Source organism: Salvia miltiorrhiza, chromosome 7 (assembly GCF_028751815.1).
Source record: "Salvia miltiorrhiza cultivar Shanhuang (shh) chromosome 7, IMPLAD_Smil_shh, whole genome shotgun sequence".
NCBI classification, from domain to species: Eukaryota; Viridiplantae; Streptophyta; class Magnoliopsida; order Lamiales; family Lamiaceae; genus Salvia; species Salvia miltiorrhiza.
In genome coordinates, this window is record NC_080393.1 from 48,466,563 (window position 1) to 48,538,651 (window position 72,089).

The following is a 72,089-nucleotide window of genomic DNA, read 5'->3' on the forward strand; positions in this document are numbered from 1 at the left end:
ACAGGGAAACAATCCGAGTGGGCAACAGTTCTATCATGGAGGGTGCCCACATCCCAATTTATCTTATGGGAATTCGAATGACGCGCTTCAGGATCCACTAAGCTTCTCTGTTACCAATGGAGTCATCAATGACGAGAAGAAGCCTAATCTAGAAGAGCTGCTGATGAAATTTATCTCCAAGTCGGATGAGAGGATGGAGAAGCTTAAGTCTACCACTGCTGCTTTAGGGACTCAGATGAAGGTGTTTGAGACTCAGATGACTCAAATAGCCACTGCTATTAGCAATCTAGATCAGTCGGGCCAATTCCCAAGCAATACCGTGGTGAATCCAAAAGAGCAGTGTATGACCGATGAGCTCGAATGTGATACTTCATATGAAGAGCCTCAAGCGATAGAAGAAGAGCAAGAAGTTCGGAAAGTTGAGATGAGCTTGGAGGATGAAAATTTTAAAAGTGTTGAAGAGTGCAAGGTCCTAAATGTAGTCGACACTTGCATCGACCAAGGGAAATCATTGAAGGCTTGTCTCTTTAGCTTTTATCTAACTCCATCTTTTGATTTTAATTTTGATTCATCTGATGAACACTTTTTGGAGTGTGGTAGTACTTTTGATTGTTCACAGGATGGCCATAGTTTTCAAGATATTTGGAAGCTTGGAAAACCACCTTATCATTGGTTCGCAAGAGATGATGTACTCAAATTTGATGAAAAGTGGCCGCCACCTATACCTGCTGGATCGTCGAGCTAACGACGTTAAAAATAGCGCTTATTGGGAGGCAACCCAATTTTTTTGGTTAGTACGTTTCTTTTTGTTTGTTAGTTTGTTTTTATGCCCCACAAATCCTTTTCAAACTTATTCTCCTTAGTGGTGAATAAGTTTGGGGGGATGTGTCTTTGTGGGTGCACTTTTCTTTTTGGTTGTTTTTATTTCGTCGTTGAGTTTTCTTAGTCTTGCTTTGGTGGTTTTTACTTGTGATGTTACCTTGATGAAGATGTGAGTAGTGTAGAGATTGGTTGGATAATTGGCTCATGATGATTTCTGTTTAAAACTTATGGAATTGCATGCGTTTGTGTTGATATTGTTGTGATTGAGCATGAGTGATGAATGATAAGCGTGGTCTCTATGTGTTTGCAATCAATGAAATAAGCTGTGAGGATTTAAGCCTTGACTGTCACCATGTTTACAGTCTTATTTCTTATTCTTGAGTGATTGTTCGAGCATGCATGTGTCTCACTAGAACTTGTCTTGGTTTCTCCCTCGAGGTCATATAGTGTGCTTAATAACTTTGAGATGATAGAAGGCCATCTTTGCTAGCCTATATATCACATATTTGTCCTTTTTACTATATATGATCTTAGTTCGCCCCATTTGAGCCTTATTTTTCCATATTCTTTGTTGTAGCCATGGGTGGGAGCTTGGAGATTGTTGATATGAGATAATTGGGTTGTGGAGACGTGTGATTATGGATTATGAATTTTGTTCTTGATTGAAAAAAAATCCTAGTACCCTGACTTGTTTGAAAAAAGAAAAGAAAAAAATGAAGAAAAGAAAAAAAAAGAAAATAAAAAAAAAGAATTAAAAAAAGAAAGAAAAAAAAAGAGGTACATAGGATGCATTAGAAAGTCACAATGTCATGAGAAATAATTGATGAGTTGTGATGGTTTTTTGTATTGAAAAATCTGGTTTAATGGGATGTGGAGGATTGTGTTGAGTAAGAATGCTATAAGGTTGATGATTGTGCTACATTAAGCTGTATCTTTTAGTCACTTAGCCAAATATATCCTACCCTACCAAAGAGCCTACATTACAACCCTCAATAAAGACCTTTTTGATATTGGTTAAAGGAGCACACATTGAGTGGTGGAGAGGTGAGACAATTGACAACCTTATGGTTGAGTACTTGTTCTGCTTGAACTGAGCGTATACACGTCCATGTTAATTGATACACTTGAGAGTTGAGAGTTCTTATATTCTATATCTTTTTGGCGATGATTGCAAGTCATTGAGACCATAATTTGAAATTTGTCATGAGTGTGATATCTTGATAATAGGAGATACAAATGCATGTTGGTATTTTTGTTGACAAATCTGAAGCCACAATGTTATCCACTTTTCTCTGCACTCTTGTTGTTTCATTCTTGGTTCATCTTTATTTTGTCCGAGGACGGATAATAGTTCAAGTTTGGGGGGTTGATAAACATGCATTTTTACCTCTTGGTGTGTCATTTTTTATGTTTAGTTATGAGGATTTTGTGTGTTTGATGGTTTATTTGAGCTTATATTCGTTTATGGTCAAGAACTTGTTACTTGCTTGTGTTTGAACGAATATTCAGAAATAATGAAGCATAATTTGGAAGAATTGGATGAAATACAAATTGTAGGTCGTCTCGATAAAAGTTCGTGAGTGCAAACGGATCATAAATTGGAGTTCAGACGAGGGAGAACGAGCCAAAACAAAATTGCTGCGCAAAGCTGTCAGGATCTCGTCGAGAATTCGGCGCCTCATGCGGGCTGGCTGGGCGCGCGGCCGCGCCTCGGGCCGCGTGACAGCACAGATTTTGCGCGATTTTTCTATTATTTCAGCTATTTTTTGATCCTACACGGTTTTAACATATATTTTGAGACCTAGGGCATATAAATACTCCCCAAGAACTCATTCTCCAGAACTTTTATCACCTTTCATCATATTTTTACTTTTCCTGAGAGCTGAGAGAGACAGAGAACGGAGCCAGAGCAATTTTTACTTTTCCTGAGAGCTGAGAGAGACGGAGAACGGAGCCAGAGCAAGAACTGAAGATTCTCGATTCTGCTACGGTTTTATTGTTGAATGTTTTACAGTTTTATTGAGATATTGATTTTTAGTCATATGTTTATGTGTGGCTAAAAATCCCTCTTTCCCAGGGTTTAGGGAGTAGACATGATTTGAATTGAACATGTTAGTTAGGAGAATCTGTTGAAACCTTTGCCTTGGGAAATCTTCTCTTATCTGTTTCTCTGTTTCGCAGCTTGATTTATTTTCTTTCCTGCTGTTTATTTATTTTGTTCTTTACAACAAAAACTCGTAATTTCGTTTGTCCAGATAGAGTAGAATAATTTAGGATAGACATTGATAATAATTAGTCTCTGTGGAATACGACCTTGCTTGCTACTGTACACAATTGCACCCGTACACTTGTTGCGTGTCAAATAAAATTAGCGAACAGATGGCTTCACAACAGATGGCATAATCGATTCTGTGCTGGTCGATTTGGGCATCCTGCTCGATAGGTGGCGAATTGGAATTTCGTCCGTGGAGGACAGCTGCATAATAATCTCTCGAATAACATCATTCTCCTCTATTTTGGCATCCTCATCATTCAGCACACTGAAAATAACTTGCTCGAGCTCCTCTTTCCTGAAATTCTCAACAAAATCATCAACCGAAAGATCAATCAGAATCATTAAAATAGATTCAGGATCCTCTTCGATTTCTGTTTCTGCCTCTGAGTCAGGATCCGTTTTGGCAAACAGATCATCTTCAACAGTCGAGGCACTGAGTTCAACTTTGAGAAACAGTTCTGTTTGGGCAAACAGAACAATTTTCGATTCTGACAGTTTTCGCAGCTTCCTCGCCTTAGCATCTTTTCTCAACCTAGACTTTTTTTATTTTTTTATTTTTTTATTTTTTAAATCCTGCTCATAAACAACAAAAGAAAACAAATAAAAACAATAAAAATAAATAAATAGGAAAAAGAAAATAATCAACACCGTTCCCCGGCAACGGCGCCAATTTGGTGGACGTCGTATTCCACCAAATAATTCCTGCAATAGCTAAGAATTAGTATAGTTAGTAGCAAGCAGGGTCGAACCACAGAGAACGGGTAATTGCAATCAATTTCCTAGATATCTAAATTTTGGTGTAGCCAGCACGCCTTAAATCGAGAGAAAATATTAATTAACCTAAAAAAGCAAATTAAATCAAATCAAATAACTCTAGAAAATAATCAATAAAAGGTAACTCGACTCGAATAAATCCACACTAATTCAATCTCTTATCATCGGCGCAAAAATTAATTAATCCCTATCAACCAACCAGTTATAGGATACCGTGAACGCAACGGACGTACCCCAATTCCTACTTACTGTGTCGATAGACAGCTAGAGATGCCAGACCTGCCTATTTCCCTTATTAAAATATAACCTATCTGGAGACACCAGATCTAGATTTAATATTCTAATAGCTTTAAGATGAATGAACCCAGTTTAGATAAATTATCCTAGAGACGCTAGTAATAATTCATCCACCAATTTATTCCTACTACGAACATGGTAGCTTTATCACGAATCAGCCATATTCTAACAATCACGAATCAGCCATATTCTATTGCACTGATCTCCAACTAGCCGCCAAGTACCAAGAATAAAATAATAGTAAAAGTCAAAAGCTAATAAAAAAACCTAAGCAAATTAAAGTAAAAGTGTTTTAAACTAAATCTCCCTAACTCCTTAAAACGTGTCCCTCAAAAAACAAAACTAATTCCTATATATATTCCTAATATGGTGGCTAAGTGGAGCACAAAAATAAGGTTTAGGGAATTAAATCCCTTCATGGCCGTCTATCACTTAATAACTGGGCCAATCAACTACTTACAAAATAAAGCCCAAAGGTAATTAAAACACAAGAGTTTAAAGGCTTAATTAAATTTAGAATAATTAACTTCAAGCCCAATCTCTAATTCCTTCTTTAAAAGCACACGAACTTCATCAAATTCACACCATTCTTGAGCTTTCTTCATACATGAGTCTCCAACTCTGATCCATGCAATTCCTGCGTTAAAACACCAACGAACTTGGGCAATATCAAATAAAAACACACGATAATAAACATGAATCTAGACAACTAAATTGCACACATCAGTATCGATGAACATTAGTATGTTTATTTATTTTTATACGAACAAATCAGACGAACATTAGTATGTTCATTTGTTTTTATACGAAAATATCGACGAACATTAGTATGTTCATTTATTTTTATATGAACATTAGTATGTTTATTTGTTTTTATACGAACATATCGACGAACTTGATTCTGTAATGGAACAAGTTGGGATTGGCCCCGGCCCATGAGTTACAAGGGATAGGAGAGAAGATTGTGAGTGATTGTGGTGGGCTTCCTCTAGCTATCAATGTGATTGGAGGGCTGTTGTCTAAGGTGGAGAGATTAAAAGATGCTTAGGAGAATATTGGGAACGATGTAAGAGTTGCAATTGGTGAAGCAGACAAGCAATTCTCTAATATACTATCCTTAAGTTATAACCATTTGCCGCTTCACTTGAAACTAGGGATGTAAACGAACCGAATCGAATCGAATATCATTGGATTCAATTCATATTCGTAAAAGTAATTGCATATTCGAATCTGTATTCGAATATCTTTCGAATCATATTTTACTATTCATATTCGATTCGTATACTGATTCGCGAATACTCGAATCGAATTGAATATTCGTTTCATTTTTTCACAAGTGTATGTTATACAATTTAAATTAAATATTTTATTAGAAAATTCCTACTATTTAGTTTAATTCGAATATATCCAATTCGCGATTTTAATAAAGAAAAATTCTAAAATAATATTTCAAATAATATGGAGATCACGCACATTACATTTACTTAAAATTCAATAATATATGCTAAAAATATATTCTTCTGTTTCAAAAATCCAACTCCCAAATTATAATAACTAATATTCAAAAGTTTGGATAGCATAACTAAGCATTTGAATAAAGCAAGCATCAATAAGAACTCTTATATAACACTTCAATAAATAGAAGTACGTCGTACTATTTCAATTCACTAGAATTATTTGAATAAATAAAGCAAGCATGCGGAAGCTATCAACAATGATATTATTGTAAATCTAGGAAGCACCGGTACGTTTCTGGCTCCAGCGTCCTGGTATTAATACCAAAAAATACCAATACGTTTAAAATACGTTTAAAAGACGTATTTAATACATTTTTCGTATTTTTTTAACTTACTTTTAGGGTTGGGAAATACGTATTTAATACGTTCCGGAGACGTTTTTTTGACTAAAAAATACGTCTGACCAGATTTTTTTAAAAAAAAGAAGAGAAAACCCTAACCCTGCGCCAGTTACGAATTAGACAGACCCACTCTCATTTCTCTCGTAAACCTTCACCCACCCTGCGCAAGAAGACAAGGCAGCGCCGTTCTCCGCCACCGGTCTGGACCGCCGCCTTCTGGACTGCCGTAATTGCTAAGATTAACTAATTTTTGTGGGTATTTAACGTAAGACAGCGGTGGGTATTTTTTGGAATTGAATCTTTGATTTGTGTGAGGTAGGGTGAGTGGGTTAATTAATAATTGATTGTTTATTGCTATTGGGGTATATTGGCGGTGGGTATGGGTGAGTGGGTTAATTAATAATTGATTGTTTATTGCTATTGGGGTATATTGGCGGTGGGTATATTGATATTGGGGTGGGTGGCAGATTGCCTAATTAGGCTAATTTGTGAACTAACTTCTAAGTTTTAAGAATTAAGTAATTATTTGCTCTATTTGGTTATGAATGAGTTTCTATGATATATATACTAATATTATTTATAAAAAAAAATTAAAACGTATTTTTAACGTATTCGTATTGTGATTTCTGGGATATTGACGTATTTTCGTACTCGTCTCGTATCGTATTCGTATTTCGTATTCGTACCGGTGCTTCCTAGTTGTAAATCACTTTTATTTTAATAAATATTACTAATATTTTTTATTTATTATACTTTAAATCTATTTTATTATTTATTTTTTAGTATATATATATATATATATATATATATATATATATTTATATATCGAATAATTTCCAATACCGAATCGAATATCGTGATTCTCAAATCGTATTCGATAACTAAACGAATCACAAAATGTATTTGTATTCGTATTCGAATCATAAAATTTCGTATTCGAATATCAAAAATTTGAATCGAATACCGAATCGAACCAAAATTATTTGATATCCCTACTTGAAAACATGTTTCCACTATATGGCACCATTGCCCGAAGATTGCGAGATGAAGGCCTCAGGACTCATATGGATGTGGGTAGCAGAAGAATTGATAAACATGCATTTTTACCTCTTGGTGTGTCATTTTTGATGCTTAGTTGTGAGGATTTTGTGTGTTTGATGGTCTATTTGAGCTTATATTCGTTTATGGTCAAGAACTTGTTACTTGCTTGTGTTTGAACGAATTTTCAGAAATAATGAAGCCGAATTTGGAAGAATTGGATGAAATACAAATTGTAGGCCGTCTCGAGAGGAGTTCGTGAGCGCAAACGGATCATAAATCGGAGTTCGGACGAGGGAGAACGGGCAAAAACAAAATTGTTGCGCAAAGCTGTCAGAACATCGTCGCGCCTCATGCGGGCTGGGCGCGCGGCCGCGCCTCGGGCCGCGTGACAGCACAGTTTTTGCGCGATTTTTCTATTATTTCAGCTATTTTTCGATCCTACACGGTTTTGACCTATATTTTGAGACCTAGGGCATATAAATACTCCCCAGAAACATATTGAAAGTACATTTTTATCGCTTTATATCATATACTACTTTTCCTGAGAGACGGAGAACAAAGCAAGAGCAAGACTGAAGATTCTCGATTTTACTACGGTTTTTCTTGTTGAATGTTTATTTATTTGATTGAGAATTATATTCTAGTTCATATGTCTATGTGTGGCTAGAATCCCTTTTTCCCAGGGTTTAGGGAGTAAACATGGTTTGAATTTCTGACTGTTTGATTCGATTAATTGAGATTGTTATTCCTTTTTATGTTCTTGTTATTATTGTTTGCTGCCCGTGATATGTCTTCACATAGCCATGTGCGAACCATACGAAAGTAGGTGTTGGAGTTCCCTGGGACAGCCGGTTTGTCTCGATAGGAAGGACGAAACGTTTGGGGTTTGGAGCGTCGTTTTAACCTTTTTACAGTCTTTGGGTGCGCTCAAAACTGGGGTTCAAACGGTCGGGCTCCTTTGGCAGCTCGGCGGTAAGAATCTTATCTTATCGACTTCGAGAATTTGGGACAGCATGCATTGGTCGTTGAAGCGCTGGTCTCTGCTCTTTGATGAACATTTTCCTACTTTATTGCGGTACTGCCGGAGGTTGGCGCAGCTGCCTCTCTCTGCCGTTCTTCGGATTATGCGTGATCTTTTCGTCGATTTGAGGAACATCACAGCTCGTCTTTCGGATAAGGGCTGGGCTGTGTTTAGTAAGCTGGCTTGGTGGAGGGCTTCTCAGGTGGTTGGCTGTTGTTGGGTGGCTGCGGTTTTTCGTCGAACACATGGTGGGCGTCCAGGAGGCTGCTATGTTGAGCGGGAGGAGGACTTCATCATGTTGGTTGGGTTGCGCTGGACGCTGAAGAGAAGGGGGCTTGTCAGTTGGCTGGAGAAGGGCCCCGGCGACGGCGCCTCACCGACCGGGGCTCCTTCCTTGGCTGTGCGTGCTAGTTGGCTAGAGAAGGGCTTCGGCGACGACTTTTTATCTGTTGGTTTTAGTTGGGTGGAGAAGGGTCTCGGCGACGGCGTCTCACCGGCCGGGGCTCTTTCCAGGACTGATTGTGCGTTTGGCACTTTTTCTTTGTTTGATCGACGGCTGGAGGAGGGTCTTGGCGACGGCGTATCACCGGCCGAAGACCCTTCTATGACAGACGTCGATATTGTTAGTTCGGTTCTGTTTTCCCTTGAGTTCTCTTTGTTTAGCTCTTTGTTTAGTTTTGTTCTCGTTTGTGTTATGAAGCCGGGATTTTCTAGGAGCGATGGTACGGCTGGAGCTTCTGAGATTTTCCCATCTCCGCTTCTAAACACTTTTGTCTTTTTCTTTTTAGACGAGTACTCTTTTTCCTCTTGCTGAGGTTTTAACGAGGCTCGGCCCTTAGTCTGCTCTCTGTGCTTTCAAGGATTTAGGTTTTTTCTCTTCTCTTTTTAATATAATCCTATTTTAATAATTGTTTGCTATATTGATTGGCCACCAATTTAGCATAATCATAGGTTTTAATTTGAGATCGGGAGATGATAATTATTACCTGAACTAAGAACATAGAACACATTTATTTTAATTCTAAAGGGAATTGATAACTGTGAGGGCATTAATCCTAGGAACTTTTAGGAGTTACATGTTAGAAGTGCGATCCAGGGATGGTAGCCTTGCATGTAATCAACGGTTTGTATGCCACGAGAGTGGGTATGGACTAGCTTAGAGATTGCCTTAGGAATCGTCTTATTAATTGAATTGAACATGTTAGTTAGGAGAATCTGTTGAAACCTTTGCCTTGGAAAATCTTCTCTTATCTGTTTCTCTGTTTCACAGCTTGCTTTATTTTCTTTCCTATTGTTTATTTATTTTGTTCTTTACAACAAAAAACTCTCAATTTCGTTTGTCCAGATAGAGTAGAATAATTTAGGATAGGAATTGATTAAATCAGTCTCTATGGAATACGACCTTGCTTGCTACTGTACACAATTGCACCCGTACACTTGCGACGTGTTAAATAAAATAGCGAACAAGTTTTTGGCGCCGTTGCGGATTGATTTTTATCAGTACTATCTGTTAATTATTTGATACTAATCTGGATTTTTTTCTGTTTATTTAAATTCTGTTCTTTATTTTTTTCCTGTGGTCCTGATTTTTGGTTCTGAAGTTTGCTAGGTAGTTCTATGGCTACCGTAGAAGAAGTTCGTGCTCTCAAAGAGCAACTGCAGCGTTTGATTGAGGCGCAGGAAAACCGCGAGGTTCAGAAGCTGCCTCCGATCAATGAGGCGTTCACTCCGCAGTATCAGTACTACGAGCCTCCAAGAGTCTACGTGAATAATTTCGAGCTTAAGACTGGTTTGATCACGATGGTGCAGTAAAACCAGTATGGAGGCAAAGCGCGCTGTGGAAGATCCCAATGCGCATCTGGCGTAATTCTTGGAGCTGTGCAGCACTGTTAAGATTAATATATGGAGTCCCTGATGACATTATACGACTCCGTCTTTTCCCATTCTCACTCAGGGATAAGGCAAAGTCGTGGTATCAAACTCTACAGCTAGGAGCCAATCCAGTATGGGGGGACCTGGCAGATATTTTCCTGCGGAAATTCCATCCTCCCGGGCTCACATTGAAGTTAAAGATGGAGATTCTCCAATTTCAACAGTTCGATTGAGAGACACTAGCAGAGACATGGGAGAGATACCAGGAGAAGTTGAGAAAGTGCCCGTCCCATGGCTTTGATGAGGGGACTCTGGTGGTCATGTTTTATAACGCTTGTGGGGAGCGCACTAGGATGTTCATGGATACAGCTGCAGGGGGCTCATTGCTCAAGAAGGGGAGTTCTGAAGCTATGGAGATCATAGAGAGTATGGCCACCACGAGCTATCAGTGGCCATCCGAGAGAGTTCACTTGAAGAAAGTTGCTGCTACCTCCAGTTCGGACCCTATGGCATTGATTTTGACTCAGCTGGCAGAGATGAACTCGAAGATCAATGCGATGACTATTGGCAATCCTGAGCTGGCTGTGGAGATCCCAACAGGCATAGAAGACACCAACTACATCAATGGCAGAAACTATGGGAACTTTCAGCATGGGCAACAAGGTGGATACAATAGTGGACAACAGTTTCATCATGGAGGGCGTCCACATCCTAATTTGGCTTATGCGAATCCGAATAACACGCTTCAGGCCCCACCAGGCTTCTCTGTCACCAATGGAGTCATCAATGAGGAAAAGAAGCCTAATTTGGAAGAGTTGTTGATGAAATTTATCTCCAAGTCCGACGAGAGGATGGAAAAGCTAGAGTCCAATGCTGTTGCTGTGGGGACTCAAATGAAGATGTTCGAGACCCAATTGGGTCAAATAGCCACCGCCGTCAACAAACTCCAACAGTCGGGCAATCTCATAAACAATGCCAAGGTGAATGCAAAGGAGCAGTGCATGGCCATCGGATTGAAGAGTGAAGCTACCTCTGAAGGTAGCCATGGATCTCGTGAGATGGAGAGAGGAGAGTTATCGTGGAGAGTTCATGAGGAAGGCCGACGACTCCCACCTCATCTGCGTCCTCCGGGGTGGATGCCGTTTCCCCAGCGTCATTTTAAAATAGTTGATTTGCCGAGCGGGACTACGCAGGAAGGGGAGAGTGCACAGCTGATTGAAGAAAGAGCTGAGGAGGTCACTGTTGAGGTTTCTGGCAGAAAGAAGGATGAAAAGCAAAAAGCTACTTCGCCAGCAACTGTGACTACACCTCTCCCTCAGCGCCAGAAGAAAGAGAGGGGCGCAAGAGCAGTTCTCCAAATTCTTAGAGATCTTCAGGAAAGTACATATTAATATTCCATTGGTGGAAGCACTGCAAGAGATGCCGCAGTATGCTAGATTCCTGAAGGACATTATCTCGAGGAAGAGGAGGCTGAGAGAGTTTGAGACGGTGAATCTCAATGAAGAATGCAGCGCAATCTTGCAGAGGAAGCTGCCGGCGAAGGTCAAAGATCCGGACAGCTTCACACTTTCCTGCATTATTGGAGGCCAGCATTTCAGAAGGTCACTCTGCGACCTGGGGGCGAGCATAAATCCCATGCCTCTATCTGTTTATCAGCAGCTGGCGATTGGAGAGTTGAAGCCGACATCTATGAGGCTGCAGATGGCAGACAGGTCGGTCACTTATCCTCGTGGAATTGTGGAGAACGTGCTCGTGAAGGTGGGGGATTTTATTTTCCCTGCCGATTTTGTGATTTTAGACATTGAGGATGACAACAAAATCCCGCTGATTTTGGGGCGCCCGTTCCTGGCAACGGGAAGAGCTTTAATTGATGTGGAGAAAGGAGAGCTCATGCTGCGAGTTCATGATGAAAGCCAAACCTTCTATGTCTACGAACCATGCCGCATCCATAAGGACGAAGTGCCCAAGCAAGCAAAGGATCCGAGAAAGGTAAGAGTTGATGCTCATAATACTTTTAATGAGGATCAGTTTTTTCGGCAGGATCCAGGTGATCAGAATTGCAGGAAGGGAGCATGGCTGGCAAAAGTGGAGCAGGGAGCAGCTGGTCGCAGCACTGCTTGTACCAGCCTCCTTGAAGAGTTTGATGTTCTGTCGAGCTAACGACGTTAAAAATAGCGCTTATTGGGAGGCAACCCAATTTTTGGTTAGTTCGTTTCTTTTCATTTGTTAGTTTGTTTTTGTGCCCCACAAATCCTTTTCAAACTTATTCTCCTTAGTGGTGAATAAGTTTGGGGGGATGTGTCTTTGTGGGTGCATTTTTGTTGGTTGTTTTTGTTTGTGTCGTCGTTGAGTTGTTTAGTCTTGCTTTGGTGGTTTCTCTGTGATGTTACCTTGATGAAGATGTGAGTAGTGTAGAGATTGGTTAGATAACTGGCTCATGATGATTTCTGCTTTAAACTTGTGAAATTGCATGCGTTTGTGTTGATATTGTTGTGATTGAACATGATTGATGAATGATAAGCATGGTCTCTATGTGTTTGGAGAGGTGGAGAGGTGAGACGATTACAACCCTCAATAAAGACCTTTTTTATCTTAGTTATAGGAGCACACATTGAGTGGTGGAGAGGTGAGACGATTGACAAGCTTATGGTTGAGTACTTGTTTTGCTTGAACTGAGCGTATACACGTCCATGTTGATTGACACACTTGAGAGTTGAGAGATCTTATTTTCTTTATCCTTTTGGTGAGGATTGCAATTCATTGAGACCATAATTTGAATTTGTCATGATTGTGATATCTTGATAATAGGAGATACAAATGCATGTTGATAATTTTGTTGACAAATCTGAAGCCACAATGTTACCTACTTTTCTTTGCGCTCTTATTGATTCATTCTTGGTTCATCTTTGTTTTGTCCGAGGACGGACAATAGTTCAAGTTTGGGGGTTGATAAACATGCATTTTCACCTCTTGGTGTGTCATTTTTTATGCTTAGTTGTGAGGATTTTGTGTGTTTGATGGTCTATATGAGCTTATATTCGTTTACGGTCAAGAACTTGTTACTTGCTTGTGTTTGAACGAATTTTCAGAAATAATGAAGCAGAATTTGGAAGAATTGGATGAAATACAAATTGTAGTTCGTCTCGAGAGGAGTTCGTGAGCGCAAACGGATCATAAATCGGAGTTCGGACGAGGGAGAACGGGAAAAAACAAAATTGTTGCGCAAAGCTGTCAGAACATCGTCGCGCCTCATGCGGGCTGGGCGCACGGCCGCGCCTCGGGCCGCGTGACAGCACAGTTTTTGCGCGATTTTTCTATTATTTCAGCTATTTTTCGATCCTACACGGTTTTGACCTATATTTTGAGACCTAGGGCATATAAATACTCCCCAGAAACATATTGAAAGTACCTTTTATCGCTTTATATCATATACTACTTTTCCTGAGAGACGGAGAACAGAGCAAGAGCAAGACTGAAGATTCTCGATTTTACTACGGTTTTTCTTGTTGAATGTTTATTTATTTGATTGAGAATTATATTCTAGTTCATATGTCTATGTGTGGCTAGAATCCCTTTTTCCCAGGGTTTAGGGAGTAAACATGGTTTGAATTTCTGACTGTTTGATTCGATTAATTGAGATTGTTATTCATTTTTATGTTCTTGTTATTATTGTTTGCTTTATTGATTGGCCACCAATTTAGCATAATCATAGGTTTTAATTTGAGATCGGGAGATGATAATTATTACCTGAACTAAGAACATAGAACACATTTATTTTAATTCTAAAGGGAATTGATAACTGTGAGGGCGTTAATCCTAGGAACTTTTAGAAGTTACATGTTAGAAGTGCGATCCAGGGATGATAGCCTTGCATGTAATCAACGGTTTGTATGCCACGGGAGTGGGTATGGACTAGCTTAGAGATTGCCTTAGGAATCGTCTTATTAATTGAATTGAACATGTTAGTTAGGAGAATCTGTTGAAACCTTTGCCTTGGGAAATCTTCTCTTATTTGTTTCTCTGTTTCACAGCTTGCTTTATTTTCTTTCCTGTTGTTTATTTATTTTGTTCTTTACAACAAAAAACTCTCAATTTCGTTTGTCCAGATAGAGTAGAATAATTTAGGATATGAATTGGTTAAATCAGTCTCTGTGGAATACAACCTTGCTTGCTACTGTACACAATTGCACCCGTACACTTGCGGCGTGTTAAATAAAATAACGAACAAGGATTTGTGAAATCAAATGGAGATAAAAGTTTGGAGGATGAGGCAGAGGATTATTTAAAGTCCCTTGTAGAAAGGAATGTAGTTTCGGTTAGACGTTGTAATTGGTATGGAAATGCAAAGAGGTACAGCATGCATGATCTTTTGAGAGATTTATGCATTAGGAAAGCTGATGATGAGAAGTTTCTACATGTCAAGAATTCCACCGAGCTCACATTCTCTAACCAGCCGCGTCGTGTGAGTTTTCACACATCATATAGAATGGAAGATGATGAGTATGCTTCATCAGAGATGTCACTTGTTCGATCATTTCTACTATTTGTCAAGGTCATGATTAAACCAGAAAAATTGGCAATCTTTAGGTATTTTCCGACAATAACCCCTATATTTTGAGTTTCACGCATGGAGATTAGATTTTGAACCTTATTTTCTATTTGGTCAATTGGACTTGTTATTTATTGTGAATTCTCACGAGGATATATACAAATCACTTAGTGTTATTGTAGATCAACTTTTAGAACATGGAATTCAAAGTAGGATTTGACTATATTTCTTGTATCATTTAGTGTATCCTTGAACCATTTGCTAGTGGGAGATGTAGGAAGTTTTGCCTTGATTTTTGTTTGAAGATTGCTTCAATGATTAGTGCTTAATAGAATTGGCCTCTGGATACTGCAGGTTGCGATTATGCATTGTTGAATGAGTATTATCAATGAATAGTAAATGATTGTATATGAAGCATAGTTTAAGTAGCACTAGTGGAATTGTGGATTGAACCCTAGATTATGTTTTTTACCTACATGAGTTTGCACCGCTTGGATGTCGTCTCATTGGGAACGACTATAAATAATTAAAAGTTTGAAAAAGTCTTTTTATCAATTTTAAATTGCCCCATTGTTTTTTTTTTTTCTATCAAGTTGTCCTCCCCTCCTATTTTTCTCCTTTAATTTCTTTATATATGTAAGTTTCTTGGTTTGATGCAACTTTCAAATTCAAAGAAACCGAAGTATATTAATGCATGTACAAGTCTTGAAGAATCAATCTTCAACAAAGATGAAAATTTTGTCAATTGTTTAAAAAGGCTTACAACACAATACAAACTTCTATGTTTGGTGATATTCTTGAGAACCGTGTATTTTAGAATGTCAAGGTTCATATTGACTTGATTTTGTCACATTATCTTTAGTAGAATAAGCTCGTGATTTCGGGAACAACAAGAAAAATATTTTGTATGGAAAATGGTACTATAATTTTGTTGGTCATTTCGAGACCAATTTATGTGTTGTATAACATCATCATGTGAACTACATATGATCTTTATGGTAATAATAAATTAATAAACACGATCTTGTAATTTGTGATTGTGCTAATTGTGTCACAATCATGTTGTGGTTCTTGGAACATGATTATGTAAGGAATAGCATTACTGTGTGAATTTTAAAACGATCGTAAAGAGTTGCATTTTATGTTACAAACAAACACATACTCTTAACTTTCATGTAAAACTAATTCTATGAGAAAATGATACGGATTTTAATAATTATGATTGAGTTTATTATGAGAGAAAAAAGAAACTCGCTCTAAATAAAGTATTAAAGTAGATAAATGACACCTTAGTGAATAATGGACTTCAGATTAAGTAGTTAACCATGTATGATACAATAGATAAAATAAATTGATATAAAGATAATATGTACTAGTATTAATTTGTTGTGGACAATGTCTGAAAATAGAATAGGACTATTTTTTGTGAACATTTTTAAATGAAAATATATGACTATTTTTATTAGACGAATGGAGTATAAGGTTATTCGAAAGTTTATTTGATTGGGATTCTGTAGGATTTTAAAGGACTTTAAAAAGTCCATGAATTTAATCCATGAAATGTCAAGTCTGAATTTTTATTCGAAAGTCTATTTAGAGAAATCCATCAAAATCTCAAGTCTGAAGCTCAGATTTCGTCCTTTGTATTTTTTTTTTTTTGACAAATCCATCAGAATTCATGAATTGTTAAAATCCATGAAATGTTGAATACCATCTGATTTTAAAAGACTTTAAAAAGTCTGGTTTGAATACCTCTGGATTTTAAAAGACTTTAAAAAATCTAGAATGAATACCTCTGGATTTTAAAGGACTTTTAAAAGTCTAGATTGAATACACCCAGACTTTCAAAATCCTTTAAAATCCTACAGAATCTCATTCCAATACACCCCCTAAGACAAAGTAGTAATATGCATAAATGTCTTAAAATTGTGCAATGTCAAACTCGAATCCATTCACAACTTGAATATTTTCTTGAACAATATGAAATCTCGAAGATGAGGTAACATGCCACTTGTGATGATATCTGCATCTTGAAACAAATTCTAAGCAAAAACAAACACACCTTTATCCGAGTCGATCATCCTTTTTGCAGCAGCAAATCCAACTATTCTCTCAAGCTGATCACAAACACAAACAAAACAAGATGTATCACTTTAAATAAATATTTAAACAAATGTCCTGAAATATACACTTAAAATAAGAATGAGACTCGTACAAAAGAAGAAGCATTGCAAATACAGAATCAACAAGCATGCAGGCCATAAATAAATTTAATTTAAAAAAAATCCAATTTAGAGGTGAGAAAGAATAGGCCATCAAACATCTAAATATTGTGAAGGAAAAATGTGCTATTGACTACTCTCCATTGCTTTATGGTGTTTGTAATTATATTTAACATAGAATACATGGAAGAATAGATTGTGAATCTATGAATGTCAAAACTAGTCTAATCCCCAATGTAAACTGAAACAAAGACTGGTATAGTATACAAGTGATCTAAATATAGAAAAATAAATGACCAATTTATATGATAAATATAGAAAAATAAATATAGGATACTAATCTCTTTCCGAAAACAAACTATTTTAAAGATAAATGACCAATTTATATGATATTGCACATATAAACTATTTTGTTGGAGGATTTAGATTTTTCACAAGTTAGGTGGAGAATCGTTATTTTTAACTTGTGTAAAGTCGTTTCTCAAAACTAAAGAAAGGCAGGATTTCAAAGTCGGAGGGCCTTATCTGCAAATAAGCTTCTCGGAGGGGTTTAGTTGTGCAAATATGTGCTTATATCGTAGGCTCGTAGCTGTTGGATTGAAGCTTACGGTTGAGATCTAAAGGGAATGATCTGGTTAGTTTAGTTATAACTAACCAGCTACTGTTGCTTGTCTTCTACGTCGTGAGGAAATTTCCAGAAAATACAGAGAGAGAATTTGCTTTTCTATCGTCTTCTTCAAAGCTAGGGTTTGTAGCGATAGAAAGTTTCTGAGTCTGTACTCTCTTCTAATCAAAGCTTGATTGATCAATAAAAGTCTCAGTTTTCTTTGGCCCGTGGACGTAGGATCATTGATCCAAACCACATTATATTCTTGTGTCGATTTCTTTTGTTTTTTGTCGATTATTTAGAGCACCCACAATGGTGAGCCAAGGTGGGTGCAATAGTAGTGGTCCCCACTACTATTGCACCCTCTCCCCACAATTGGAGAGCCACCTTGGCTCTCTAAATTACATTTTCATTTTCTATTTAGTTTATTCTTGTTTTTAATTAAATTGAAAAACTAAAATTTCATTAAATTTAAAAATTAATCCTACATTGATTGAAAATTAAAATTGCAATACAATTAAATAAAATCCTAAATTACTTAAAATTTAAAAAAACATAAAATAAAACACCCTAAAATCTATGGAATATTGTTGCGTTGCTTGAATTCCGCCACCTTGGCCAAGTGAAACGCCAACTCGTCCGGATTCATTTGAGAGGTGTCCCTACTCATCAACATGCTATCGGCGAGGTCACGTTGAGTTTGGGAGAATACTCCCATTGACTTTTCCATCTCCGCCATGTACTCGAGAGCTCGAGCATTGTCCTCCGACGTCTCCTCCGCCTTCTTCTTGCCTTTTCCTTTGTCTCTCTTGGCCGCCTTTTGCCCTTGGGGCCGTGTGGAGATACTTTGGTCGCTAGAAGTCGTTGTGCCACGACCGTCCGAACCCTTCAAGCATTTATCCGAGTGGACATCCTCGCTGATGCTTGCGAATTTCTTGGACTCATGCAATACCTTCCATGCATACGGATACCTGAACTTAGCACCAAACTCGGCGATCCACATCTTTTCTGTTTGCTCGATGATTTGATCATCACTCATGCCGGATGCCCAATTATCGCGGCACTTTTTGTGCATGGCCTCAAACCTCTTGCAGTCATTTGCCACCCGTTGAAAATATGATTTCATTTGCTTGATGTTGCGTGGAATAGCTCCTTGGGGCCTTTGAGCATTGTAGGCTGTGCAGATGGCACCCCAATACTGTTGTGATTTTTGATCGATCCCCACCACAGAGTCGTGGTGTGCTCGAGATACAAACGACATATGAGTATCGTTTCTCGCGGATAGTAGTTACCACGTTGTTTGGTGGTCGCCGGCATAGAAGCAATCTCCTCCATGTCGGGCTCGGGGTCGGCCGCCACGGAAAATCGAGCGTTCAAATTGGTGGCCGCCACTTGAAAGGCATTTGATTCTTGCGTGAACGGTGAGAATCCTTGGCCGGATGCATTTGATTCGCCGGGAGATAGATTTTGGGGGTGTTCACGCCAATAATTTCTCCAATCTCCTTCCATGGTTGTGTGAGAAAATAAAGTGTAGAAGATGAAGAATAGTAATAGCTAGGGAATGAATGAAGATGAGAAAATAGGGAATGAATGAACATATTTATAGAAAAAAATAAGGAAAAAAAATTAAATATGGCAACGGCCATAAAACAACGGTCACAAGCAACAGCCACAATTTTGATTTTTTTTGTTTTTTGTTTTTTTTTACACGAAAATGGCGCAAAGAAAGGGAAGTGAAGGCACGCGCTCTCCCTTGCACCAGGCGCGCTGCCTCGCATCGGCTCTTTGCACCGGGGGCTCGGCATTGGGGGCGGGTGCGAAAGAGGGGGGCTCGCACCTGCTAGCGAGCCCCCATTGTCGATGCTCTTAAATAGTGATTGTGCTAATTATGTCACAATCATTTATGGTTCTTGGAACATGATTATATAAATAATAACATTACCGTGTGAATTTTAAAACGTTTGTATTACCCATAATCGAGATTTAGGCCACTAAATCAATTAATTTGTTGCACCATTTTAAATTTCTATTTACAGGCTTTCAGATAATTTCCTCATCTTAAGGTTGGAGATCATTCCGTTATGGTCCATTTTTAATGTAGATATCAATTCATATTTGGGAAATGAACACTACAATCAGAACCAAATTCTTAAGCAAAATGATATTAGAACCGTTGTTAAGAAGAATTGCATTTTATGTTACAAACATACTCTCTTTCATATAAAAGTAATAATATGAGAAAATGACACAAATTTTATTAATTATAATTGAGTTTATTATTAGTCAAAAAGAAGTTCGCTTTAAATAAAGTATTAAAGTAGATAAAGGTGAATATTGGATTTCAGATTAAGCGTATGTTTGATTAAATGTTTTAGGAGGTTGGAAAGAGATTCTATTAATTAAATTCATTACTTATTTGATTCGAATAATGATTTAACCATTACCCTTACTTGAGGGAATAAAGGAAAAGAAGAAGAAATGAAATATCTTACAAGTGATTCCTTGTCATTGTCACCATTACACTCCTTTATTTGATTGCATTCAATTTCCATTCCTCTACTTGAACCATGCAAGCACTAAATTAAAGTAGTTAACCATGTATTATAGAATAAATAAAATAAATTGATAGAAAGATAATACTATGTACTATTAATTTGTCGTTGACCTCCTTTGAAAATAAAATAGAACTATTTTTTGTGAATGTTATAAATAAAAATATATGAGTATTTTTATTAGAGGAATGGAGTATAAATTTATTCGAAATATACCACTAAGACAAAATAGTAATATGCATAAATGTCTCGAAACTGTGCAATGTCAAACTCGAATCCATTTACAACTTGAATATTTTCTGGAACAATATGAAATCTCGAAGATGAGGTAACATGCCATTTGTGATGATTTGGAAAAAATTCTAAGTAAAAACAAACACTCCTTTATCCGAGTCGATCATCCTTTTTGCAGCAGCAGATCCAACTATTCTCTCAAGCTGATCACAAACACAAACACAAACAAAAACAAGATGTATCACTAGATAACTCTTTAAATAGATATTTAAACAAATGTCCTGAAATATACACTTAAAATAAGAATGGGACTCGTACAAAAGAAGCATTGCAAATACATAATCAACAAGCATGCAGGCCATAAATAAATTTAATTTTAGAAAAAAAATCCAATTTAGAGGTGAGAAAGAATAGGCCATCAAACATCTAAATATTGTGAAGGAAAAATGTGCTATTGACTACTCTCCATTGCTTTATGGTCTTTGTAATTATATTTAACATAGAATACATGGAAGAATAGATTGTGAATCTATGAATGTCAAAACCAGTCTAATCCCCAATGTAAACTGAAACAAAGACTGGTATAGTATACAAGTGATCTAAATATAGAAAAATAAATGACCAATTTATATGATAAATATAGAAAAATAAATATAGGATACTAATCTCTTTCCGAAAACAAACTATTTTAAAGATAAATGACCAATTTATATGATCTTGCACAGATAAAGTACAAGAATGATACCCGGAGATTATCCAAACGAGAAAACAATACTCTGCAATTCATGCTATCAGACTCTTCCAGAAAGTTAACTATCTGGAAAAATAAGTAACAATTGTAGTGAGGGAATATCAACATACGAGAAAAGGAAACGACTGCTAGTCAAAAATGGAAAGATACCTGTGGGTAGAATTCTTTTCTCTCTGGCAAGGAGTAAATTATCAAATTCTTCACACCGCGAATCTATTTGAAGTGGGGTGGGGGGAAGAGAGAAAATGAGAAGTAATACCAGTAAATGATCAAATTTTTCAGACGGACTAGTAAGTAATACTAGTCCGTTTATAACTGAGAAGTTCCGTGTGCAGCTGTTTCTAAGAGGCACCGGTAATAATAAGTTCCATCCCTTACTATGGCTCGGGGGGTTATACATGGCTTAGGTAGGATTAAGCAGTGCATTATTGGAAGAAAAATCCAAGGGGTGCTTAGGCAGAATTAGGTAGATTTCTTCTTCTTTTTTTGTGGAAAGAGCAAGGTCAACTCTGAAATAACTATTTGCGAGAAAGACAAGGACTAAACATAACAAACATATCTACAGACTACAAACATAAGGGAGTTTGACTAACCTTGTATCTGTAATAGAAATGGGCTCGCTCAGTGTAGAGCATAATTTTCTTTTCTCCTCTGAAAAACTCACCCCTGACATGAGAAATCTCATTTCGCTTTATATACCTACACAACAAAGAATCATTTTAGGTCTCTAAGAACACGCTTTAAAAAAAATTGAAACAATGGAGAGGGGGATACAAAAATCAATTCATACAAGAGTTTACAGAACCAAATAGAAATGAAAATTTGCTTACTCTCCAAACAAGCAGACTGAAGCAGACTGAGATTTCAAATAATTCCTAAGTCGGACATACTCAAAGTAAGAGCTGACAAAAATCATCACACCATCCTGAAAAAGGAAGAATACATAAAAAAAAGTCACTTATTTGTCATGGATATGAATTTTAGAATCATATACAGATAAAGTTCCATGTCACCTGAACAGAATCTTTTATCTTGGGGAAGACCTGCCAAAAAAAAAACTTCATCATTGTCATCTTTGCCCGATGACCAAATCAAAAAAGATTTGTTAAAGTTGATCAATGAAGAACACAAGAACCAATTGCAACTATACTATGTTTCAAATCAGTAAGAAGTATCATTACTCCACAGGTGCCCTATGAGAAATTTGGAAGTATTAAATTCAGAAGTATTAGGCTATGTGATCACTCGTTTTATTACCATTCTGCGGAAAATTTTCAAGTGTTTTAGCTCTTTCTTTATCCTTTATCTCGCCATTTGCTATTTTTGATCAATAAACTGATCACAAGATAACTAGCATTTTGCGCTAACATTTTCAGATCTCTTACAGCATCTCTGTTTCCATTGTCACTTGAGCACTTAAGCAATGTAATTTTTATTCAAAATTGAAAGTCATACATCTATGTTAATACATAATATTGCATGTCAAATTGCAATATCTGTAGAGCAGTAAGTATTTAAGCTCTGATCCCACCAATGTGGCAGGAAACATCTAAGAATTTAACGGCTTAGAACTGAAACATATGAGAAGATCTGGATAAACCTTTTCACAGAAATATTTCAGACGGGCATTGTCAGCTTCCACTATTGATTCTATATCAAAACGCTCATAGATCTGCAAAATTGATAGATGAGTTGTCAGATCATGAAGTAACTAACTGAAGAACCTATTCTAATATAACAATGCTTTATTAAATCAGATGAGAGACTACTACTAAAGCATACAAGGCAAGTGCACGCTTGTTACATACATTCATATTTGAATTAAAAGTTTAAACAATGTAAAATTCAAAACAATACTTACTACATTCAAACTGTACTTGAATGAGAACATGAGCATGGACTGAACACTATGGTGGAATATGATATGGGTACTCTCAACTCCACATAATAGGGAAACTGCTCAATTATCGTTTTTACTCACACCTAGACGCAAGTCATATGCTTCAGCAATAGTGCTTATAATAGTTATTACTTCATTGAGTCACAAATGTCATATGGTGATTGACTTTGGAGTTACCTGTCGTGCTTGAATTAATATTTTTGGAAGAACTCCGTTGTATGAGCACTCCAATTTAACCTGAAACAGTGAACACCACGAAGGGAGCCTCACCCAATGAACTGAACAAAAAAAATTTGCAAATGGGAAGATCGATGTAGCAATCATATCATTTAGTAAAACATTTAGATTTATTTGCCTTCAAATAAACATTTAACATAACCACTGGTTGTCTAAAATATATGCTCTGGTTAATACCAACTGACACACAAATTATGCGCAATTGTCGGTCCAATTCTAGAAGACTGACAAATATCTAAGGGAAATCAATGGTGCCCTCCTGATGGACATAATCTACAAGTTCTTGCTCCCTGATCGCCAGAACAGCACTGGCAACATAAATCAATTAAAATAAACCCATGCAATCACAGTACACCGAAATGAATATGGAAAACCTTGAGAAGTAATGAAAGTTCTACTACTAGATGTCACTATATTCCCTCACAGAGGTTAAAAGTGGTAGCCCAAATTTTGGACAAGCACATAGAGATATCAGGATAAACTTTTATGAGCAATCAATTAAATTGTAACATTTAAAAAATTAGTTTGACTATACCAGTCTAATTTAGTTGCCATTTTGATACACTTATTACATATGTTAGCAATTAAAAGCCTTACAAAATAACCTCTAGGGTATTACAGTTTATTGTTTCAAACAATGTTTCATTTGGCACCCTAACAAACAGTGCAGGGATGAATAGGGCAACTCGCAGTAATCTGGTAGAAATATGCTAGAAATGACCCTGATAGCACGCACCCGACCTCTACGCACACGATTTCAGGGGTTTATATTTCCTAAGGGCAACTAATAACTAAAAGATATTGGCAAATGTGATTGAATAGAAATGAGAATTGCAAAAACAAAGTTCAAGCTGAAAGTAAGGTAAAACTTAGCACATTGCATGAATTACAATATAGAGAATATGAGCAAACCTTTCCTCGGTAGTTAAGGCAATGCTGATTAAACAACGCATTCATTTCTGCAAAAGTAACAATATAAGAATGTTAAAAGAGATACTTCAACTTCAAACCAAATTGGAAAAGCCACATCTACTCAAGACGCTACTCGTGTTCAGAAAATGTTTTGAGAAGAGAGATCATAGAAAGGATAGAGCCACTGATTATTAGGTTTGAAAAAGCCCAAGGCGCACGAGGCGCAAACATGCCCCGGAGCCTAGGCGCAGGGCTTTAAGCTCAGGCGCGGGCTTTTCGTAGGCAAGACACACCAAAAATATAATTCTAATATATTTATCTATAATATATTTTCTACTTAAAATACATACTTAAAACAAAAATACTTAAAATATACAAATACTTAATTTAGAACAATAAATAACACCATATAAAAATAAAAAAAGATATACATTATGGGTTTATATACTCCATATATTACTTTAAGAGGCAAATACTTTGTGTATTTATATAAAAGTTGCAGTTGGGCCCCTTTTTATTAAAAGTTGCCGCTGAATGGGTAATAAATGGGGCTGAATGTAATAAATTAATATTAAATTTACCTTCATATATTACTTAATAACAAAGTAAAAGTTGCAGCTGGGACCCTTCTAATAAAAAGTTGCGGCTGAACACAGCCTTTTAATTAGGCTGCGCCGCCTGAAAAAGCAATTTCCCCTAGGGCAAGCGCGGCGCGCCTAGGCGCACTTTTCTGCTCTTTTCCGCGCCCAGGGTGCGCCTCTTGTAGGCAGCCGCGCCTCGCACCAAAAAGCCCCTGACCCATGCGCCTAGCCTAAGGCGCGCGCGCTTTTTAAAACCCAGACTGATTACTGTTAAATCTAAGGATTAAGTTTTTTGTGATCTTATTTTCTTCCCTATCTCGTGCATGTGCTTCCATGTTCCATCTGCATAACAACACTAACCGAGATTCATAACAGATATATTATCAACTGCATTACCTGGATTTGTATGAGAACCTAAAATTACTGTCTGCCGATAGAAACGTGCTTGTCCATCTAGATACCTGAAAAGCGAAGATATTTACTTACAGAAAAATATATAACAGGAAGCCAGTAGATTAACAATTAGAAAGGCTCTACTTCATCACTTCCCAACAAATTACAGACAGATCCTCATCACTTCCTACTTTGGAACAAAAATAGTACTCCCTTCGTCCCCCAATTTGGTATCCCTTTGAGAATGGCACGGGTTTTAATAAAATAGTTGAGTGTGTTGTGAGTGGAGTAAGGGCCCCATATTTTATAGGGTTGTGTGGAGTACTTTTATTAAAAATAGAAAGGGATACTAAATTGGGGGACGGACTAAAATGGCAAAAGGGATTAATAAATTGTGGGGGGTGGAACGAGTACTAATTAATACAAAAATACAAAATACAAAATACAAAAATACAGATATACACCAAATGCATACCATGGTCTTAAGCGCATAACATCAGTTCCATGCTGCTTACATGGCAGCTTATTCAGTTGTTCAACAACAGTATTCACATGGGACCAATTCTGGAGAATATCATAGAATGAAACAGAGCCAATACAAAATATTAGTGATAAAATATGATGAGTGGGAAATTAAACAAATAACTGGCACACCTGCATCAACATAACATCTGCGTGGTCAATGATTAAGATCTGCGAAATTCTCATCGATCAGCATATTATTAAAAAGCAAAATTATGCAACATAACTCATGGATAACAAGCAACTTTCTTACTTCTATGGAAGAAAGATAATCAACGTCTTTTTCCTTTAGAGCTTCTACCTCCCCAATTTTCTGCAACCAAAGAATTCAATAATTAGAACAACGTAGGAAAGAATCATTTATCTGCTAAACAAATCTATATATTATATTAAAGACCAGTTAAACGGTCACTTTTTCCCGGAAAAATTCAAATAATTCCCCGCTAAATTCAAATTTATGTTAACCATTTTAGTCAACTTTTTCATCAGAATTTTTCGTGAATATTTAGTTTGACAGCTGTATGACAACTTTATTGATTGCTTAATGGGGCAGTTTTCGTCAGTTTTCAGAAAACGTGTACATATTAAATTCCCAGTAGAGCATTGTTTAGTTATCAATATTTATATTTTAAATTAACTGCCATTTGCATAAATGAACAGATTAAGAAAATAAAAAAATAAAAAAAATAATTTTTCGTAATACATACCCCACAAAGACACGTTTAACGATTGTTTGTGAACGGCAGTTGCATATCACATACAAAATAAAACTGATAACTTATTTATATATATCCACTATTCACATTTCACCACATACAATTTACAACCACATTCATTTTTGCTCTTTAAAAGGCACCATTGTTCAGATTTGCCCGAATCAGCACATAAAGCATCTCCACATATCAAAAATGGCACCATTGTTCAGTTTGATAAAAGATTTGGAGCCCAATATAAGGAAGATCGCATTAAAGAAGAAATAAAGCTTTTCTACAGGTGATTTTTGTATACTAGCATTTGCACTCGTGCGAAGCACGAAAACTATTTTTATATTTTATTATATATAAAATTAATTATTATTTGATTATTATATAAAAAAAATATAATTAAAAATACTAGAATTTAAGATAAATATATTTTAGTTTAATATAAAAATAATAAAGAATAATTCATATTAATGAAAAATGATGTTGTGAAAAAAGAAAACAATTATAAGTTAAAAGATAATTGAAAAAAATAGATTTATTCAAAAAAAAGAGGAGAGATGAGAGATAATTTACTAAAGTTTTAATCTTTAAATAAATATATTTTTTATATTTTAAATCCAATATGTACATAACATAGTATCAAATTAAAGCTCTTGTCATGATCTTTAATTTGATATGCATATCAAATATTTTATAATTAGTCGAATTTCATAATTTTAAAAAAGAAATAAAATAGAAAAATAAGAAGTTAAAGATAAAGAAAAAAAAAGATGTATAGCTTATAAATAAACTTTCAATTTTATTCTAACTACAAAATTGCCACTCAATTTTGAAATTGATTTCAAATAAATTTGAAATTGAAAACACCCTTTTTAATATAGTATAGACTCGAACATACTTTTCAATTTGCACTATTCTCAAAATTAGCAATAGAAATAAGTTTGTTTAGGAAAATCGAGTTCATGCAACAGGGAGATATCTATGCCATCAAAGATTATGTATTAACAGCAAAATGGAGGAAAAAGGAGTTCATACTTTTCATTTTACACTATTATAGTAATATTATAATTACATAGATAAAAAAATTATATCTTCATGCTGGAAGTTTGGAAAATGCAGATGCAGCCATTACTGAAATCAAATTGGAAGATGATAAAGGTAAAAACAATAGGATAATCAAGGAAAATAGACCTATTGTGATGGACAAAAGAGTCAAGAGGATTCTTATCAAGCAAGTTCGAGCTTATGAGTTTATGTTCTAAGAAAATATGTTTTAGATTTGAATGTTTTATTATTAAATAAGTTGTCTAGGTTTTGGACTTTCATATTTCGTTGTTTAGGATTTATGATATAAGGTGATTAGTTAATAATTATAAATATTTTATTAGTTGATAGGATTATATAGCTTTATCCCTTGGATTTCAAAGTTTATTATGAACTTTATGTTATTATGAATTTTTAACTTGGAGATTTCGTAGTATAAAAGAATAATTTTACACTCAAGAAGAAACGTGGTGATAATTACATATGTAACTCGATTTTCTTACAAACTTAAATCCCAAACATACATTTAATAATAAAACAAAGGAGCTTCTAAAATGGGTTTTAAAACATAGACATGCAAAAAAAGATTTTATCATTTAATCTGTGATATGTTAATATTATTTAGTTTTATCTTTCAGAAAAAACTAATAACATATGCTTCAGTAGGCCAAAATGGCATACTATACAAACATTAAAAAGGAACAGAAAGACTAACCTGTATCAAAAGAGGGATGTAATTTCACTGTAGTAGTAATTTGTTTGGAAAAATAGTCATGATTACAGTCTATTAAACAGGCTTACCAAAAAAATGATGTTTAAGATTTTTAAGTGTATGTATAAGTTATAAAAACATCTTTTGTAGATAATGATTGATCTACAAGAAAATGCTGTTACCAAAAATACTAGATTTTAACGAAATGTATTTGTAGATATAAGAGCTTTATGAGAAAAACATTATTTACCCCTAAAAAATAGCTATAGATCTGGTGTTAGCCGCCGAGCTCAATGAAATGATCAAATTTTGACCATAAAATTTGGCAACAGATCACTATTATATCATTGCTCATGAAAGAAAAAAAAAATTAAGCTGATAGGCAGATCTCAAAAATGAATAAAAAATTAAGCTGTTAGGCAAAAATCTAAAGAAAATATACAAAAATAACAAATATGCATGCTTACGGAAGAAATTCATAGATCTCCCGAATTCAACTCTTAAACAGAGAGAAAATCATTTATCGTAAATAAATAACTACAGATCTGGTGTTGAATCACTATTACTCATTACTCATTAGATATCATATTATTTTAGATCTGTAAAAAATATAACAAAAACAAAAAGAAAATATATAACAATTAAAGTTATATATCGTTTAAGGCAACTTTTCGGTAGATATTTATAGATCTACCAGAATTCGAGCTTAAACCAAAAAAATTATAGAGATTTTTTAGCACAATCAAGTGATGATAGGCCATATAAAAAGGCATTTGTCATCATTATCTCATTACTAATGAAAAAAGATATGCCAAAAAGTTTACAAAATACAAATAAAATATATAAAAATTAAAATATATTTAGTTTAAAACAAGATTATAGGTAGATATTAGTAGATATACAAGCCCTAAAGAAAGTTGAAGCAAAATCTAGGTGAAACCTACAAAAAGCTCATAGAATGATAAGACCAAGCTCTTTATCGAGCTTTTGTATATGAAGAGATCGACAAGCTCTTCATCGAGAATAATGACCACTTTTTATTGGTTTCTTACATTCACCCCAATTTAGTTTTGATATACATATACCACACTATCCAAATAGATATTTTGCATTGACGAATAAGAGAAATAAACAACCTCAAATTACATGTGAAGGGAGTAATAAAATTTCATAAATTATTAATTTAACACATGACGAATCATGTCCCAAACAATTTTCTTCATTTATTTATTATTCAAGAAATAGCATAAATGAATGTGGTACTTAATATGTAAAAGAAACAATGACATGTCAGAGACTCAGATTTATTGATTTAACAAATGAAGTGTTATTTGACGTATAATCTCTTTCAGATTTGGATGATACAATAGGAGGTAAATTAATTTTTTCAAATAAAATTTTATTATTTTATGTATTACTATTTATTGATAGTAAATGAAAATAATGAATATTGCCATATTGGCGGTACATATAGAACTCTTATTTGATTTTAGCATTTAATTATAATTTGATTTGACTTACTTACACGCACGCAATGTCTTATATGTATGTTCTTTTATTTAAAATATTATTTAAAAATAATGCTTGCCGGCCGTGCAATGCATAGTTGATATTCGCCGCGCATCGCACGGGTGGATGTACTAGTACAAATACAGAATTGGGGTCATATATGACTCAAGATCCAGGGGGATCAGACAGAAACTGAAAAACAAATTTAGTGTCTCATAATTTATCAGAGCAAGGACTATATGCAGCGCACACCTAAACCATAGATATACATTTAAAAAAAATGAAAAAAAATAAAAATCGACCAAGACATATGATAGTGTAGGATTTGTAATAAGGAAATTCTTACAGTGATCAAGCCGAGAGGAGATGCAATAATGATGTCTGAAGTATAGAAATCACCATACAACTTAATGCCCCTACAAAAAAAATATATATCAAAGTTGTACACAAACCACTTGGAATTGTTGGATATCAACCAGATAACTATTATGATGCTATCTACACAATTTTCTGAGCTTATGTACCTAGTATTTTTAGGAGAAAAAGAAATAATTGTGCTTGCACTACATACAAGACAGCAGCACACTACTGCATACAAAATCAGAAAATGAAGGAAACTGCAAAAATGTGTTCTGATGGGAACCACATGTTGTGACTCGTGATTACCTATTGGTATACTTTATGCCAATCATGAAGTGGTCGTTGTTGTCGTCACCCCTGCCAAAAAGTACCTGGAAGTCAAGTGGTTTTCCAGATGTTCTGAGTTTAGGGATCTCTAGATCATCATCTTCATCCTTGTTCTCAGTCCGTTCAGATCCAAACTCTTCACAAAATCTTTCCAAATTTTCCAGAGTCACCTGTAAAGGGAAAATATTTTCAATGAACCTTTACCTATGCATTGTGATAACCAAGTAGCTATCTACATTGTACATGACCCGATGTTTCATGAGAGGAGGACTAAACATATTGAGGTTGACTGCCATTTTATTCGCGAGTGTGTATTGAGCTAGACTATTGCTACTCCGTTCATTTCTCGTCTAGCTAAATCGTTGATATCTTCACTAAACCGTTTGGCGGGAAACGCTTCTCAGAACTTTGTACCAAGTTGAACATGATCGATGTATATGCTCTTGCTTGAGGGGAGTGTTGTAGAATATTTTTTTTCAGGTTTTCCTTCTTTATCTGTTGTTATTTTAGGAATGGATTTAATCTAGTAGTAACCCTAGGTTTCTACTCCCAACATTTATGGGAGACTATCTTGCTCTGAATATACAGTTCACTCTTTCTCCTATATGTCTATACTTTAGCTTCACAGATGTCATCACAGGTACTCATACCATAGTCCATAAAGCAATAAACACTGTTACCTTATGTTTGGTTGGAGTCAACTGTATCCACCTCTTGACAACCCTGCGCATGATGCCTGCCAGAGGCAAAAGGATCAGAACCTGAACAGAACAAAAATAAGAAAATCAGAAGATGCATCCAACGCCACAAAAATGTAGTAGCAAGTGCAAGTGACCCATAGAAAAGTACTGGATAAATCAGTAAAGCAAAGCCTGAATAGGAGGCTGCTTGGGTTGGGCAGGAATGTGTTGCTGACAGACAGATTGACAATATTTTTCTGAAAGCAGGAATAAGCAAGAAACAGTTGAACCACACAACTAGTGCATCCAGTGATTCTTTGCTTTCTTTATCTTTTTACTATTTATGTGTAATATGTGTACACGACTACACTTAATAATTCTTCATTCCAAAGTTTCAAGTAATAATTCTGCAAAAGATCTTTCTCTTTTTTTTCTGGAGGGAGGGGGAGGTAAGAAGATATCAAGTAAAAGTTAGCTCACTCTATTGTTTATAACTATTGGTGAAATTCTCATCAAAGTAACAATTTTTCAAAAGAATTGGAAATGTAAAAAATTAAAAAACTAGCTTACACCCCAAATATAAAGTTATCTACATAAAATTTATAGTTGAACTCCACTCTGAGTTTTAAGCTGTTTGAGTAATCTACAAATGAAATCACAAAATAATTTAGACAATCAAGCATCAAAGTTCCCAGCTATTCAAGCCAGGATCAAAGAACACATTTTGCAATAAGAGCCACAATCATTGAACAAGATAACTCTATTTCATAATTGCAAGGGAATAAAAGCATAATAGCATACCTTAGGACGAGTAAAGCCACGATCCCTGTAAGCATCATCATCAACACTTTGGCACTCGACACTTACTTGATTCTTACTCAGCTTCCTTTCATTTTTTACCATAAGATCCTTGCTTTTAAAAACGTGATTCAACTGCACAATATGATCACTTAATCAATAACAGCTAAGAGTAGTATCAAGAAGATGACCCGTGTTCCACGCAAGTACATAGGTATGCAACATTAGTAGTTGAAAACATGTAAATATTATAATAAATAGAACAGGTCAAGTATATACCGAATGCATGAGATACGCATCCATGATGTTTGAATCTTCTTCCAATCCTTTGAGGTAAAAAGGCTTCTTGTTATAGTGCATTATATCATAATAGCTGCTGCCTATTAAAGTAAACCATTGAATCACAAGTGGCATTAGGAACTCATTCACATTTAGCATATAAAGTCTTAATACAGAGAAGAAAGAAAATATGTAATTTTAAATGGAATCTGTATGGAAGATAAAGGAAATTGTCCAGCCAACCACAATGACATTAGCCTCCCACAAACACACTCACCAATAAAGCAAGAGTGAAAATTGAAAGACATGAGATAATGAAAAGGAATACATTTTCAGAATGAAACCAAGCTTTAAGGTAGTACTCTATGACAATCTGATATGAAAATTTTGCACAACTCAAGAAACACATTTTCCCTCAACTCAAGAGAAACAACTGATATGAAAATTTTGCAAAAGTTTTCAGTTCCCATATGTGGATGAACATACTACCAAATCACTCAGAGCCATGCCTCAAATACTCCAAAAACTCAGTTGCATTATGTATTTGACATGGATATGCCCATCCAATTTTCCCTCTGATAGAACTACAATACAGAATAGGTTTGTGCATATGGATTTCAATGTTTTAAAAAGCTTAAGACGGAACTGAGGCGTTTTGCCTCGGCGAGGCGTAAGCCTCACAACGAAGACGAAAAAAAATTCAAAATAATTATAAAAAAGGATAAAACAACATATATCAATCAAAAAATATCCAGTTCATCAAAATAAAATTATCTCAAAATATATTTGCTAAAAGGAATCTATTGTTTATTTTACTTACAGATTGAAAAAAATGATCTTAGTTTAGATTGATGACATTCACTACTGCTTGATGCCTTGCAGCTTTCCAACCAATGCTTGTATAACCTCGGCTTGAGACCAGAAAGAGAATTTGTTTCCAGATCCTACATAAAATATTGTGTTACATGCAATATGCATCTAAAGAAAACCAATAAAAAGCCAGAGTAAGAATCAAACTGAATTACTGCCCCATATGATCTCTAAATTTGAAAAACTAATATTATTATAATGTTCTTAAAAGAGAATAGCAAAGAGAACATCTCAGTTAGGTAAATTCATAAATTTCCAGAATCCATGAAACAACATTCAGATGGAAGTTCCAGTGGAATCATTTACTTCATAAAAAAACCGCTCTAAGCTATTGAACCAAAACTTTGCTAAATCGCTCTAAGCTATTGAACCAAAACTATGCTGTGTTCTAAGGCACAAGAAAATTTATTAACTAATTCAATCCGCATTCTTGACTCCAACAAAAAGAGTTTGACACTTATAATTGAAGCGTACAAAATGAAGTCTATGGATTGAACAGCAAGAACACCTGATGCATGAATTAGTAAAGGAAACAACTATTGACAAATTAATTTCAAGCAAATAATTGCTCACTGAGAAATAAGAAACCTTCAAAATTGAGAAACGAGTATCTGATATCACATGAAGAAGTAAAAGCATAAAGGAAAAAAAAAACGAGAGAAACCTTAATAGAGCATTCTCCTGTTCCTTTCCAATGACAATTTGACATGTTAATAGCTGGCATCTTCCATGTGTACTTCCATTTCCTTTTCAATAAAGAGTCCACCTCGGTGGATACCAGTTTGTAACTCAAATGATTGTCAAAGTTGCTGCATGCAGAGAAAACTTAAATGTAAATTTTTCTAGGGATGAAACAGGAAGCAAGACTTCAATGTAAGGAATCATTTTACATTTCCCAATACCACAGAAACTAGTACATTTAGAAGAAGAATTAAACGGAAACATAGACAAACAGGTCTCTCATGTACTAGTGGACAAATTTCTTTAGCATAAAATACAATGTATTAGTAAATGTAAATCTAAAGAGAGAGTCTGCATAGTTTTCACAAGCCTCCAAGTTTAACAAAATAAAGTTCTTTACCTTCCCAGTCACTTGGTTATCACTCGGGTATCTTTACGCACTGATAATTTTATATCAATCTTTAGTTGGCTAAAACATTAGTAGCTCAAAAGGCAGCCAATGTTCTATTTCGGACAACACAAATGTTATTCAGACACAGAAAAAGATACATAGAAGAAAGATTTCTTCTGCAAAATTAAAGACGTAGAGCATTGAGTTCACAGAAAATATGCCCTTCTCGATGATAGAATTAAGAAAATGATCATAAGCACAAATAGTGATGTGAACTGAAGAGTACTCAAAACTCTTTAGTAGAACAAAGCACAGCACATGATTTTGCTAGGAAAAAAAGAAGCTAAACAAACTAAAGTAACATCGTGAAAAAATAGTCTAGTGACATTCATCATCAAAAAACTTCTATCACTATTTCAATCATTTCAGGAAGAGCTCTTTTGAAACTAGAATACAGTCAGATTTCCATATGCTGCATCATGCTGCCAGTTCGCACTTCCTCGAAATAATGAATAACCACACCCTTAGGGAACATTTTAAATGCTGTGACAGGATCTGCATATATTGAAAGTATCATTGAAAAGCATAATACCTTATAATTGAAGATGCATCTGAAAGGGCTTGATCGTTCGCTATTGATGTGGCTTCTTCATCTGTGTCGGACATTGCATCATAATCATCTACCCCAGCACCTTCACTCAGTTCCACATGGTCCTTATCTTTTCCAACAATGTCACGCCTAGGCGACATACTATCATCGCCTACATAAAGCAAAAAGGGCAATAATGATTTGAACTCAAAAAAAAATATTGTGTCCTCAACAAGCTCTTAAAATTATATGAAACAAAAACAGAGCAGCTTGAGAAGATCTCAAGTTCCGAGTTTCAAAAGATTTATCACAACTTCAATGAAAAGAAAAACAAATAATTATTGTTCTGTTTAAAAGTATGTAAGATCAAACCAATCAGCAAAACAGATATTAGTGGTAATTACTTCATTATAATGAGGTTACCAAGTAAGATTGGATATTTAATAAGAAGTAAATAGAAAAGAATTCTTGGATGAAACTTCTATCGCTTGAAACTTTAAGGTTGCATCCTCAAGTCTAAATAAACCGCTCTTATGAATTTAACTAACTAAAAGCATATACTAACATTCTATCTCTAAGGGTATCTCAATTGAGAAAGCTTAAGAGTAAACTAATCCATTCTATATAGATTAGCTTACAATTAATAACTAAAACACCATTCACTTAGCATAGCTCTAAGAGTTCTTTTCATAACTATCCTAAGTAAGAAATCTCAAACATGTATTCATATATGAATCTCAACTTTGAAAAATCATATAAAATCAACCACTTCAAAGAAAAATATAAACTTCACCTTTTTAGAAAGCTATTAAATTTATCTTTATTAGCAAGTTACAAAAACACAATACATCAAGTGTATAAGAAATCATATCATAAAAGGCTGAATCTGCCACTGACTTCGCTGATTCACGCAGTACTTCTCATAAAATAGTTTGACATATCTAAGAGTGTCGGATTCAGTTGAAATTTTGCAGAGATCTACTATTAATGCTGAAGTTATTACAGTAAGTCATTTGGACTATGGGAACATCATCAAAAGCTTCCCACAAGATATTGTTATGTCAAGCCAAAAACTGACAACAATGCATTCTTTGTTTCAATTCAACATATATCTGATATTTGGCCAAATAAAAAGTGTATAAACCCAAATACATCATCTTAATACATACTAAAATGCTTCAACTTAAAATTTAACTCATCTTTATCACATCAACATATAGTAGCATACTTGATATCCCCCAGTTACTATCATATTACTCGATTCTAAATAATTACTAGCTTAAAACACATAAGAATTAACATAATTCAACATCAAACTAATTCCCCTCCCAATACCCCTATTTTCAAAAACAGAATAAGGAATGAAATAAGGAAAACTTCTTCGATTTTGATCACAGACGAAGCTTGACTAAATGATTCTTACCTAGAGCAGTTCTCCAACAGATTTCAAAATGGTTGCTAGTCTCTTTGAAGCTTGAAACAAAAATAAAATGAGATTAAAGAATTCTTACCTAGAGCAGTTCTCCAACAGATTTCAAAATAGTTGCTAGTCTCTTTGAAGCTTGAAACAAAAATAAAATGAGATTAAGAAGAGGTGGAAAGGGGACGATGAACTGAAAAAAAAGGAGAAAGTTTGGCTTTCACTATAAGCTTTGTTTAGTGGCTACTCTAATAAAACAAGAATAATCTATACTTATATAAATACACAGATTTTTACTTAAATTTTTTTTTTCCAGCCACTGCACACATCTTTTTATCCACTGAATGTTTGGTTGCAATGTTGTCCAATGGGTAATCTTAGAAATTTATTGCAGTAAAATTATTTCTTTTTTGCTTTAAAATTCTTGGTTGTTCAAATTCTTTTTATGTTTTTTATGTGGTACTTTCCTGCAAACTCTCGCTTTAATCGTAGTTATTCTATGTATTTTCTATGTTTTTTATTTTTTTTATGTGGTACATTTCTTTCTCTCTTTAATTAAAAGGTAGCTAATATTTATGAATTTTCTATGCAGATCAAGACTCAATCTTTCAATGGAGCACGGAAGTATGACACCTCAGATCTGCAAAAGACAAAAGACAAAAAAAAATAGTTTTAGTGTATATTCAAGATTTAAAGCAAGTTGGCAGAAATTTCATATCACCCACTTAAAGGGTTTACTCATGTTAATTTTTACACAAAAAAATAAAGCAATACATTATAATCACATGCAAAGACATATATACAATTCGATATGTTTTAAATCGAAGAATATATTGTATATTTGTAATCTAGAAATTTTGATGGACTAAGAAATCCAAGCATCTCAAGAACATTATTGAATACAAAGAAAAGTTCATTATATATATATTTATGTGGATGCTCAACTCATCATAATTGTGAAAATAGTGTAAAATAGCCAAGTTAAAGAAACTATTTCAAATAGGGAAACTATGTTTCAATAATCAGTGTTTGGTAATTTGAAACGGTTTCTGAATTTCTTTTTCTTTTTTATTTGACAGAGAATAATGAATAGAATGGAAGAGAGGCAGGAAGAAGAAGCGTGTTGATGATGATACCTGATAAACAATGGCGGAGGTGGCAAGACTGTGAGTGTGTAAGAAAGGTGAAGAGAGAGGAGTGAGGTGGTACCGTTTATCTGCAAATTAACTCAAATTAGCTCCAAAACGCCAGAAACCAAAATAAAACACATCACCAAGGCTACTACAGAAGAGCACCAAAGAGACACCAGCTAAGAGTACACATATTTAGCTACATTGTAAACACAAAATAATACCATAAACACAAGAACAAAATAACTTCTCTTTTCAAATGATCTACAAATATGATACTAATAAACGAAACAAAAAATTAGATCTTATGCAGACGAGGGAGAAGGCCGAGATCAGGAGAGTACTCGTCGTTTGAAACCCGGACGGCGGCGGCTGGATACGGGTTGTGCAGAGGGAGGCGGCGGCGAATTTATCGTCGTCGAGGAGGGAGGTCCGTGCCATATGATATAACCTTAGAGATATAACCTTAGAGGCGGGCTCCAACAGCTTCGTCAACCAGTCGCTACTATCGTTGGTATTAGTGTTGTTACCACGAATGGCGGTGGGGAGAAGGCTGGCAGGGAGAAGGATGCAGAGTTGCAGACGAGGGAGAAGAGGAAAAGAGAAGATCGCTGCGCCGCTCTGTGTTAAACCCCTAAAACCCCCAATTTTTATTATTTTTTATTTTTGCCTCATCCTTTCTCTGAATTTTCTATTGTGAATATGGATATGGACCCAATATTTTTGCAATTGTTTCGAATAATTTATTTCAATATTTATGAAACAAGTCTTCTCATTTTAAGTATAGTTTAGCTTTATTTATTTTCTCCAGCATTTACGTATTTTTGGTATCGTCACACGTATAGTATTGGACTACTATGTCTGGATATAAAATGCCGTTTATTCAAATGGCTGAAAATTGAAACTGAAGTCTAAAATATTATAGATTGAAATATTTATAAATTAAAATATTTTCACCTTAGTGTCAGTTTATATTTGTGATTAATCTCATCTTTCGCCTTTGAGTTTGTTTAGTGTCATATAATAAAATAAAGAGTAAATATATAAAACTGTCCACTTTCATATTGTAAAGATAAAAAATGTCCACTAAGATAAAAATAATAAAAACTGTCCACTTTGTGATTGAAATGACCGAAATGCCCCTCAGCCTAAAATAGCCCATTTCATCTCCTCTCCCTCTTTCTCTCTATCTCTCCTCTTTCTCTCTCTAGGCCTGCGAATTTGGGGATCAATAGCACGGCGGCGGTGGCGCCGTTCAGGGCGTGCTTCGGTGTCGGGGGATGTCGGGGACGACGTTCTCGACGAGGTCGAACGCCGAGAGCACGGCCAGCGCCGCGCCCAGGTTGTGCCCCGCCACCACTATGCTGAGGTCTTCATCTTTGTATTGATCCCGAAGTTGGAGAATCTGGGCGCCGAGCTGGTCGCGGGCGCTGAGCTTTCCGAATTGGGAATTAGGGTTTGAGGAGGTGTAGATTCTGATCCAGCCGTCCATGATATTGCCGGGGGCGCCGGGGGTGATGGCGGACGCGGAGACGGGCGCGATGTGCGCGTCGTCGAGCCACTCGAGGGTGGACTCGGTGCCGCGCCAGGCGACGTAGATCTCGCGGCCGCGGCCGGGGATGGTGGAGGTGGATGTGGCGACGTAGCCGATGAAGTTGGTCTCGATGTCGGGGGAGATGTCGAGGGTGGCGGTGGCGTAGAGGAAGGAGGAGATCTGGTAGGCGGAGGCGGAGGGGAACTTGACCTTGCGGAAGAAGGTTTTCTCGCCGTAGCGGCTGCTGCCGACGTAGGGGGAGTTTTCGTCCCTGACGTAGGCGTCGCAGTGGAGGAGGAAGCGGCGGAGGGAGAGGTCTAAGGGGTCAAGTAGGCCTTCCCAGTTGTTGCTGCCGAGGAGTTATTTTAGATGATTATTGTGTAGGGGTTTTTGAGCATGAGTTAGATGCTTATTTGTGTATAGTACACAAATAAGGTTTGATAAGTTGTCATATTGAAACCTCTGAGTTTTGATGTTCGTAGATTTCATAGTTTTATGCGTGTACTCTTGCGCTGAATTTCTGGTGAAATTGGCTCAATCTGTTGTGAATATCTTTGTCTTGAGAAGTTGACATGGATAATTTAGTCGAACTCAATTTGAAGTTTTTAGGTTCTTATGAGAATTTTTAGCTTTGATCTTAATGTGTGGTTTTTTATTTTGATTGTGAAACTGAAACATTTTGATTAATGTTCTTGAATTCACGACCAAATTTATGAATTTACAACTTAATTTTTTTATATTCACAATCAGATTTATGAATTCACAACTTAATGTCTTTAAATTCACAACTAGCTCGATGAATTCACAACTTAATATTCTTGAATTCACAACAAGCTCGATGAATTCACAACTTAATATTCTTGAATTCACAACCAGATCTATTAATTCACAACTTAATATTTTTGAATTTACAACCAAATCTATAAATTCACAATCAAAATAAATTACAGTTTTAATTGTGAATTCAAACTTTAAAAACTCAAATTCACAACTACTTGAATTCACAACCAAAATAAATTCTAGTTGTGAATTAAATTCGACTGATTGTGAATTCACAACCAACATAAATCTGGTTGTGAATTCGTTTGTTGTGAATTCACAACCAAAAAATTCTAGTTGTGAATTAAATTTTGGTTGTGAATTCGACTTGTTGTGAATTAAATTTTGACTGTGAATTCGACTAGTTGTGAATTCACAAACAAAAAATTCTGATTGTGAATTCGACTGGTTGTGAATTCTCAATTCACAACCAGTGTGAATTCACAATCAAAAAATTTTGGTTGTGAATTCACACTGGTTGTGAATTGCGGGATTTTTTAAAGGGGTGATGTAAAGTGGACATTTTTTTAAATTTTAATGTGGAAGGGTATTTTGGTAACAGTGGCCATTTTTTAATATTTTTATCTTAGTGGACTTTTTTTATCTTTACAATATGAAAGTGGTCATTTTAAAAATCCACTCTAAAATAAATATAGTTGAAATTAATAATCGCATAATCAACATTTATAATAAAATTAAATTGTTTCAAAGTCTATAAAAGAAATAATAGTTGCCAGTATGATATATATATATATATATATATATATATATATATATATATATATATAACATAAATGTGTGTAAGTAAATTCAATTATAAATGGCATAATTGAAATTTAGAAGAAAAAAAAATACATAATCCATGCTAATGAAAACTATCTTAAATTTTTAGTTAAAAGTTTACTATTGTTGTGAATGTAGTTAAACATTTTTAATTCCTTCCTCTTTTTCCTTTATTTTAAGAAAACCTAACTCAATAATCTTATATCCAACTAATTGAAAATTACGTTATTTTTAAAATTATAAATTACAATCCATACACACATACTTTATCAAACTCTCATCCAATTAATTGATTTATAAATCTTTCTTAAAATTATATACAAAAAAAATGTGTGCACGTATTTTTTCAGTACTTTTACCTAAGTAATTGGTTATTAAATTTTACTCTACATAAAAATAGAAAAGTGAATATTTTCTTACAAAAAATATGGATCATGTAGAAAAATATCTATTAATATATTAATTAAAAAATAATATTGCCAATTATTATATAATATGGGCTGGAATGTTTTTGAAAACGACGAGGAGTGTTCATATTTTTATTTTTATTTTATTATTCTTGACACAAAACACAATTTTATTGTTTTTATGTGGTTTCATCTTGGATAATATAAGCATCTTAAATCAAAGATCATGGAAAGCCATTTAATTCTGTATATGAATTTGAAATAAATAAATAAATAAATAAATAAATAATTATTTTAATCAATTAAATAACTTTTATTTTTTATTTATATCTTTCTTTTCTAAAAATCAAACATTTTTTTTCTTATTTTATCTTTTTATTTTTCTTTTTTCTTTTTTACATTTTTTTGATTTATTACATTATGAATTTCTATCTATTTTATGTATAAAAATTGTTAATATAACAAATAACATTACTATGTAGAGACATCAAATTATATATAGTTCATTGTATGAAGGAAATTACAAAATGATGTATGTAAATATTCTATAAATAATAATATTAGTGTTGAATCTGTTGATCATCTTCATCATCTCTCAATTATTACAATTTATTATAATTTGTCTTTCGATATTATTCTTTTTGTTTATAATTAGCTTATAGATTAACACTTTGTGTATATAAACAATTCTATATTATTTATACTTAGTAAAAAAGAAATGAAAAAAAAATGAACAGAAAAATAAAAGAATATGAAAATGATATACTCCATTCATCCTATAAAAACATGCATAGTATGAGACGTCACATGTTTTAAGAAATCATGCAAAGTATAGTGTAAGTGGAGAAAGGGTCCCACATTGATTATGATATATATAGGGATAATTATTACTCCATCCATCCCTGAAATAAGTTCATCTTTTTCCTTTTTGGGACGTCCACCAAATAAGTTCTTATTTCTTTCTTTCCATTTTTGGACAACTATCCCACCACTAATAATACTTTATTTATTCTTACTTTTCACTTTTTCATCACTCTCAATACTAATTATAACATTTTTTCACATTTTCACCACTCCCAATACTACGTATAACACATTTTTCTCCACTATCAATACACTTTACCACTTTTCCTTAAAACATGTGCCGTCCCCAAAGAGGAAATTATTTCAGGGACGGAGGGAATACTATAAATGGAGTATGCATGTTTTTATGGGACGGGGAAAAAAGAAAAACTATGCATGCTTTTTATGGGACGAAGGGAGTAGCATTTTTATATTTTAATTATGTTTTGCTATTTTATTTTTCAAGTCATTTCAATTTTAAATAATCTCAAGACAATTGTTTTGTTTTTTGAGAATTACAAGAGATATCTAATACTCCCTCCGTCCCATTAAAGTTGGCCACATTTTCTTTTTGGGTGTCCCACTAAAGTTGGCCACTTTCCAAAAATGGAAATATTTATTTTAGTTAACTACAATTAATTCACTTAATTAAAATTTGCTAATTAAATCTAAACCCTCTTTATTTAAAAACACACACACAAAACACACACGCACACAGCAACCCCCCTTCCCCAGCGCCCCACCCCCTTCTCTCTTCTTCTCCGGCGGCCGACCTCGTCGCCGGCGGCCGCCCCGTCCCCTAACCTCCCTCTCACTCTCCCTTGCCTCTGCTCTCTCAGGATCTGGCCCTCCACCGCCTCCCTCCACCTAGCGCCACTCCACACCTCCATTTCTTCCACCTGCGCCGCCTTCCTCCACCTCCTCGCCTTCCTTCACCCGTCTCCTCCTCCGCCTCCCTCCACCTAGCGCCGCTCCACAGCCTCCATTTGGGGCTAGGGCTTTGCCTCTCCACCTCTCCGATTTGGGTCTAAGGCTTTGCCTTCGCCGCCGATTTGGGCTAGGGCTTTGCCGCTCCGCCTTTCCAGTCGGCTACATCTGCGATTTGGGGCTAGGGATTTGCCGCCGCCGATTTGGGCGAGCGGCTGAAAATCGAAGCCTGGGTCCGCTGATTTAGGGGTGAGCGATGGAGTGTCGATTGGGTTATCTCTTTCTCCCTCACTGCGCGAATAGGTTGAAGAATTAAGGGGCTACCGGCGTCGGCGTCGCCGTCTCCCTCTCCTCTGCTCAATTTCTCTATCTCTTTCTCCCTCACTGCGTGAATAGGTTGAAGAATTAAGGGGCTGCCGGCGTCGGCGTCGCCGTCTCCCTCTCCTCTGCTCAATGTTTTTTCAAGAATTTGGTTTGATTTTTTGGTGAAAATTGGATTGATTTTTTGGAATAGAAAATGGTTTGAATTGATTTTTTGGTTTGACAGCCAATTTCTTGGTTTGGATGTTGACAGTCGTCGCCGGAGCTGACAGCACCGGCACCAGTGCCGGCGCTGGCTTGAAAAATGGAACAGAAACACTTGGAAGAAAAATATGGACCACAATTAATTAATTCTTTAATTTTGATGGACTATACTTAATTAAAACATACTTAAAATATAACAATCTTTTTCTTAATCTCCGTGCCGAAAAGAATGTAGACGACTTTAATGGGACGGAGGGAGTATATAATTAAATAAGCAACTCGCACGCAGGCGGAACCATTAGCCACACAAAGGTAAGAACTTGAACTCAATACCTCTTACAAAAGAGAGATAACACTACCTACACAAAAGTGAAAAAAACTACCTGCACGCAGGCGGGATTGAACCCAAGACCTTTTACAAATGAGTGTCTTTGGGTGCCTCGACTTTTGCAATTATATATATGTATATATATACAGGGGAGCACTATAGTAAAAATACATTTTATTGTATAAAATAGGAACCATTTTCAGCCCTTGATTCATCACCTTGTTGGATGAATTCATGTTCCTGAGTTCGAATCTCATAAGTAGCAAAAAAAATATTTTTCGCAATTCATACCTTTATATAGTGAATTCATATGTGTTCTACATAAAATTCATACATTTTTATTGGTTTGTAATTTTTATTTTAAGAGTTGTTTTTACTGTAGCCCTTCCCTATATATAATTTAAAAAATAAAAAAAATGGGTTAAAATTAATTGGAATTGTAGAATTGTCTATTTTCTATAAAATTTGTCATAATTGGTATATATTATTCTTTCTTGTGGCTAATCTTAACTTTTTTCTAAGTAAAATGATTATTTAGAGGTATTAACACAAAAGGATTATAGTTACTTAAAATTATGTATTAATCATATGCTTTTATTAATTTTATTTCTTATCTATTATAGTTAATTTTATTTATTATAACTATGGTTTATTTGATAAATATAATAATAATATAAATTGCATACATTAAATAAAAATTTTAAAAAAAAATTGTGGGCTAAAATGTAATTTAAAGAAATATAAATGAAAGAGTTTAGTGCCCCAAATTACCAACAAAGTAAAACTGTGTAACGTAAAGAGTAATGTTGGAATGAATGTTATCAACAGAATGTTAATAACATTGTAACCAACATGCAGCGGAAAAGAATAACACACAGGAATATTTTTTCACGGATTATAAATAACACGTGAGTGCCTCAAGGCTAAATTCACTATGTTGAAACAACAATACAAAGTACAGATTTGGATCTCTTGGAGATCTATCTTTACAGATTTTCTGCCTAAGATAAACCAACCTATCTACTTTCTATACTACGATGTTGATACAACATAGAACCCAAATCAGCCGAATAACAAAAGTTAATCGGACAAAGCAAACAACCCGCTACGCTCCAATGGCCTTGCACTTCAAATCTTGCTCTCGACGTCCCGTCGATACAAAGATAGACTTTACAGATTGGCTGCCTAAGTCTACTTCGTCAAAGCAATGGCCTTGAAGAACCGGTGTCACGTTTGCAGCAGAAAAAATGACGAGTTGGTTGTGAGTGAATGTTAAGTCGCTAATTTTGCACTTTCAAAAACGTAAGAAATAATGAAGCTTCTTGCTGCTTTTATAGGTCTTCATGTCGTGGTTAGTTTCATCCACTTCCCACTTCCAGAACCTTCCTATAACCGCTGCAATCCATCTTCAAAAACTGCTAGTCAACCAGTCTGGAATGTTGGTTGAAAGATCATGGCTCCTTAAAAGTAGAAACTAACACCCCACTACTTTGGACCACGAATAACCGTCTTTCCACTTATTGAAAACGTGGTCAACAAGCATAAGCCTTTATTTCACAACTAAAGAATAATAAAACGTGAAAGGAAGGTAAAGATTAAATATATACAATTATCAATGGAGAGTCAAAGTATGGAGTCAATGCAGACTCTAGAATGTTGGTTGAAACCCAGAAATGTTGACACCATGAATGTTATCAACATTCCACCCAATATTGAACACACGTATGTTATCAACATTGGTCCCAACATTGTCGGAGTCAACATTGACTCTAACAATAAAGATAATTGAAAACATATGAAATTTGTATAATAAGGAATATATGGAGTATTTTTAAAATGATGGATTATAATTGCAAATAAAATATACAAATTCCTTTAATTATTAATGAAGGTACATACACCAAATAATAATGTGTGTTTTGAGAAAATAGTGTTTTTTGAGGGTTTCGAGAAAGTAGTAATGTAAATCAAAATTCATTTAGTTAATCAATATGTGAATTATTTTTGTACAAGATATCTAATGTTTCATCTTCACTTACTTATAATAATATTAGTAAAATAAACAATTACGTGCAAATATATAAACCACATAAATAAAAAATAAAATTATTTGAAGAGCAAACTTATAATTTGAATTAATTTAAAAGGGTGTGTGTTGGGAATGGATCCAACAATCACGAAATAGGACGTCAGGTATGTCCTGATCGGCGGGCACTAGCAACCTGAAACCACAAACACGTTACAGCCCTTCTAGGAGCACCAGTGGGGGTGTCGATGGAAGGGCCTCCGACGCTCAAGTCAGTCAGACAATTCGAATTAATTGATAGAAACAATTAATGTAATGCGTAAAGATAATTGAACAGTAAAGTAAATGGGAGATAGTGAATCTCTTCGGTCGGACTGGTCTGTCTGACTGGTCAGAGCAAGCCTCAATCCAGAACGTGAGAGCGTGGAGGCATAGAGATCGAGCAAATGAAGAGAGTTGAGAACGTGAGTAGGTGGAGTAGCTGAGAGTATGAATGAATGGATGAGTCTATTGACCTAGTTGATGTTTATTTATACTGTAGTAGTCTGACGGCGAGGGTTTAGCTGACACATCTCCTTAAACCCTAGTCATTCTGATATTCGTGGGATTGACATTCATCCTCTCTTCCTCCCCAAGTCTTTGCCCTTTCTAGGGTTTGAGTTGCTGGGCCTGGATGACTAAGCGTATGGGTTGGATTACTTAATTCAGTTCGTGGACTAAACTAAATTTTTGGGCCGCAAATATTAATTCAAATAGGTCATACAAAATTTGTCCACTACAGTTTGTCCCCCACTCTCTAGCTAGAATTTTTCTTTTTCAACTAGAGAGTATGGTTGATAATCCAAAGCATATTAGTCTTGATACTGATAGGATTAATTAGTCTTAATACTGATAGGATTAACAATTTCGTATCGTGCATGTGTGTACGATATTCAGTATGAAGTCGAAAAAATCATCAACCCAAAATATTAATGGAATGAGTCGAGTTTTGAAATTAATAAAAGTCTCTACACATATTTGACAAATATGAGTAGCATATTAATCATCTAAAATTGAGATTAATTAATGCTCAAATTGTGTAGGCAATGTGCATCTATGCTTCACGAAAGTATTGTTGTGATTAAATATTCCCTCTCCAATGATATATATATATATATATATATATATATATAGGGGGCCGCTTCAATGAGACCCCCTAATTTTAGTAAGATCTAAGGCACGATCTGGTGCGTTTATTTTATCAATCCTATGGCTGATATTGTATTTGGAGGATGATTTTTTTTCGCAGGGTTCGAATCTTGGAGGGAGCATAATATTTTAAATTTTGTTATTCATCAGTATATACTGCATTGTTCATCAATATATACGGCCCTGTTCATCAGTATATATGTCTTACTCATTACGATTTTTTTAAATTTTATTTTTCATCAGTATATACATATTGTTCATTAGTATTATATGTCTTATTCATTGTACTCATATTACTCGAAAAATAGGGGGTCTCACTGGAGCGCGCCCCTATATATATATATAGGGAAAGATTCAATAGAGACCATCATCTACACAAAGAATAGAGACCAAATCTTGTTCATTGATCTTACATGATCGGACGAATCAGATTCATCCATTTACATTCATATTAGATGTGGCGCAAGGTTATAATTGTCATTCCATAATAATCATAACCGCATGATCCCTTAATTAACATCAATCAAATCTTATTTAATTTTAGAAACTTAACATTTCTGATACGCTAGTTACGATAATATACAGAAGGTTTTCATTCAATTATTTATGTTCATGATCAACTATTGATTTTTATTATTATTTGGGTTTGAAATCTGGACGTCCTCTCCTCCGCTGCCGCCGTCCTCTCCTCTCCCACCGCCACCTCAGATCTCTCCAGCGACCTTGCCGCCCTCCGGTCGACGGTGGGGGGGCACACCCTCTTCTGGAACACAACCGCTAGCAACTCCTGCAACTGCACGACTCAGTAGCAACATTGATTTCTCGACTTAGCAACCGGCCGACTTACGGCCTTCGTTTCTCGTTCTCCCTACGATGAAAAAGGACCGAGAAACCACCGTCATGTAGCCTGATCTACCTCGCACAAGGACAACCAAGCCGTAGACCTTCACGGCTAAACACCATCGCGAAACGACGATCGGAAAACCCCTCGGCGAACAGCTTTTATTCTTGCTGACATAGACGTAGGTGAGTCGAAGCCTTTGTTTCGATGAATTCCTGTTTCTCAAAAATCTTGGGAATTTTGTGGAGTATAGATAGGATTGTGGTGAATATTCATGCAAATTTACAAGTCATTTGAATTTCATTTACTACCCTTTTAAAATTCAAGACTTTCACTGCCAGTTTCTGTTGAAACTTTCGTATGGCAGACACTTAAGTAATCTCTTTCAGTAACCATTTGTTGAGATTTACTTCTCAACTTTCTATGGCGTGAAGATATATGTGTTAGATATACACATATAAAATTTGAGGTAATTTCGACAACATTTACTATTTTTCAAAAATCCGAACTTCAGGTTGCCTGAAACTACCAAATCTGGTAGACAGTGGGAAAATGGCCATATCTCTTAAACTACTTGGGAGTTTTTCAACATACGTTTTTTTAAATTAAACTAGATTCAAAGAGGTTTCTATTGATATAAAATTCGAGTCCACGTAAGTTCTGAGTAAAAGCAGTAAGAGATGGTTTGTTCGTATAAAAAACAAATGAACATACTAATGTTCGTATAAAAATAAATTAACATACTAATGTTCATTGATATGTTCGTTGAAATAGATCAGGTCCCTGGGAAGAGAGGAAGGTCGTGGTGGCTGAGTTCGAGAGGGAGAGAGATCTGAATGTGGGTATGTGAGAGGGAGATGGTATGTTCGTATAAAAAATAAATGAACGTACTAATGTTCGTCCATATGTTCGTATAAAAACAAATGAACATACTAATGTTCATTGATATGTTCGTTGAAATAGAAAATGAACATACAAATGAACATACTAAGGAAACCTACATTATTGATCCATCCTGTCGGATTTAATCCCATCAAAATAGAAAATGAGTAATTCACGGGATTTGCTGAACATACCAAATTCGTTGAAATGGAGTATTACTTATTTGTCCTTCAGCGGCCAAATATAAGCAATTTAACAACATTTAATTACACGAAAATTAATATTATGGAATTATATTGACCCTTGATTCAGATTGATCCAATGATCATGATATGATATGATCATGAAATTAAATTAACTATATAAATTCAAATTAACACATGCAAATTTAATTTAATTAATTTCCTTATTTTAAAACAATTGAAATTAGATTTGATATTAAATTTTCTGGCAATAAGATTTGGCAGATATGATGTTTTGGCGGCTGCCAAACACTATTTTTCTTCCTCGGTATATGTAATTTATCATTATCCATTATTTCATGGATTTGGCAAATAGTATAGACAGCTTCTTTATTTTTTTTTTGCCAACATGATTTCTTTTCGGCAATCATATAGTTAAATATAAATATATATTTATACTTATAACTATGGGAAAATTTTATTTTCTATGTATGATATTTTCTATTTTATTTTATAGAAAATTTTCGGCAATCATATAGAAAATTTTATTTTCTGTTTGATATTTCTATTTTATTTTATTTTCTCTGGCATTGAAATTTGCAATATTTCAAATCAATGGTCGGCCAGCCTGCCAAGCATGATTATTTTTTGTCTAGGAATACGTAATTCCACATTTCCCTATTGGTTCGGCAAAGAGATTTGGCATTCCCTTTTCAGGTTTCGGCAATCACTTTTGTTAATTATGTTTAACAGTTATTTTTAATTCGGCATATTATAAATAAAATTCAATATGTATTTTAAAATTTTATTTTCTGTAAATCCTTATTTTAGATAATTTTTTGAATGTTAAATTAATATGTGAATATTTTTATACCAATAATTGTACTATGTCTTAAAAAAAACTAAAATTAAGTATATTTTTTTTAATGGAATAATAGCAGTTGTTTTTTAAGGGGAGACGAACGATTTATTTTGTTTTGACTTTTTCTTTCCCGCTCCTTCTTCAGTCATTTCACTTTCTTGTTCTTCCTCTTCGGTTCGTTTTTTATTTTCTTCACTTTCCCCTCTCCACAAAATCTGTAAATCGTTGTTTCGTTCATTTTGCCATTCGATTTTGTTCATTCGCCGCACTTTCGGTTGTGTTCGATGTTAGGTCCGGGGGGTCTCGAATAGGTGTATGGGGGGGGAAATACACCTATAGGCTATTTTTATGACTATCTACTGACCTCAATCAGAGGGATCTCAGTCAGAGATTGAAACGAAACTTTGCACGCAAACAAGGACTCCTGTTTTTACTAAAAACAGTTTTGACCAACAGGGTTGACGACTGATACTGAAAGCTCTTCAGTAATGAGTTATCAGTTAAGTTGCTGGAACTTAACTGATCCAAGTAAGGGCTTCAGTCGTGTTTGCTAAGATAGAGATGATGTCACTCTTCCTTACTATCAGAGGATAGTTCAGTCAGATTGATATCATACGCAGCGGAAATTAAACTTAGTTTCGCAATAGCCTCGGTGGAGCAAGTTGTTGGATTAAGGTTTCTCTTTGCTGTTAGTCAGTGTTCAATTTTATCAAATGAAATAGCACAAGTAAGAATGTAAAACTGAAAGCTGTAAATAACACAGAGACTTTTACGTGGTTCGGAAAAACCCTTTCCTACATCCACGGCTGGTTGATCAGACCAACAATCCACTCCGCAAGTGCTTGCCTGGTGCACTGCAAACCGTACCCGTGTGCTTGCCTGGTGCACACAACCGTAAACTGAAGATAACCCCTCTTCAGCACCCACACACCTCGCGTAGGATTTCCCTGCTAAGCACACCTCGTGCTCAGACTTTTCACTCAGAGTTCAGAGTACCTTCCTGAACTCCGAATCACTCAAACACTCTTATGGGGGAGAGGTTTAAACGAGTGCCAACTATACTTACAAAGAACAAGTTCTTTGAAGCAAGTTTGACCTTTGGCTTCTGGGTAAACAGATGTTTGCCTAAGGTCTAAGAGAATATGTGTAATCAGCAGTGACTGATTTTGGCTTTGGAATTCTCTTCTTCGATTCAAGCTTTGGGGAGGTTAAGCTTTAGGCTGAGTAGCAATTTCGGCAGAGCTTCAGCTTATGTCGTTGAATCGGTGAAGGTTGAAGTGATCCTCGAGCGCTATTTGTAGGAGAACTCTTGAATAGATCCGTTGGCGTAGATCGTCCTCAAGATTTCTTCCGTTGGAGAGCAATTCGAATTTGGGCTGAGGCTTCAATCTTCGAGATTCCTTGTCTGGGTGGAAACGGCTCTCTTTGATGGACATGAGATGTGACGTCTCTGAAAAGTAACCACCAGATAGGAATGACCTCTGCAGAGATAAGGATATCCTGAGATCTCTGTATTTAATGCGGCTGTACTTTGTGAGTACGTGGCTTCCTCTGAACGTTGGAAGATCAGTCCTAGGAGGAATGTTCAACTGATACTTGACTTTAGTATCAGTCCATTGCGCGCATTAAGTAATCAGTCTTCAACTGATACTTCAACTGATACTTCAGTTGGTAACTGCAGTCTTCAGTCTTCAGTCTTCGTTCTTCAGTCTTCAGTCTTCAGTCTTCGACACCGCAACTAAACTAGAAACGAACTCTAACACTTGAGTTCAAAATGATTCTAGTCTATTACAAATAAGTCCTATGAATTTTGGTATCATCAAAACAAGGGTTAGGATATTCCACAAGGTTCCCAACAATTTTCCCCTTTTTGATGATGCCAAAACCACACAGCAGATCTAGACAGCAAAAAGACTGAACTCACAGTACAAGTTCTAAACAAGGGGTGAAAGCAGTTCCCCCTTAACAATAGATCCTAATAACTTGTACTTAGGGCAAGAACGAAAACAGTTCTAAAAACAGAACTAAAAGAAGACAGAAAAACCATAATCAGAGCCTGGACAAAGAGTCATTGTCTTCAGGTTGAGATCAATAAGAAGTTGTTCTTTTTATTTAAGAAGAGACTGATAAATCATCAGTCTGAATTACATCTTGAAAACAGAAAAAGAACATTACAGAGGATAACCAACTGACTCAAGGTTTCTGATTGTAGAGTTTGAAGACTGCTTCCCATACCTTTCTGGCATTATCGGAGTCTGGATGAAAGTTCCAAATCCTGCAAATGGTTCTGACTTCTTTCTTGATCTTTTCTCTGTCGACTCCATTCCTGAACCTTGGTGGAGTCACTACTTTCTTCTGAGGGTCAGGTATGCCTTGTCCATATTCCTTCTGAGCTTCCAACATTTGACGAACAGGCTCTCGTTCTTGCAAATGCATCAGGAAGTACTTCCAGGCTTCATACCTGCGCTCCTTGTCGCCTTGGATACTAGCAAACACCATCCATCTGGTGTAGCGTTCCTTGAGTTGTTCCCACCAATCATTCAACTCTGACGGTATCCATTTATCTGGTCGCTCAAACTTTTCCATATGAGATACAATCAATCCATTCTTGAGATAATGTTCAAGCTTTTGACTTTCCTTTAGAGTTGAAATGAAGTCGACAGTTTTCTTCTTCTTCAATTCTGCTTCACTTGAAGAGCTTTCTCTGCTTCTCTTCCTGCTGGCTTCAACTGAGGCGAAAGTGGGGGCAACCCTTGCAGTGATTTCTTCAGCCCTATTTTCCATCCTGTTGAAAACAGATGGGAGCATTTCCGCTTCTCTTTGCATACGCCTCAATATATCCTCTTCTCCCTTTTTGGCATCAGCTGGAGGAAGTCGGCTTTGTAACTCTTGAAGATCATTGAGCATCTTCTGAACGAGAGTAGAGTCAGGAGATTCTTTGGTTTGTTGAAGTTGCCTTTCCACCTTTGCCAGTCGGTCCATGATAGGCTGTACTGTTGTTGCAATGAGTTCCCTGACCTCGGTTCTCGGCATGAACGTCTGTAGGAACTCAAGTTCCAATTCCTGGATCTTTGTAGTTAGACCAACGTACTGTGTCTTCCTTTCAATCTCTGATTCGAGAAAGAGGGTGTGCAGTTCCGTGTGATCCTTCCGAATTTTGGGGATACCAGTCTTTGGATCAAGCATTTCAATCTTATAATCAATCAGAGCCTTTTTCTGTGCCTTTATCCGCTGTTTGATCCTGTCAATCAAGCCGACATGATAGACCATGTCTGCTGTTGCCTGTTTCTCGACTTCTTTGAGCTTCTTCATGAACTTTTTACCATAGATTTTCTGTAGTTCTAGCTCGTGCTTGAGTGAGTCGATTTCAAACCGTTGATCAGCAAGCTGATTCAGCAGTGCATCCATTGGTCTTTCTTCATCATCAGAGATCCGTAATAGATGTCTGCGCGGCCGATTATGTTTCCAGACGGTGAGGCGCTCATCAGTTTCTGCATCCGAATCAAATAGAACAGGTCCTTCTGCGCGAGGAAGCTCGACGTGTTCTATTGGAACATCTGATTCGTCAGGATAATTCTGCTCTTGCTGACGCTCTTCATTAGTTTTGGATGTGGAGGCCTCGGCTTGATTGGTTGAGGCAGGGCGATCTGTTCTTTCTTCAACAGATTGTGGAACTGCTTGCTCTTGACTGATATCGTGGCCTTCAGGTGGAATAGCAGCAACTTCAGAGATACTCGTCCATTTTGCTTCAGCAGAATTTGTTGGAGGCGTAGATGGCAAATCCGGTTGACTGATCGAATCAGTCATTGGTTGTTCAGCAGCAGCAGGATCAGCAATTGATTATGCTGGTTGATCAGTGTCACCAACTGGAGAGCTGAGAACAACAGTTACTTGTTCTATTGTGAGAGGCTCTTCAGTCGTCTTTGGCGTTTCAACATCAGCGTTGATTGACATGTATAAGTAATTCATGGCAAATCTATCAAAGTCATGAATTACATCCCAAATACTTTCAATATGAAAGAGGCTAATTAGAGAAGCCTCTTCCATTTCGAACGAATCTTCGGCTTCAGGGCTGTGAAGACTGCTGATTCTTGGGCATGGCGCCGTTTTCAGGAATGTATACGTCAGAAGTCTATGAAGGTTCCGGTAGACTTTTGATGACGTATCAACATCACCAACTATACGTCGGAGGTGATCTGCAGCATTTTGTTGAGCTTCGGTCTGAAGTTCAACCGCTTCCTTAGTTCTTTTTGAATGAAGGATGGGGGTTGAAACTGGGACAGTTTTCAAAACTGCTTTACCTTTGGATTTTGGAGAGAGTTTCCAAGGCATCTCAGTAGGTCTTTTGGAGGGTCTTTTAGGGAGATTGGTACGGGCTCGGCGTGGCACATTTGTGCGAGCAGGATAATTTGATGGCGATGAATCTGGTGTATCATCAGAGTCAGAAGATGGAGGAGAAGAGATGTCAATTACCTTTGCCTTCGAGGAAGGTTTGGGATCTCTTCTGGCCAGTTTGAATAGACGCAGGCTGTCTGTGAATTCGATCATCTTAGGCCATTGCACATATTTGTGCTTCTTTGTCCCCTCGATGATGATTTGGGATACGCTGTTCCCCTGTCGGACCATCGTTGCAGGCCTTGTGTTGTGAGCTTCATTGTAAAGAAGCTTCAGGTAAGCTTCTTCCCAGTTGTAGCATTCCTTCTTCATAAGAGCAGCCATGACATTCTTCTGCGGTTGAGAGGCTTTGTCGGGAGTCCCTGTAGCACCTATCCAGCACTTCTGGATAATTTTGCCCAACATGGCAAACTCTGGATAGAGATGAGAAAGAGTGACTTGACTCTCCGTTGATTCTGATTTATCCTTCAGTGCAGTCTTGAGAGTTTCATTTGCTTCATCATCAGTCAATGAGGAGAGGAGATATCCGTTGTTTGGGAGATTGAACAATTCCCTGACAATCTCAGAGACGTTGAGAGTCTCTTTTCTGCAGTTTGCTCCGTTGATGATACTGACTTTAGAGATTAATTCTTCGGAATCGTTGAACTTGAGATTCCTGTAGAATTCTCTGACAGCGTCCTCGAGTAGATACTTTGGTTCACTGGTGATGAATTTCATCCAACCGTTCTGGTGAAGAATTCCTGATACCTTTGAGTATTCCGGCTTTTCTTCAAAGGATTCCGTGTGCACTGTCTGCTCATATCTAACATCTTTCTCTCTTGGGGCTTCCTTCTCGTTGTCAGTTTTCTTTATGGTAGTTTTAGCCATTTCGAATGAGAAATCTGTTGAAGAGAAATTGCAGGAAGAGATCTCACAGTAGAGTGCTGTGGATTTGAATGTTAGAGAGAGAGTGCAAAAGTGATGGAGAATGAGGAATGGCAGTAATGGAGAAAGTGTGATCGTGGGAGATAAACAGTTTCCTAGGGCAATTGAAAAGACGTGGGCGGTTTGAAATCTGCGCGCCAACTCAATTATAATAATTTTTGACGTCCGTAATAAATGCCCGTCAGACAAATGCCTAGAAAGATGAGATATGAACTGATATAGAATATTTGTCATAATCTCTTGCCGTAAATAGGCGTCGTGTAGTGCATGCAATGCTTTGAAAAGATATGCGTAAAGAGAGATTTTGGAAATTGAAAGACTAAAGTAGAACGCAATTTCACCAGTTAATCATAATCACACCTAGGTCCTATTTTTCATTGCAAGTCCAAGTAAAAACGAATACGAACAAGTTCCCAACAATAAGTAAGGACAACAGTCAAGTACTGGAAAAAGCTTAAACAGAGTTCCCCCTAAATTAGATAACCCAAAATCATCAAGTGTAAATAGGCAAAAGGGACAAAGACTGGATAAACATGAATCTCCATGAACTCAGTAAAGAACAATATTAATCAAAGGTGCGGAAGAACATAACAAGGAAGAGCTAACTAAGACAATCTAAGAACATCGTATACAAAATAATGAGTTTCTGTTTAGATGACATTCCTTGTTCTTTCTTAGTCCTTAGTTGATGCGGAGTTGTTTGCTTGGCTTCCTTGGAGGGCTTCCTTTTGGTTCTTCAGTCAGCTTCCATTTTCCTTTTCTGTCCTCTTCTCGTTTGTCCTTGTCATCAGACTCAGGGACCTCACTGAATTTATTCTGGATTTCCAGTTGCTGTTGAATGTGAGTGACTGTTGATTCAAGAATTGCAATCTTGACTCTCAGCTCATATGAAACTTCTTCTTGAATGAGCAGCCTCTCTTCCAGCATCTGAACTCTTTCATCAGTGGTAGTTTCAGTAGGCTCTGGTTCTTCAGCTGGCGTCCCTTCTTCTGTTGCTTTGGCTGGAGCAGTCTGGTGCGGTGGAGATTCATGGTGGACTTCGAAGTCCTCAGCATTATCGTCTTTGAGAAGACCTCTGGAAGTGAGGTACAGTCTGAAGTTGGGTGCCCAGTCATGGATGCCATCCCAAACATTTATGACTCTGAACTTCTCAAAGATTCTATTCTCCAAGGCTTCCATTTCTCTTTCAGTTAGAACTTCATCAATCTCCTTGTATTGAGATTTGGGTAGGGTTTTGACGAAGATAAAGAAGAAATAGCTGACAAGAGCTTGGAACTCTTCAGGATTCAGGGAGGCTAAGACAGTGGGAAAAAGGGTTGTGACACAGTGTTCGGACAGTTGTGTCACGAAGTTTTTGAGAAGGGCAATTTGATTGACAAAGTTTGAGGATGAGGATGCGGCATTGACGTCAGTGACTTCATCAAACTCTCCCTTCTTGTTGAACCCTTCAAGACAGTAATGGAAGAAGCCTCTGAGAGGAAGTTCTTCAGAATCAGTTTCTCTGTCATTGGTTGCTTGTGTCTCCTCTGTTGTTTGATTTCCTGCATCTGCTGGAGGGACAGACGGAGCCTGTTGTTGAGGAGTTTCCGTACTTGGCATTGGAACTTCTTCAGAAGATTTTGGTGCATCTTCTTCATGTTCCTCATTGTGAGATTTCTGAGGAGTGTCCAGCGAGATCTTGACTGGAAACGATACGCTGTCGAACTTTCTTTTGGTTGAGCCTCGAGTCTTGTATCGTGGCTCAGAAGTGAGGAGAGGAATTTCAGTCGAGATACTGATATTCCCTCTGAGTGAATTTTTCTATTTTTCAAACAGATGGATGGTGGAAGACACTTGAGTAGTGTTCTTCCAGAAACAAGGTGTCTCCTTAGCACTATGAAGAATGAGTGCAGAAACTCTGGTTCCTTGACGCAGATGCCTGGTGGAGTGGGATTCATTCTTCTCTTCAGCGAGAATCTGAATGTAGGCCTTCTCCCAGTTGAATGGGCATTTCTGCATCAGGGCGATCAACACTAATTTGTGTGGTCTAGAGAGTGACCTGGGGATCTAAGAGTGCCAAACCAGCATTTCTTGATCATTTTGGCAATGGGTCTGAGATGAAGCTGAATTCTTGAAATGCTTAGAACATTGGTGATGATGCGATCGGTAGAGGCATTGCTTGTCAGAGCTTCTCTCATGTGCTCTGTGGCTTCTTCATCAGTGAAGAATGGAGCTGGTCCATTAGTTGGGAGATTGAACGTTTCTCTCACTGCTTTAGATATGTTGATGGACATCTTGGTTGACTCTGAAAAGCTTTCATTCGTGAAAACAGAAATCTCTATTTTGAGTTCACCAGTCGATTCATCTGCTTCGATGTTGTCGTAGAATTCTCGGATGATCGACTCGTCGAGAAGAAACCTAGGTGAGCATTGGACGAACTTCATCCATCCATGTCGTTTTAAGATCTCGTTGATCTTGTTGAAATCAGCAAATAGTTGGAGTGACTCCAATGTAGCAATAGATTCGTAACAAACAACTTGTTCCGATACTGATTTTCCCATTTAAATCTTTGAGAGGTTTTCTGCAAAAGTCTGATGATCGATTCTCACAGAGATAGAACTGTGGATTCTTACTGTTAGTCTTGCAGAAAAAGGTATTCTCAAGAAAATTTGGTGCACAAAGATTTCTCTGAGATTGAGTAAATCTTTAGTCGAAGATGAAACGTTTTTGAAGAGAGTGTGAAAGATCGTGCAAAAGGCGATTTCAATAATCGTTTGAAATCCGTGCAAATGGAGTCGTGCCACGTGGATCACTCCGCTTGTTAGTAAAAAGGGCGGGTTCGTGTGATCGTGTGACAACCATTTTAAAATAAATGTGCACGTGTCTATTTCATAGAATAAAGATGGTAATCATATAGACACGTCAGACTAAGCACAATGCAGTCGAAAAATGATTAAGAAAAGCAGTCATAGATACAAATGAAATTGTTGAGAGAAGCTTACACAGTGATTATCACTAATTTCGTCATTGTTTGAAGTGTAAGTTCCCCCTGAGTTTTATGACTGATTCTCCTTTGATTTCGAGTCCGTTGGCTGTTGCTGCACACTCCTTTCACGTTCCATCTTTCTTCTGTGCTATAGTGATTCCTCATGAATCACTCTTTCAAAAACTTCTGACGCCATTTTGAATTCTATCTCTGCTTCCTTGAGACGTAGTAGAAGTTCTTGTTTCTGAGACTGAAGGAGTTTCAGTCCGTTGATCAGTCTGCGCTCCTTTACTTCTCTTTTGTCAGATTCGTCTTCATCTGAAATGAAGTGGCGCATGACGATCCTTCGAGCATCTTGCACACGATCAGTCTCTTTAATGATCTGTTTGTGCTCCCTAAGGAGATATTCAAATCTCGTTCTTAGGTGTTGATACTCTAGTCGAGTTTGATCATATCTGCTCGTTGCTTCTGATTGTGAGTGGGTTGGACTCTGGTTTTCTTCTGGAAAAATGATCCTTTCTTCTTCATCAGAATCCAATGATCCCATCTCAAGTCCATTGATTCCTCGAAAGTATGTATAAATATAATCGCTGGAGGAATCTTTCTTGTTCCTGTACATTGTTAGAGAAAGAAAAGAGAAGCACACAGGAAACAGGAAACGAGCACAGAGCAAGCAATCTCAAGAGTAATCTTGAGAAAAGATTTTTGATTAAAAACAACAATTCCCCCAAAAGGATCTAGTTCAATTAGAACCTAGTCAGAGACAGATAGTTCTTGCGAACAACCCGCTCTGATACCAATTGTTAGGTCCGGGGGGTCTCGAATAAGTGTATGGGGGGGGAATACACCTATAGGCTATTTTTATGACTATCTACTGACCTCAATTAGAGGGATCTCAGTCAGAGATTGAAACGAAACTTTGCACGCAAACAAGGACTCCTGTTTTTACTGAAAACAGTTTTGACCAACAGGGTTGACGACTGATACTGAAAGCTCTTCAGTAATGAGTTATCAGTTAAGTTGCTGGAATTTAACTGATCCAAGTAAGGGCTTCAGTCGTGTTTTCTAAGATAGAGATGATATCACTCTTCCTTACTATCAGAGGATAGTTCAGTCAGATTGATATCATACGCAGCGGAAATTAAACTTAGTTTCACAATAGCCTCGGTGGAGCAAGTTGTTGGATTAAGGTTTCTCTTTGCTGTTAGTCAGTGTTCAGTTTTATCAAATGAAATAGCACAAGTAAGAATGTAAAACTGAAAGCTGTAAATAACAAAGAGACTTTTACGTGGTTCGGAAAAACCCTTTCCTACATCCACGGCTGGTTGATCAAACCAACAATCCACTCCGCAAGTGCTTGCCTGGTGCACTACAAACCGTACCCGTGTGCTTGCCTGGTGCACACAACCGTAAACTGAAGATAACCCCTCTTCAGCACCCACACACCTCGCGTAGGATTTCCCTGCTAAGCACACCTCGTGCTCAGACTTTTCACTCAGAGTTCAGAGTACCTTCCTGAACTCCGAATAACTCAAACACTCTTATGGGGGAGAGGTTTAAACGAGTGCCAACTATACTTACAAAGAACAAGTTCTTTGAAGCAAGTTTGACCTTTGGCTTCTGGGTAAACAGATATATGCCTAAGGTCTAAGAGAATGTATGTAATCAGTAGTGACTGATTTTGGCTTTGGAATTCTCTTCTTCGATTCAAGCTTTGGGCGGTTAAGCTTTAGGCTGAGTAGCAATTTCGGCAGAGCTTCAGCTTATGTCGTTGAATCGGTGAAGATTGAAGTGATCCTCAAGCGCTATTTGTAGGAGAACTCTTGAATAGATCCGTTGGCGTAAATTGTCCTCAAGATTTCTTCCGTTGGAGAGCAATTCGAATTTGGGCTGAGACTTCAATCTTCGAGGTTCCTTGTCTGTGTGAAAACGACTCTCTTTGATGGACAGGAGATGTGACATCTCTGAAAAGTTACCACCAGATAGGAATGACCTCTGCAGAGATAAGATATTCTGAGATCTCTGCGTTTAATGCGGTTGTACTTGTGCGTACGTGGATTCCTCTAAACGTTGGAAGATCAGTCCTAGGAGGAATGTTCAACTGATACTTGACTTTAGTATCAGTCCTTTGCGCGCATTAAATAATCAGTCTTCAACTGATACTTCAGTTGGTAACTGCAGTCTTCAGTCTTCAGTCTTCGTTCTTCAGTCTTTAGTCTTCAGTTTTCGACACCGCAACTAAACTAGAAACGAACTCTAACACTTGAGTTCAAAACGATTCTAGTCTATTACAAATAAGTCCTATGAATTTTGGTATCATCAAAACAAGAGTTAGGATATTCCACAAGGTTCCCAACAGTTCGACATCTGCAATCGGTGAGTTTTCTGCGTTTAAGTTTTATTCTTTGTGTAATTCTATGTTTGATATTTGCATTTTTTTTGTGCAGCCAAATAATGGAAATGGTAAAATCTCGGATGACGAATAAGAAGGCCAGGGGTTCAAAAGGTTTATTAGTAGAATTCAGTCTCTATCTTTCTGTTAGTATATTGTATTTGGGGTGATTCGCTTGTCAAAATTAATTATTTGTTTTTCTGTAGGTATCGATGTGTCTGGGCGCTGTCAAGTCAATTATGTTAAATTAATTGATGAAAGTTTAGATGAGTAAAACAAATATTGTTTAGAACATCTTGTTTCGGTCATTTCTGGCGGTTACAGAATATGCAATTTCAGGGTCAGCTTATGTACATCATGTATGATGAAATTATCCCGGATAGTTTAGATCGGAGAAGGATTAGTTTTAACCTCAACAATCAAGTGGTTGAGTTAGGCCCAGCAGAATACTATGCAATAACTGGTTTGAAGTTTTCTGAATATTCTTCACCCCCTACAGAATCTGATATTCATACTACTGTATTTCGTGGTAAACATATTTTGTATTTGAAGGACATTCTGGATGCCTTTACTCATCATACCACAGTCAATAAGGGTTCGGGTCCTGTTTGTTTAAAGCTCGCTATGCTTGTGGTTGTATATGGTATGTTGTTGGTTAGGCACAAAACCCATAAACGAATAGAAGTAAAATATATTCATCTTGTGGATAACTTAGATTCCTTCAATGCCTTTCCTTGGGGCCTTGTTAGCTATCAGTATTTGGTAACTGTTTCACATAACGCTAAAATGATAGTCGATGACAAAGCTGCGAAAAAATACGTTGTTCCTTTGATGCATGTGGGTTGACTTTTGTTATTCAAGTTTTTGGCTATGAAGTCTATCATCTTCTCGGTGAGCTCTGTACCTCAAGGCCACCTGATGCTGAAACTTTGTACCCACGAATTTTGAGGTGGTCAGCAGATACATTTTATCATCGTGATTTGTTACTTCAATATTTCAAACCCACTCTTGGACATGAAATTGTAAGTACTTTTTATGTTTCAAGTTGTTTATTATCTTATAATTTTAATTGTAACAACTAAAATTGCATTGTGTGTATTAAATTTATGTGCAGCGGCCGATGGTATTCGACGACCATGAGCAGGAATGCATAGCTGCTGAAAGAATAGATCCGAATATTGGATGCCTTATTTCCATCGATGATTTGTTTGAATGCCTGAAGTTGTTGGAACAGCAGGTCATTGATGACGACGATGGTGAACCGATAAGTCCAGCCAACAAGAAGAGGCGTCGTGTGATTACTGTCGATGAAGAGGAAGAGGGTGAGCAATCGGTTCAGCAACAAAGAAGAAGCTCTAGGAGGCAGCAGAAAGATGAAGAGGAGGCTGTTCATGGAAGATGTTGTTGTGAATTTGTAAGTATCGACGTTTATAAATTACAGCAACATCTGTTTGTTAAATTAATATTATCCTGTCATTTTTTTTATATTAAAGATGAATGAGGTCATGCAAGAGCAGTTGGAATGCCTTAAGGGAATGCAACAGCAGTTGGCATGCCTTAAGGGCATCCAACGGTCGTTGGCTCGGCTTGAGAATAAAGTCAATGGGGGTCAGCGCAATGACGAAGACTGGGATGAAGAAGAGGAAAAAGAGGAAGATGACAATGTTGAGGAAATGGCAAACAAATTCGAATAAGTGTACGAGGAAGCTGATGCTCGGAAGGAAAATAATCAAGGACGGCTTTATAATCTTGATGTAAGTCAGAAAGACCTCGATCAAGACCATGACCTCGGGCAGAATAATGAGCTTTTGGTAGACCAAGAAGGGCCTCAGAGGGATGCTGAAAATCTTACTGATGTTGACAAGGATTTGGATGCCAATATAGATTCAAGTTTCGTTATTGAGAAGAATGTCGATGTTCCAACCAATGTGGATGTTGACATGAATGAGATCAATGCTAATGCCAGATTAGAAGCGGATGCAGGAATGGAGACTAATGCCAACGTTGAGGTACATGTCGAGGTGGAGCCCATTACTGCCGATGTACCGGCATGTGCAGCTTCGGAGACTAAAGCCCCCATGGAGGCAAGTGCTGATGGGGAGGCATCTTCCACCGTTGATATTGTCATGGCTATCCTGCATGAATTAACACCAGTTATTACTGGTGCCGAGAAAGAAAATGCAGAATCTGAGCAGCATGAAGCTCATTTAGAGGGTGAGAGGCCTGTTGTGGCACCTAAGAGTAAGGCAGTCGTGGCGGGCGATAGGCCGGTGGAAAGTTCTGAAATTGCCAATGAACCCGTCGTCGTTGAAACAGCGGTTTTAGGTGTTGAGAAAGAAGCTGTGATGAAGGGACAGATTAGTGGCCAAACATATGGACAGAAAGATGGAAAAAAGGAAGCTGCAAGAAAGTTGGCCTTCCATAACAAAGACAGTGACGAGGAACAAACTGACATAGTGTTTAAGAGGCGGGTTCCTGTTGTGAAAAAGAAGCCCCCCCATCAAAGTATGTTCCGGTTAAGATCACCCGCAGTGTAGCCCATGATCAACCCCACCTCATCCCTTCAAAAGCTCCTTCCGTGCGTGGGCAACGAATGGCCACACAGAAGAAAGCGACATCAGTTGAGAATGTTCAGGATGCGCAGGTTGCCAATGTACCATTCCCTTTAAGGCTTGCCTCCAAACAGATACTGGCAATGTTTGAACGATGGAAGAAACATAACGATGGAAGGGCTGGGTAATAATTATATAGTTTGTTCCTATTTTGGTGAATAATAATTTATATCTTATGTGGCAAGTTCCTAAAAATAGTGCTTCTTTTTTCATCCGTTGTAGTGGAGAGGAGGCTAATCTTCCGGGTGTAGGAAATAAACAAGTTGGGTGGTTCCGAGAGATAAACAAGAGGCGTGGCTGGTTATGTGGTGATGTAAGTTTTTTCATTTGGTGAGTTCAAGTAATATGTAAGTTCATTATTTAATGTTAATTTTAAAACTTTTCAGCACCTTGATGTGATTATGAACTACATGATTTGGCACGGGAGGCAAACACCTTCACCCTTTTTGGGGAGAATTTCTTTTATGGAGAAAATTGAATGGGTAAGTTGATGTTAATTTGTTGGTTACATAGAAAATATATTCAAATGAATTGGGCATTAAAATCTGTTTTGCTTTATGTTTTTTTGTATACGACAGCAAACTCTTGCTCAGGCTAAGAATGAAGGTTTGATTGAAAGGGTCCGTCCATATGTCCAAAGCAATTGGCCAATATACGGTGGAGTTCCTTGGTGGGAAGCATCTGCTGTTGTGGGCATTGCTAATATAATCGGCAAACATTGGGTCGCCTTCGTGCTGGATTTCGACACTCAATCGGTGCGTATATACGATTCCTATCAAGGTACGTATAGAGTTGCCGAGCAGTTCCAGCACGTTGTCACTAACCTCGCCTGATTGAGTGATAAGTACGGAGTACTTGCAAAAAGAAATATCCCTCCCCCGTACAAGGCCAAATGAGATTTGATCCTTGTTCCCAATTGCCCACAACAGCCAAATAATCATGATTGCGGGATGTATGCCGTTAAATTTATCCAATGTATAATTTCTGACAATGAAGTTAGCTTGTTTGATGACGTTGATATGGGAATTAACCGGAAGTCAATTTGTGCTTAAATGTTTGCGGCTGGACTGAGAAGTGGGGATGCTGATTAGATTTGGCGAACTGATAGGTTTAGTTATGTTTTTTTAGTTTGTTGCTTTGTTTTATATAAAACTTGTTACTTTTTAATATAATCTGTTATTGTGAAATTTGAATGGTTTATTATGTATAAAATGGTAATGGGCATTATGCATAAAATGTTATTAGGCATGAGTTTTGTCATTAATCTGTGGGTGTGAAATTTTTATGACGATGGGAATTTGTTACTAAAACTGGTTTCAGCAAGTAATTTAGGCAACAATATCGGCTTTCAATATCGGCAACAATACCGGCTTCAGCAATTAATTTAGGCAATAATATCGATTTCGGCAATTAATTTAGGCAACAATTAATTTATTGGGCATGAGTATGTGTAAGAAAATTTGATTCAGTAATTAATTTAGGTAACAATATCAGCAACATAATTTATCTGCGATTTTTTCGGTGGATATTACATGAATTTACGTATATTAATTTCGGCAATTACTTTAGGAAGGAATAGATTTCGGCAATTCAATTTGGCTAATTATCATGAACGACGACATTTCTATTTTGTTCTCATAAACGACGTCGTTCATGATAACAAAATCCTATATATTCAAATTTAACCCATTCATTCGATTGGGGCTTCAAATTTCAAGGGTTCTTACGTCGTTTCACTGGAATTAGCGTGAGTCTTGAGTGAATCGGGTAAATTTGTACCCCTTCTGCTTGCCCTTCAAAGTTCAACATACACTAGATACGTGATTCTGTTTTGTTTAAATGTCGGAAGCACCTTCCAGTTCAAATTCGAGCGTTACTCGCGGATGCTGTGAAATTGTTCTTTGTGAGCATAAAATCCCAGCTTTACTCGACACCTCCCACACTCAAAAGAATCCTGAGAGACGGTTTTGGCATTGTAGACGTAAAATGGTAAGTATGTTTCAGTTTTGTAATGTTTGTTTTAGATTTAACAGGTGATTTTTTTTTTCTGTGGTGTAGTCTGAAAATTGTGGGTTTTGGAGATGGTTGGATCCAGAGCTAAGTACTTACTACAAGATGTCCCTCAACAACATAATTCTTCAGAGAGATAAAGCCTACGAGGAGCTCAAATTTTGCAAACATATGGGAGAAATAAAGGCTGAAAAGTATGAAACATTGATGGAGATGTTCGAGGTGAAGAGTGCAGAGGTGGAAGAAATGAATATTATGCTGAAAGACCAAGAGATTCAAACTAGGAAACTGGAATACAAACTTAGGATCACGTACTTCATGTTAGGCATAGTATGTGGCGTTTTAGCAATCCTCTTTTCATCTTAAATGAAATATGTAGTTCATGTTAATCTACAGGTAGTAATGTAGTTGATGGAATGTGTAATATGCAGATTGTACATGTCTTGTTTTGACTTTGGCCATGAAACTTTTGTGCAATCATAATGCAAGCATATTTAAATTTGTATCAGCAATTAATTTAGGCAAAGCTTTCGGCGAGTGGCAATTTGGGCGTGATTTTTTTTTTGCCGTGATTATAGAACATTTAGGCAAGAGATACAAAAAAGGTACATTTGCATAAAGAACATTACATTATAACAGATACGAATAATACTACATAAACATTAGTCCTTTGTTGGGAACCTTGTGGAATATCCTAACCCTTGTTTTGATGATACCAAAATTCATAGGACTTAACTGTAATAGACTAGAATTGTTTTGAACTCAAGTGTTAGAGTTCGTTTCTAGTTTAGTTTGCGTTGTCGAAGACTGAAGACTAAAGAACGAAGGACTGAAGACTGAAGACTGCAGATACCAACTGAAGTATCAGTTGAAGACTGATTACTTAATGCGCGCAATGGACTGATACTAAAGTCAAGTATCAGTTGAACATTCCTCCTAGGACTGATCTTCCAACGTTCAGAGGAAGCCACGTACTCACAAAGTACAGCCGCATTAAATACAGAGATCTCAGGATATCCTTATCTCTGCAGAGGTCATTCCTATCTGGTGGTTACTTTTCAGAGACGTCACATCTCATGTCCATCAAAGAGAGCCGTTTCCACCCAGACAAGGAATCTCGAAGATTGAAGCCTCAGCCCAAATTCGAATTGCTCTCCAACGGAAGAAATCTTGAGGACGATCTACGCCAACGGATCTATTCAAGAGTTCTCCTACAAATAGCGCTCGAGGATCACTTCAACTTTCACCGATTCAACGACATAAGCTGAAGCTCTGCCGAAATTGCTACTCAGCCTAAAGCTTAACCTCCCCAAAGCTTGAATCGAAGAAGAGAATTCCAAAGCCAAAATCAGTCACTGCTGATTACACATATTCTCTTAGACCTTAGGCAAACATCTGTTTACCCAGAAGCCAAAGGTCAAACTTGCTTCAAAGAACTTGTTCTTTGTAAGTAGAGCTGTAAACAAACCAAGCCGCTCGCGAACTATTCGGAGCTCGGTTCGAAAAAAGCTCGTTCAAGTTCGTTTAGAGAGGCTCGTAAAATAAACAAACCAAACTTGAGCTTCGGAGTATTCGGCTCGTTAGCTCGTGAACATGTTCGACAAGTGATTCAGCTTGAAAAATATAAATTATTAGTAGACATAACTTATATTTATCCACTAAAACTAATAATAATTGTATTAAATCTCTAATTAATTTTGTTTGTTATAAGAAAATAATTAATATATTTATTATTTTAAATAAAATAATTTATTTTTAAAATAAAATAATCAATATTTTGAATATAAATATAAATCTAGAAAGTTCGTATAGGCTCGATTAGGCTCGTGAGCCGCTCATGAGCCTCAAAGTATTCGGTAAGTAAAGTTCGGGATTCAATTCGATACTTAAGAAATCAAACTTGAGCACGCCACTATTCGGTTCGGCTCGGTTCGATTACACCCCTATTTGTAAGTATAGTTGGCACTCGTTCAAACCCCCCGATAAGAGTGTTTGAGTGTTTCGGAGTTCAGGAAAGTACTCTGACTCTGAGTGAGAAGTCTTAGCACGGGTTATGCTGAGCAGAGAAATCCGACGCGAGTGAAGCGTGGGTACTGAAGAAGGGTTTTCTTCAGTGGTACGGTTGTGTGCACCCGGCAAGCACACGGTTCGGTTTGCAGTACACCTGTTAAGCACTTGCGGAGTGGATTGTTGGTCTGATCAACCAACCGTGGATGTAGGAAAGGATTTTTCCGAACCACGTAAAAGTCTCTGTGTTGTTTACAGTTTTCAGTTTTACATTCTTACTTGTGTTATTTCAATTGATAAACTGAACACTGATTAACTGCAAAGAGCAACCTAATAACCAACAACGTGCTCCACCGAGGCTATTATGAAACTAAGTTTAATTTCCGCTGCGTATGATATCAGTCTGACTGATTTATCTTCTGATAGTCAGGAAGAGTGTTATCATCTCTGTTTTAGCAAACACGACTGAAGCCCTTACTTGCATCAGTTAAGTTCCAGCAACTTAACTGATAACTCTTTATTGAAGAGCTTTCAGTATCAGTCGTCAACCCTGTTTGGTCAAAACTGATTTCAGTAGAACATGTGTCTTTGTTTGCATGAAAAGTTTCGTTTTGATCTCTGACTGAGATCCCTCTGATTGAGGATTGTTAAAAATAGCCCATAGGTGTATTCCCCCCCATACACCTATTCGAGACCCTCAGGACCTAACAATTGGTATCAGAGCAGGTTATTCGCAAGAACATTCTGTATCTGATTAGGTTCTAATTGAACTAGATCCTTTTTCTCAAAGGTCTCGAAAAAGTTCTCTCTTTCTTTTTGTGCTTGCTATCTGTTCTATCTGCTGTTATCTGTTCTCTTTTTTTTTTTATGGAGACTAACCACAGCAGATTATCTTCTCTACCTATGTTTAGTATTGAAAAATACGACATATGGAAGTTTCAGCTTGAAAGCTTCCTCACCGCCCAACATTGCCGAATGTGGGAAGTCATCACCAGCGGACCAATCACCATCATCGAAACCGTCAAAAGGGTTCCTGTTGATCCACAACAAGATCCTTACGATGAGGTCCAGCCCAAGCGAAAAGCAAACTTCACCACCGAAGAAAGGAAGCAAGATGAGCTAGACAACCTCGCCAAAAGCATCATCTCCGGCACCGTTCCCGACAAGCATGTCATGAAGATCATCAAGTGCGGAACTGCAAAGGAGATGTGGGACATTCTGGAAAGAATGTGCGTAGGTTCTGAGGAAATCAAGGAGAATAAGCTATCCATAGCTTGTCAGAAGTTCGACTCCTTCCTCATGCTCAAGAATGAATCTGTCGAGGAAATGGAACTTAGATTCAACCAAATTTTGAATGAAGTTCAATCCATTTCCAAAGATAAATACACTCAAAGAGAAATCAACCTGAAGATTCTTCGAGCACTGCCACGTGGAGAATGGCAGATCTACTCATTCGCTCATCAGCATAAGCCTGGATTCAGTCAGCTCCCGACAAACAAGCTTTTCTCCGATCTCGTGGCAAATGAGTTCGACCTTCTGAGAAATCTTGGAAACAAGAAGGCTGGAGGATCAGACGAAGATGGTCCATCAACCTCAAGAGGAGTTGCACTGAAGGCCTCAACAAGAGAAGGTAAGAAGCAGATCAAGGAACCAACGGAACTCAACCCAGAGGACTTCTTCAGTCAATATGCTTTGTTGACTGAAAGATTCAACAAGATGGAGTCCAAGTTCCGGAAGTACAGAAGGTTCCACAAGCAGCACTACAAAGGAAAGGAAAGAGAAAACAACTCCAGACATTCCACAGATCGAAGCGGAGAAAGGAAGTCAGCCGCTTAAGACATCAAAGATATGGAATGCTTTGGATGTAGAAAGAAAGGGCACTTTCGAAATGAATGCCCTGATCTGACTCAAGCTGAGTGCAGAGAGCTGAAAGCTAAGAAAGATCGCAGCTTTTCGAAGAAGAAAGCGATGGTTGCTCACGATGCTGATTCTTCCAAAGACACATCAGAATCATCCGACTTCGACAGTTCCAGCTCAGACGATGAGAGCCGAGCCCTGATGGCCAATGAATCAGAAAGCGTGGCTGACAACAGCTACGACAACAGAATGAATGGCTCAGAGGTAATCTCTCATTCAAAAACTCCTTATACTAATAACTTCTTGATGCTTTCAGGAGACCATTCAGAATCTGGAGGTAGCTCATCCGATGAAACTGACGAGTTTGATCAGCTCATGACTGATCACTGTCAGCTGAGGAAAATGTTCGAAGATCTCCTCAAGCAGAATCAGAAAATAGACAAGGAGATCAATGATGAACGAGCTAAGAATCAGACAATCATCTACTTTCCGGATGAAACTTGTCTTGATCAGCTAATCATGGAGAACAGCCGACTGGAAGAAAAGCTCAGAATCTCCAACTCAGAATGTGAGAGAGCATCTCATGAGATCAAGAGGCTCAATCACAAGCTGGAAGAAACAGTCAAGAACTGCATGATGCAGTCTCCTATGATGAGCAACTTTCCATCTAAAGGCCTTGTTAAAAGCATTGGAGGAAAGGCTGCAGCTGACAAAGGAAAGAGTGTCATGATCATTTCAAAGGACGATCCTTCTGAAATCACAACATCAGAAGAATCAAGAGAACATGATATGGATGAAGTTCGCAAATGCAAACTGATGGCAAGATCAAATGTTCCACCTCCACGGAGCTACAGACGAGCAAAGGAGGCCCCCAACCAGATCATCCTACTAAGAAGACTGGAAAGCAGATTTCAGTCAAAGATCGGGGAAGGAACATCAGGAGTCATGAAGAATCTTCCTCACCAATCCAGGGGGAAGAAAGGCCACATCAGTCAGAGACTGACATCAGTTCAGTTTCAGAAGGAACAACATCCATGGAGACCAAACAATGCTGAGTCCAGATGAGCCAAGCGACATCCACGACGACAAGCCACTGGACAACAGTCAAGTCTCCATAAGTCTGCAAAGACTCGAGTATCTCAAGAAAGATACTTCGCCGAGCAAAGAAGACCTCAACCACTCATCAGACAGAATTGCTACAAGAGTGAGGCCTTCAAAGGAATTTCTCAACAGAAGAATGCTCGTGTGCCAACTGAAGCGCCAACAACGTCAATCGGACAATCAACAAAGCGCAAGAGATCAGCCAGACCAATTCTGATGCAGATATGGGTTCCAAAGGGAACTCGAGCTACATCGAAGGACCCAAAGCTTGATTGGGTGCCTGAAGCAACTCTTCCTTGCAGGTCAACGTCAGGAAACACAAAAAGAAGGAAGAGGTTAAAGCTTCAATCAGAACGTGGTATCTGGATAGTGGCTGCTCGAAGCACATGACGGGCTACAAAGAATATCTGTCTCAGTATGTTGAGAAAGCTGGATCCAAAGTTGCATTCAGAGACAACTTAATCGGAGAAACAAAAGGCTACGGTGTGCTCAACATGGGTAACGCCAGTATCAGTAATGTTAGCTTTGTTTCTGGTCTTAAACATAATCTGTTGTCTGTGAGTCAATTTTGTGATAGTGGTTTCACAGTGAAGATCAAGAATGATGAATTCACTGTTAGAAACAATCAAAAGAAGGTGGTTCTGAAAGGATTCAGACAAGGGAGTCTCTACGTCGTTTCTTGGGAAGACAGCCCACCAGAAACATGCCTCATCAGCAAGAGCAGCTCGGAGCTCAACTGGCTGTGGCACAAGAGACTCAACCATCTCAACTTCAAGACAATCAACAAGCTTGCTAAACATCAACTGGTAGAAGGCCTTCCTTCTATTGTGTTCCAGAAGAAGCAAGAATGTGAAGCATGTCAAAGAGGAAAGCAGACGCGGATGTCATTCAAGTCAAAGTCAGGACACTCCTCTGAAAGAATTTTGCATATACTTCACATGGATCTGTTTGGCCCGATCACTCCAAGAAGCTACAACGGTAGGAAGTACACCTTAGTAGTTGTGGATGATTATTCACGATATACTTGGGTTATCTTTCTCTTCAAGAAGAAAGAGACGCTGGAGTAACTGCCAAAGCTGCTGAGAAGACTGAGTGTTGAAAAGGAAGTCAACATCATCAGCATCAGATCAGATCGTGGGACTGAGTTCCTCAATACTGTCATTCGTGAGTATTGTGATGAACAAGGAATCAGTTATCAAACTTCTGCAGTAAGAACTCCACAGCAGAACGGAGTTGCAGAAAGAAGAAACCGGTCTTTGAAGGAAGCAGCAAGGACGATGCTAGCTGAATCAAAACTTCCCTTGAAGTTTTGGGCCGAAGCAGTCAACAACGCATGCTACACGCAGAATCGCTCCTTCCTCACTCAGAGACATGGAAAAACTCCATACGAGCTATGGAAGAACAGAAAGCCATCAATTGCCTACTTTCATGCTTTCGGTTCTAAGTGTTTCATCCACAACAATGATAAGAAGAGGTTAAACACTTTCGATAGCAAGGCTGATCCAGGAGTCTTCCTTGGATACTCTGAAACAGAACGTTCAAGCAAAGCTTATCGAGTGTTTAATTCTCAAACTCTTTGTGTTGAAGAAACACCTCATGTGATCTTTGATGAGTCTACAGATGATTTCAGGGAACAAGAAGCTGAAAAGTGTGTCCAGAACACTGAAGGTTCCAAAGCTGAAATCCACAACACCGAGCTCTCTACTGTCTTGGTGTGGGGACCAGGCAAAGATGAAGATACTGAGATGCTTCAGTATCAAAAGATCAGCCAAAGGTCTGAAGTTCAGACTGGAGCCAATGCAGATGACATCAGTCAAGGGGGAACTCCAGTTGCTGAAGATCGAGTTGAACGTGGTGAAACAGCTCCAGCTCAACTCTCCCCTGCTCCAGAAGGTGCTCAACACCTCAGAACCATTCTGACCGAAGAAGCCCCACCATCTCCATAAGAGATCAAGAAGTATCGAAGATGGTTTGAACTCCACTTAAAGGAGAACATCATTGGAGAACCATCAGATGGCGTCAAGACTCGAAGATCAATGTGCAACCTCGTCTTCGACATCAATCAGAACTGCATTGATGAGCCCAGGTTTGTGCTCTGTTTTTGTGTCTGTTTTTAGTCTAGATCGAGTCTTTTTCCTTATGTTTGTGTCGTTTGGTCGCCTGGGAGGGCGTAATTCAATGGCAGGACCAGCTCGTGGGAAAGAGGCCAAAATGCTAGAGAAGCGGAGTGCCAGAGGATTCAAAATGCCAGAGCAGCGGAGTCGACTTTGCCAGAGAAATCAAGCTGCCAGCGGATTCGAAATGCCAGAGCAGCGGAGTCGACTTTGCCAGAGAAATCAAGCTGCCAGCGGATTCGAAATGCCAGAGCAGCGGAGTCGGCTTTGCCAGAGGAATCAAGCTGCCAGAGGATTCAAAATGCCAGAGCAGCGGAGTCGGCTCTGCCAGAGGAATCATCCGAGCAGCGGATTCAAAATGCCAGAGCAGCGGAGTCGGCTCTGCCAGAGGAATCAACCGAGCAGAAGAATCCTTCGAGCACTCCAGGGGTCGAAAGTGCTGTCACCTCTTGTGAAAGAGGTATGTGCCAAAAGCAAAGGGATTTTGGAGCAAAACCATCCCTTATGCCCATAAGTACCGCACGAGAGCTGGCAGGCAAGAGAAGGAAGGAAGGCAAGAGAAGACGGAGGCACAACAGACGGGCGAGGAAGGATTGCAAGTGGGAATCCGAGAAAGGCGGAAGGCGGCAGCTATCCAAAAGAGACCGATAA

General features: G+C 37.2%; 3 protein-coding genes across 5 annotated transcripts; all 3 read right to left on the reverse strand.

Annotated features, from left to right (window-relative positions):
* Positions 1-16,551: 16,551 nt before the first annotated feature.
* On the reverse strand, positions 16,552-18,599 carry LOC130994320 (uncharacterized). Its single transcript, XM_057919366.1, has 2 exons — positions 18,051-18,599; positions 16,552-16,626 (listed from the first exon to the last, which is right to left on the reverse strand). Exons 1-2 carry the CDS (start codon positions 18,597-18,599, stop codon positions 16,552-16,554), a joined length of 624 nt encoding a protein of 207 aa, XP_057775349.1.
* A 1,510-nt stretch (positions 18,600-20,109) lies between these two features.
* On the reverse strand, positions 20,110-37,664 carry LOC130994586 (protein NUCLEOLAR FACTOR 1-like). 3 transcript variants are annotated; one of them, XM_057919633.1, is made up of 24 exons: positions 37,259-37,664; positions 36,921-37,000; positions 35,876-36,424; positions 34,368-34,536; positions 33,368-33,512; positions 32,654-32,777; positions 31,834-31,934; positions 31,558-31,689; positions 30,757-30,837; positions 30,056-30,246; positions 29,736-29,805; positions 25,674-25,733; positions 25,553-25,591; positions 25,374-25,462; positions 24,902-24,966; positions 23,925-23,971; positions 22,953-23,012; positions 22,476-22,547; positions 21,889-21,918; positions 21,706-21,800; positions 21,469-21,574; positions 21,026-21,088; positions 20,870-20,941; positions 20,110-20,327 (listed from the first exon to the last, which is right to left on the reverse strand). In XM_057919633.1, exons 4-24 carry the CDS (start codon positions 34,523-34,525, stop codon positions 20,253-20,255), a joined length of 1,875 nt encoding a protein of 624 aa, XP_057775616.1. In that variant the 5' UTR covers positions 34,526-34,536; positions 35,876-36,424; positions 36,921-37,000; positions 37,259-37,664; the 3' UTR covers positions 20,110-20,252. The 3 variants fall into 3 exon arrangements, with proteins under 3 accessions (XP_057775616.1, XP_057775615.1, XP_057775617.1); XM_057919632.1 differs by having other exon boundaries at positions 35,788-36,424; XM_057919634.1 differs by having other exon boundaries at positions 34,368-36,424.
* A 282-nt stretch (positions 37,665-37,946) lies between these two features.
* On the reverse strand, positions 37,947-38,802 carry LOC130994588 (phospholipase A1-IIdelta-like; the record flags this gene model as incomplete). Its single annotated transcript, XM_057919635.1, has 1 exon — positions 37,947-38,802. A coding segment is annotated over one exon (633 nt), but the record flags the coding sequence as incomplete, so codon positions are not given.
* Between the last annotated feature and the right edge of the window lie 33,287 nt (positions 38,803-72,089).

Bases quoted from the DNA above. Each gene is read 5' to 3' on its own strand.
- LOC130994586 (XM_057919633.1), bottom strand. From the start codon at position 34,525: ATGTCGCCTAGGCGTGACATTGTTGGAAAAGATAAGGACCATGTGGAA. The intron at 25,734-29,735 runs GTAAGAATTTCC...CTTTGGTTGCAG, and splicing joins CTCCTCTCGGCTTGATCACT to AAAATTGGGGAGGTAGAAGC. The intron at 24,967-25,373 runs GTATGCATTTGG...TTCGCTTTTCAG, and splicing joins GTTATGCGCTTAAGACCATG to GTATCTAGATGGACAAGCAC.
- LOC130994320 (XM_057919366.1), bottom strand. From the start codon at position 18,599: ATGTCGTTTGTATCTCGAGCACACCACGACTCTGTGGTGGGGATCGAT. The intron at 16,627-18,050 runs GTATTCTCCCAA...GTTTGTGATCAG, and splicing joins AGATGGAAAAGTCAATGGGA to CTTGAGAGAATAGTTGGATT.